The 72089-nt window shown below is 34.7% G+C and overlaps 4 protein-coding genes and 2 non-coding genes across 9 annotated transcripts; 3 read left to right on the forward strand and 3 right to left on the reverse strand.

Moving 5' to 3' along the window:
- Positions 1-17567: 17567 nt before the first annotated feature.
- Positions 17568-17674, forward strand: LOC141670080 (small nucleolar RNA R71). Its single transcript, XR_012554328.1, has one exon. It is a non-coding gene; the product is annotated as a small nucleolar RNA R71 (small nucleolar RNA).
- A 14664-nt stretch (positions 17675-32338) lies between these two features.
- Positions 32339-42755, reverse strand: LOC141668970 (uncharacterized). Its single transcript, XM_074476035.1, has 4 exons — positions 42591-42755; positions 35299-35767; positions 34895-35062; positions 32339-33453 (listed from the first exon to the last, which is right to left on the reverse strand). The coding sequence occupies exons 2-4, from the start codon at positions 35764-35766 to the stop codon at positions 32812-32814; spliced, it is 1278 nt and encodes a 425-aa protein (XP_074332136.1). The 5' UTR covers position 35767; positions 42591-42755; the 3' UTR covers positions 32339-32811.
- On the forward strand, positions 32363-32434 carry TRNAP-UGG (transfer RNA proline (anticodon UGG)). Its single transcript has one exon. It is a non-coding gene; the product is annotated as a tRNA-Pro (tRNA).
- Positions 42756-44722: 1967 nt separating the features above from the next.
- On the forward strand, positions 44723-49763 carry LOC141668077 (stromal 70 kDa heat shock-related protein, chloroplastic-like). Its single transcript, XM_074474767.1, has 8 exons — positions 44723-45306; positions 46142-46394; positions 47332-47411; positions 47494-47636; positions 47728-47826; positions 47934-48123; positions 48286-48684; positions 49132-49763. Exons 1-8 carry the CDS (start codon positions 44785-44787, stop codon positions 49531-49533), a joined length of 2088 nt encoding a protein of 695 aa, XP_074330868.1. The 5' UTR covers positions 44723-44784; the 3' UTR covers positions 49534-49763.
- A 515-nt stretch (positions 49764-50278) lies between these two features.
- On the reverse strand, positions 50279-52481 carry LOC141667659 (uncharacterized). The gene is made up of 2 exons (XM_074474222.1): positions 52113-52481; positions 50279-51727 (listed from the first exon to the last, which is right to left on the reverse strand). Exons 1-2 carry the CDS (start codon positions 52309-52311, stop codon positions 50844-50846), a joined length of 1083 nt encoding a protein of 360 aa, XP_074330323.1. The 5' UTR covers positions 52312-52481; the 3' UTR covers positions 50279-50843.
- A 7423-nt stretch (positions 52482-59904) lies between these two features.
- Positions 59905-66562, reverse strand: LOC141668080 (coatomer subunit delta). Of its 4 annotated transcripts, none has more exons than XM_074474771.1 (12): positions 66498-66562; positions 66031-66101; positions 65843-65882; positions 65056-65279; positions 64517-64759; positions 64230-64398; positions 63348-63652; positions 62231-62423; positions 61972-62128; positions 61414-61476; positions 61225-61321; positions 59905-60209 (listed from the first exon to the last, which is right to left on the reverse strand). In XM_074474771.1, the coding sequence occupies exons 2-12, from the start codon at positions 66031-66033 to the stop codon at positions 60120-60122; spliced, it is 1584 nt and encodes a 527-aa protein (XP_074330872.1). In that variant the 5' UTR covers positions 66034-66101; positions 66498-66562; the 3' UTR covers positions 59905-60119. The 4 variants fall into 4 exon arrangements, with proteins under 4 accessions (XP_074330872.1, XP_074330869.1, XP_074330871.1 ...); XM_074474768.1 differs by having other exon boundaries at positions 63348-63655; XM_074474770.1 differs by lacking the exon at positions 66498-66562 and adding an exon at positions 66276-66356 and having other exon boundaries at positions 63348-63655.
- Positions 66563-72089: the final 5527 nt, after the last annotated feature.

A 72089-nucleotide genomic window follows, 5' to 3' on the forward strand; every position in this document is an offset into this window, starting at 1 on the left:
AATATAAAATACACCACAGAGCCGGATCCCCAAGATTTTGAGCGAATATTCAAGTCTCCTTCGAAAGGAAGATCTTAAATCGGAAAACGAGTTTTGGGATCCGCTCTAACTTTTAAAATCATTTTGAAGACTCGAAAACATTTTTAAGAATGTTTGGAGTAAAGCTGATTTAATGAAATAAATCAGTCCCGATATATTAGAGAATATCTGAATATTATTATTTAAATAATATTCCCATAAAGAATAATCTTTATAAAAATAATTGAAGTAGAAGTATTAAAACTTATACTAGAAACGAGTATTAAATAACCAAAGATACACTTATATGAAAGTATTATCTTTATTTGAATAATCGAAAATAAGTTTGATTATTAACACCTTATTTTTAATAAAATAAAGAATATATTTCAGTAATAAGCGGAGTCATAATACCTCGAATGAATATTATAAATAATATTCATTAAATAAAATAAAGGAGTCATACATCCTCAAATGAATATTCAAATAATATTCAATTAATAAAATAAAAGGAGTCATAAGCCCTCGAATGAATATTCAAGATAATATTCATTAATAAAATAAAGTTATCGAATAAACCTTATTCGATTAATAGTTTTGAAAACTATAACCATATATATATATATATATATATATATAAAATCTACTCGGGATCCTCGACTCCCGGTTTTAGAAAATGTTTTCACCTTTGGGTCCCTATACTAAGGGTATATGCAAATTACTGCTATTCTCTAGCATAGGTATTATCAACTGAACCAACAGATATATATGGCAAGAATACGAAACAGGCATGCATATATATACCATATCAGCATGCTTCAATATATCGCAACATTTGCTAATTAACCAACATGCATCTATCGCAAGATAATGCATATACATATATTCATCACAACAACAGTATAACGGGTAGAAAACTTGCCTGAGCGACTTGGGGTGATAAAAGGCTCGGGACGAGTCTGGTAACCTATAAACAACAAGTAAGTTGGAGTTAAACCAAAATCACTTGTAAATCTATACTTTAACTAACTTAGACTCTAACGCTTATTTTGCGCTTACTGATTCGCTTAAGTCACTCGGGTACCCTCGGCTCCACCATTTTTAATAATTTAACCTTTACGAGTTTTAAAGAGATTCCTTCGCGAGTGTCTTACCAACTGCCTAACACACTTACGATAAATGTTTCATACATTAATTAACCCTTTTTGGTCTTTAACCTATGTTTCAAAGTAAGGCGAGGGGAAAAGTTTCGTTCGCGAAACGCCGTTACTTGAAACGGTCGTTTCTCCTAAACCGTGCATCGGAATCGAACGAACTACATATCAAAACGAAGCTCGTAACATGAGCTATCTAAACATGGCAGTGGTCATAATCTAGCATGGGGTTATCGGGTCCTAATGCTATGCACAAAAACAGTCCAAAGAAAATCGGACGTTACGACGGCTATGTTTACGCGATTTCCAATATTTTAAACCATTCAAAACCATTCCAAATCAACCTCAAATCCAACATACAACCAACATCCATCCTTATCACATTATAACAACCCCAACCAATTCAATTTAATCATTCATACTTATGCCTAAGCTTAACTTTAATCATACTTAAGTTCTTTTAATCAAAACCTCAACATTTACCATTCCATTTCACTACCATTTCAAATCCCAAACTCTAATCACAACAACAAGCTACAATATCATCCTACTAATCAAAATCATCTTATAATATATAGGAATCTAGGGTTTGGAGATGGTATACCTTCCTTGAAGTGGTGGGAGGAGCTAGGAAGCCTTAAGAAGCTTTGAGAAGTCTTAGGAAAGCTTGGATCTTCAAGGAAAACAAGAAAAACTTCAAGTTAAAAACTTGAAAACACTATTCATAGTCTTCTTCTTTGATTAAATGAAGAAGATTGAGAAGTAATTAATGGCTTAAACTCATGATATAGCCCTAACTAAGCATGAAGATGATTAGGGAATTTACTCACCAATTTAGGAAGCTTAGATCTTGAATTTTTGAAATTTTCTTGCCTTATGAATAGTGAAAAGCCGAGAGCAAAGATGAACAAGGCCTTGGTTTCTTTTTGATTTTTGATGAAGAATGAATTTACTTGGCTTGGTTGCTTTGCTTTTGTGTTTGATTTAGTCAATTACCTTCTTGCCCTAGAATTTATGTGGTTACAAAGCCACCACACCTCCTTCCTTCCCATGTCATGCTTGTGTCATCCTCATGATGTCATCCTCCCTTCATTGTCCTCTTTCTATTGGTTGGATGACATCATTCCCACTAATCCCTTTGATTAACTTCCTAATCGTTTGCCTAATGACCGCTGATCTGTTATACGGTTCGCTTAACTTTCATTCTCGTTTATCGTTTGAAGGATCATACCCGGGATCTTATTACTTAGGTTCCCTTAACCTTTCTAAATACATTATATTCCTTTTTATGATCCTCTATTATAATCCTTTAATTTAAATCCTTTTTATCCTGTTACCTTATACTCAATTCTCTCCGTATCTTGTGGATTTCCGGGAAAAACCAAAGTGTTCGGAATTGGATTCTGACGATCTTTACATACACTTATATACTACATAGAGTACTAATAATATCCCAGAATATCCATAACAGAACCCCTACATAGTGTGGCGTGAAAAGTTTCTTCATTCAGCTAAAACACTATTCACAAGGGTTACAAAAAGTTGAAAATTTTGGGGTTATTACATTAAGCACCACTTCCGCATCGTTTATTAGTAACGCCTTAACTTTAACCCATTTCGACATATAATCAACTGCCAACAAGATATACTGATTGTTACAAGATGAGATAAATGGCCCCATAAAGTTAATTCTCCAAATATCGAAGACCTCAACCTCGAGAAGCATATTAAGAGGCATCTCATCCCTCTTAGACATATTACCCACATGTTGACATCGATCACATTTCAAAATGAACTGGTGAGCATCTTTAAACAATGTCGGTCAAAAGAAACCTGCTTGAAGAACACGAGCTGCTGTCTTTTCTCCACCATAATGTCCTCCATAAGCCGTTGAGTGGAAATCTCGCAAGATCCCCCTGTTTTGCTGTAAGGAATACATCTCCTGATGATTTGGTCAGCTCCTTGATGAAAAAGAAACGGCTCATCCCACATATACCACTTCACTTCATGTAGAAACTTCTTCCTGTTGAGCATAAGATAAGTAGGGAGGCATGATATTGCTCACAAGGTAGTTCACAATGTCTGCGAACCACGGTTCTTCTTCTTGCACTCCAAATAGCTACTCATCGGGAAAAGATTCATTTATCAATATCTTATCCAATGAAGTAGCATTAGGATTTTCTAAATGCGAGAGATGATCAGCGACTTGATTTTCAGTCCCCTTTATGTCCTTGATCTCTAGTTCAAATTCTTGAAGTAAAAGAACCCATCTAATCAATCTAAGCTTCGAGTCCTTCTTTAAGACTAGATATCGAATTACAACGTGATCAGTGAAAACTGTCACCTTAGTCCCAAGTAGATAAGATCGAAATTTCTCAAAACCATAGACAATAGCCAAAAGTTCTTTCTCCGTAGTAGTATAATTCAGTTGAGCACCATTTAGGGTCTTACTAGCATAGTAGACAACATGAAATATGTTGCTCTTCCTTTTCCCAAGAACTGCTCCAACTTCATAGTCACTTACATCGCACATCATCTCAAAAGGTTCATTCCAATTAGGTGCAGTTATGACCGGTGCCGTGATTAAACTCTTCTTCAATGTCTCAAAAGATGCAAGGCACTCATCATCAAACTTGAAAGGAACATCTTTCTCTAGAAAACTGCACAATGGCTTTGAAATTTTTGAGAAGTCTTTGATGAAACGCCTGTAGAAACCCGCATGACCAAGAAAACTGCGAATTCCCTTAACAGAAAGAGGTGGAGGAAGATTCTCAAGGACCCCCACCTTGGCCTGGTCCACCTCTAGACCTTTACTAGAAACCTTGTACCCGAGAATAATGCCCTAACGCGCCATAAAGTGACATTTCTCCCAATTGAGAATCAGATTGGTCTCAACGCACCTCTTGAGAACGTGTCCAAGATTTTGCAAGCATTTATCAAAAGAATCGCCAAAGACTGAGAAGTCATCCATGAACACCTCCACATTCTGGCCAATCATATCTGAAAAGATGGCCATCATGCATCTCTGAAATATGGCTGGTGCACCACACAGACCAAAAGAAACTCGTCTAAAGGCGAAAGTACCAAATAGACAAGTGAAGATAGTTTTCTCCTGATCTTCTGGAGCGATACAAATCTGATTGTAACCTGAATAACCATCCAGAAGACAATAGTACTCATGACCGGCCAACCTGTCAAGCATCTGATCAATGAAGGGCAAAGAGAAGTGATCCTTTCTAGTGGCTTTATTCAGCTTCCTGTAGTCCATGAAAACTCTCCACCCCATGACTCTTCTAGTAGGAATAAGCTCATTCTTCTCATTTGCTACCACAGTAATACCACCTTTCTTTGGCACACATTGAACCGGGCTTACCAATGAACTGTCAGAAATAGGGTAGATGATCCTTGCATCTAGCCACTTAAGAATTTCCTTCTTCACTACCTCCTTCCTGATTGGATTGAGTCGTCTTTGCTGCTCGACCGTAGGCTTGCTACCTTCCTCTAGCAGAATTTTATGCATGCAGTAAGAAGGGCTGATTCCCTTGATATCTACCATAGTCCATCCAATTATCGATTTGAACTCTCTCAGAATCCTCAAAAGCTTTTCCTCATCACCACCTGAAAGGTCAGATGCAATAATAACAGGCAGAGTAGATGCATCACCTAAAAATGCATACCTCAAATGCTCAGATAAAGGCTTAAGCTCAAGAGTGGGAGCTTCCTCAATAGATGGCTTGAGGCGTTTGGGAGCCTTGTTTAATTCCTCCGTTCCAAGAGATTCAAAAGGCATATCTATCTTCCTTTTCCAGGGAGAAGCATTCAAATACTGCAATTGTTCTTCACCTTCATCATCTTCACTACCCGAATTTCCCAACAAGGCTTTTTCTAAGGCATCGGACCTTAGCAATTGATCAAGTTCCGATGTGACCACCGAATCGACCAACTCCACTTTTAAGCACTCCTCATTATCGGTAGGAAATTTTATAGCATTGAACACATTAAAAGTCACATCCTGATCCATAACTCGCATTGTGAGCTCACCCTTCTACACATCTATCAAGGTTCGGCCAGTCACCAAGAAAGGTCTTCCCAAGATTATGGGAATCTTCTTATCCTCCTCAAAATCAAGAATGATTAAATCAGCAGGGAAGATGAGTTTATCAACCTTGACCAAGACATCCTCCACAATACCTCGCGGAAATGTAATAGAACGGTCGACCAACTATAAGGTCATATAAGTCGGTTTTGGATCAGGCAAGTCCAACTGCTTGAAAATTAACAAAGGTATCAGATTGATGCTAGCTCCCAAGTCACATAAGCATCTGTCAAAAGACACTTTTCCAATAGTACACGGAATAGTGAAGCTTCCTGGATCCTTAAGCTTCGGAGGCAACTTCTATTGCATCACAACATTGCATTCCTCCGTGAGAGCGAGTGTCTCTGTTAGGTCATACAACACTGTAGAAGGGGGTTGAATACGGTGTTTAATACAATCAAATCAATTTTGAACACAAGTAACAGTAAACAGATATATTCAATATAATAAACTCTGTTACAATGGAACTGTTCTCTCTCAGTGATGAACAAATATCACTAAGAGCTGCTAGGTTACAATGTATGATCTTCTCGATAATGATAACACATATAGTGTAAACCTATGTCTGTGTTTATATAGTACACAGTTACAAGATAACTTCTAATTGATATGGAATATAATTCTGTCTCCTAAAATATCAATCAGATATCTTATACAAGTCTTCTTATCTTCTAACTCTTTTCAGGCATATCTTCTTTTGTTTTAGTCTCGATCTTCTATCCTGTAAATCAGCTTCCTTCCTTAACTGTAAGTCCTCCCACACTTAAGTTCTGACATAACCTTAAGTTCTGATATGACCTTAAGTTCTGACTTCCAGTAAGTACTGATATTTCTTGTTTGTTAAGATCTGAAAACTAAACATAAAACATATTAGACCTGACATCTCAAATATATCTAACAATCTCCCTCAACTTATAAATTATGCAAAAATATACAAGTTAATAGATTTGATGATGTCAAAAACATTTAAGTTCAAATACAATAAGAGTTTAATAAGACTATTAACTACAACTTACAGAACATGCAGCTTTACCATCATCACTGGATCAATCTAAATCCATAATGATTCTTAACAAAATCTTTTACCAGCTTATCTTCAGCTTTTCTCAGAACTTCAACTAACTGTGCTTTGACCTGCATCAGTTCTTCATCTTTACTATCACCAATTTGATAAATGGCTGTTCTGAGAGCTTGAATTGATGTTCTTTCAAGTCCATCACCAAGTCTGATATCTCTAGGATGTGAAGAGTCTTTATTATAACATAAGCATCTTCCTTTCAGAATAACTTCCACCTTAGCAGAGTTCTTCAGCATAGGAATTTCTCTTCCATCATCTTCAGTAATCATTGGAATGTACTGAGAAGCCTTTGTACCAGAGTTTTTGAGAAGATCTCTTATAGCCTTCAAAATGTATACAGACCATCTTTTTGTAATATCAGATTTCACTTCCAGAAGATAGTGAATATGTTGAAGCTCTCTGACAGACTTCTTTAGCACATCAGTATCAGCTAGTCTGTAAGTTCTTCCATCATTGAGAAATAAGATCAATTTCTCTTTTAGATCATCTTTATCATGAGCATTTATCATAATTTGAGCAGACATCACTTTTTCAAGGTGCTTTTGTTTGATTTGTTCATATGATTTGTCTGTCAACATGAAAGGATCTCTTAGAGTAACTTCTACTCCTGTTTATATCTTTTCTTCATCAGAACCTAATCCAGCTCTATCTCTAGGTTGCTTGGCTCTCAACCCAAATGTTGCGAGTTGGTTAATCATAAGATTGGATTTTGGTTCAACTGGAGTAGCTTTCTTCCATAACAACTTCTTCTTATCAGCAATTGTCATCTTTTTCAAATCAACTTGATCATTGTCAGTGGTTGATGTCTTGATAACTTGATCAGAATTTGTTGTTTCTTCTGTAGCTTATTGTTCTTCATTCTGAACAACTTGAGCAGTGTCAGAGCTTGTTTTATATTCTTCAATTAACTTTCTTCTTTTCAGAATTTGAACAGTTTCATCTTCTATCAAATCATCATCATGCATTGTAGCTTGATAGACAGGAACAGAAGAACTTATCTTTCTCTGAATCTTTAAAGGTTCACCAACCTTTTCTTTTCCTTTTGACTTAGGATCAATCTCAGTTTGTGATCTAGTCTTGGACTTGAAGCCTCAGAATTTGACTTTTCCCTGATCACAATGCCTTTTTCCGTAGGCCTTGGAGGTTTCTTTGCATCAGAAGCTTTAGACTTTAGATTTGTCTTCTCAGCTGCAAATCTAGCTTTTTCCTCCTTGAGAGTTTCCAAATCCATTCCTGGATTTTGTTTCAAAAATAATCTTCTAGCTATCTCCTTATCAAGTGTCTGGATTTTAGGATCTTTGTAATAAACAGTAGTCTGCTTCCCCTTTAGCTTCAGAGTTTGTAAAAAATTCTGAGAGTCTTTAGATCCTGACTGAATCAGGATATCAGAACTTGACATCAGACTTTGCTTATCAGAACTTGACTTCAGACTCTTAACATTCACAACATCAGAACTTGACTTGTTCTCTGTAGAAGATTTGCTAACATCATAAATTACTTTCTGTGAAGAGTTTCCTTGAACTTTTCTTTGACCTTTGTTCTTATCAGAGTTTCCCCTAGTCATCGCCTTTGTCATCCTTCTTCTTCAGTATTTGAGTAGGTGAGCATTTGGACTTAACTACCTCCCCCCCTTTTTGGCATCATCAGGAAGTAAGAGAGAGAGAGAAGAAGTTCAACTGAAGATTGGATCTCATCCAATTGAGCTTTCTGAGAAGCTTGATTTTGTAGGACCTCAGTAATTTGGGCATGTTGCTTCTCTTGAATCTTCTCAATGGCTTCAACTTTCTCAAGAGTAGGTCTGATATATCTATTCTTGTCAAGCTTGATCTGTAGATCTAGCTTATCAGCATTTTCCTTTAGTATATCAACCTTAGCATGAGTAATAGAATGTAGACCATGAAGACATCTTGTACTCATAGCTTTAACCTTGAGTTGAGTCTTGAAATCATAATTTGACAATAACTCATCAGCTTTTGACACATGCTCTGTCAGAATTTTGGTGCTTGGAATAAAATCTGATTCATTCCACTTCTTGGTCCACTCCATACCTCTGTGAGTATCCTCCCAAGAAATAGGTGCATCTTGTTCAACAAATTTCTTTACCAATGCTTCCTTGCCCAGAATGGGAGCTCGAGTCTCAACAGAAACACTGTCTTCAGAACTTGAGGAAGACTCATTATATTTTGACAGCACTACAGTATGTGAAGCAACTGAAGATTCAAGGATAACATCATCTAAATTTTGAGCATCAGAATTTATCTCCAGAACTGGTGTAGATGGTATCTCAGCATCTAAGATTGGAGAGTTGACTGTAGATGGCTGAGCTGCTGTAGGAGCTTCCAAATAAAGAATATTTGGAATGTGCAGCCTAGTGATATCAATTTCAGGACTTAATCCTGAACCTTCAACTGTTGTCTCTCTTACCAGAGAAATAGTAGGAGTGATCACTGTATTAGGAACAGTGTCTTGAGCTTCAGCTGGAAGGGCTTCAATGATAATTGGCTCTTTTGAGATCAGAGATTCCTGATCCCCTTCCTCAGCTTCTGCAGAATCTTCAGATGGAGATTTAGCATTATACCTTTTTGCCCTCATTTTCTTTAGTCTCCTTTCCAATGAAAGAGTTGCCTTTTCAGCAGAGTTTACAGTTCTTTTCCACTTCAAAGTATCAGAACTTTGAGCTTCGGCATTTACCTGAGGGATTGACCCTTCAGCTTCTGTTTCTTTTTGAAAATTGACATTCTCAGCTTCAACTATCACAGGTTCTGAAGCATGAACCTGTGCTGCAATTGTGTCTCAAATCATCATATTTTATTATTGACCATAATTTTAATCAAAACATTCATCAAGAGATATAGTTCAAGTAAATGAAGTAAAAATTAACAGACTACAATAAGAACATTCATATTCACATAATTTAAGAGAAACAGAGACGAAATCTTGCAATCAAAGGAAATTTCATTAAATATCCAAAGAGTACATCTTATGAAATTTATAGATTTCATGCAAAAGATTACAAGATAAGCCTAGTCTAAGATCGTTAACATCAACAGCCTTAGTGCTTAAAATCTGTCATTAATCATGAAGTCTACTATAGAACAAATTTATGTTGGAGTCCACCTCAACTGTTTGTGCTCATTTTATGCATCTTTTGAAATTCCTTTTTACAGTGGCTTCTCAGTGTAAGTGAGTCACAACTGCTTATCAGAATTTATGCTATTATCAGAGTATTTCTCCAGTAATTAGAGAATGTAAAAAGTCACCAAGAAAAATTTATTTGCTTTTCTAATGCATATTACTTAATATCAGCAATGCACTTGGGTCTTCCCTTTCACATATTTACTCTAGATCTCAAAGGAGTACCTGACTTTTCTTTTCTTTTCTTTTCTTTTCTTTTGATAAGTGAGGCTTATCAGCATTTAGTTCATCCTTAAGATTTACTGACATCAGAATTTGACAGATAAGAAGCAAGAATCTAGTTTGTGACTTAGTAATAAGATACACAAAGTAAACTTGACTAAGCTCAATATCAGAATTTGCTTGTGTTAATGAGTTTCCACATAAACAACTAATTCAAACATGGGATTTCTAGTATGTTAAAGACTACTGGGTCAACATCTGGCACAGTTATCCTCATTGGATTGAATTGTCACAGAACATTCAAAACACTTATCAGAGTATATAGATCCACATCAGATAACAATCAGCATTTAATGAATTTTCAATTTAAGCACAGATTATATGAAGATAAGACAATCTGTAAACACTGATCATAAAGTCTGATGCATGAGAACAAAAACTAAGCAGATTTAGAGAAAGAACCTGAAACCATTCCAAGTTCATTTACCAGTCTTGTAAAAATAGCTTCACATAGTGGTTTTGTGAAGATATCTGTTGGTTGTTGATCTGTTGGAACAAAATGTAATTCCACTGTTCCTTCCATCACATGTTCCCTTATGAAATGGTACCTAATGCTGATGTGCTTTGTCTTTGAGTGTTGAAATAGATTACCTGTCATAGCAATAGCACTTTGATTAACAGTAAATAGGTATTTTAGAAAATTCTAACCCATAATCCAGTAAATGATTCTTCATCCAAATAATCTGTGCACAACAGCTTCCTGCAGCAATATATTCTGCTTCTGCAGTTGATGTAAAAATTGACTTCTGTTTCTTGCTAAACCAAGAAACCAATCTGCCTCCAAGAAATTGGCATCTTCCACTAGTGCTTTTCCTGTCTATTTTGCATCTTGCAAAATCTGCATCTGAGTAACCTAATAGCTTAAAATCTGATTCTCTAGGATATCACAATCCTAGATCAGCTGTATCCTTGAGGTACTTGAGAATTCTTTTCATAGCTATTAAGTGAGGTTCTCTTGGATCAGCATAAAATCTTGCACAAAGACAGGTAGCATACATGATATCAGGTCTACTTGCAGTTAAATAGAGTAAAGAGCCAATCATACCTCTGTAGTTGGTAATATCTACTGATGAACCAGTATCTTTATCTAACTTGGTTGCAGTGGCCATGGGAGTGGATGCAGTTGAACAATCTTGCATTCCAAATTTCTTCAGTAAATTTATGGTGTACTTGGATTGACAGATAAAAGTACCTTCTTCATTTTGCTTGACTTGAAGTCCCAGAAAATAACTAAGTTCTCCTATCATACTCATTTGATATCTTGACTGTATTAGTTTTGCAAACCTTTCACAGAGTTTGGCATTTGTAGAACCAAATATGATATCATCAACATATATCTGTACCAAAAGTAGGTCATTTCCATGGTTGAGGTAGAACAGTGTTTTATCAATTGTACCTCTGTGAAATCCACTTTCCAGAAGGAATTGAGCTAAAGTCCCATACCATGCTCTAGGAGCTTGTTTAAGGCCATAAAGTGCTTTGTCAAGCCTGTAGACATGATTTGGAAATTTTGAATCTACAAAGCTAGGAGGTTGTTCAACATAGACCTCTTCTTCCAATTCTCCATTAAGAAAAGCACTTTTCACAATCATTTGAAAGACTTTAAACTTTTTGTGATCAGCATAAGCCAAAAATATTCTTATGGCTTCCAATCTAGCAACTGGTACAAATGTTTCATCATAATCAATACCCTCCTGTTGAGAGTAGACTTTAGCAACCAGCCTTGCTTTATTCCTTGTAATTATGCTATCACTGTCAGTTTTATTTCTGAACACCCATTTTGTGCCAACAATGGATCTGTTCTTTGGTCTTGGCACTAGGGTCCAGACTTTATTTCTTTCAAATTCATTTAACTCTTCCTGCATTGCTTGCACCCAATCAGCATCTTGAAGAGCTTCTTCCACTTTCTTTGGTTCAGTCTGAGATAGAAAAGAATGATAGAGACATTCATTTGATGTTGCAGTTCTAGTTCTGGACCTGCTTCAGGATCTCCAATTATTAAGTCAGGTATATGTGATTTGGTCCACATCCTTGCAGATTGAAGTTGACTTCTAGAACTGGATCCTCCCTCATGATCCATGCTGTCTCCATCAGCATTTTCTGATGCTCCCCCTATAGTTATCCTCTCTGAGATTTCAGAATTTGACTTGGATCCTTCAGGAATTGAAGTATCAGAGTTTCCAGAATTATCAGAATTTGGCTCATCAGAACTAGATGAATCAGAACTTGAAGAGCCAGTGACAGGTTCTGATGCTTCTTGAGTGTCTTGAGATGTGGTAGGATTTCCAGCTTGCTCCCCCTGGATATGTGCATTTTCCTTTGGAGTTGCAACCACAGTTTTAATGATATCAGAACTTAACCCGTCAGAACTTACAGGATCAAATTTTAAGTCATCAGAATTTGCAGAATCAGAATTTAAGTCTTCATTTTCAAATCTCAGCTAATCATGATCATTGAAATCTTCAAGTCCAGTAATCTTCTTATCATCAAAAGATACATTGATAAATTCCATGACAACCCTTGTTCTTAAATTGTAGACTCTGAAGGCTTTTGTGGAAAGTGGATATCCAACAAAAATTCCTTCATCAGCTTTTAGATAAAATTTTGACAGCTGTTCAGGATGAGTCTTAAGAACAAAACACTTGCAACCAAATACATGAAAGTATTTCAGATTTGGCTTCTTTTTCTTCACCATCTTATATGGTGTCTTTCCATGCTTGTTTATGAGTGTAGCATTCTTTGTAAAATAAGCACTTTGCACAGCTTCAACCCAAAAGTAGGTTGACAGCTTTGCTTCATTAAGCATAGTTCGTGCAGCTTCAATAAGAGTCCTGTTCTTTCTTTCTACAACTCCATTTTGCTGTGGAGTTTAGGTGCGGAAAATTCCTGTTTGATTCCATGCTCTTTGCAGAACTCTTCCATTATTGAATTCTTGAACTCAGTGCCATTATCACTTCTTATAATTTTAACAGAATCTTTGACCAACTTATCCAGTTGTTTGACATGATCAGTTAGAGTAGATGTAGTTTCATTCTTCTCGTGCAAGAAGTACACCCAAGTGTACCTTGTGAACTCATCCACTATAACCATAGCATATTTCTTCTTTGTAATAGACATGACATTGACTGGTCCAAATAGATCAACATGCAGTAGGTGATAAAGCTCAAGAATTGATGACTCGGTTTTGCTCTTGAAAGAAGATTTTCTTTATTTTGCCTTTTGACAAGAATCACAAAGGCCATCAGGAGCAAATACTTATTTTGGCAGTCCTCTCACAAGATCTTTCTTTACAAGCTCATTTATGTTGTTGAAATTTAAATGAGAGAGTCTTTTGTGCCAATTCCAGCTTTCTTCAATTGATACTCTACTCAACAAACAGATTGCAGAACCATCAGTACTTGTTGAAAGTCTGGCTTCATAAATGTTACCATGCCTGTAACCTTTCAGTTATACTTTTCCTGTAGAATTGCTTACAACTTCACAGTGTTCTTCAAAGAAATCCACATAATAACCTCTGTCACATATTTGACTCATACTTAGCAGATTGTGTTTAAGTGATGAGACAAGAGCTACTGATTCAATGATGACATTCCCAAGATTAATATTGCCATATCCCAGAGTTTTTCCCATGTTGTCGTCTCCATAAGAAACTCATGGGCCAGCTTTCTCCATAAAGTCTGAGTGCAGGGCTTTATTTCCAGTCATATGTCTTGAACATCCACTATCCAATACTAGGATGTTTTTCCTGTTGCCCTACAATCACAAAGACCACTAATGGTTAGTTTTAAGGACCCAGACTTGCTTGGATCCTTTGGCCTTTTTAAGTTTTTTAGCATTTGCAGCGGATTTAATATCAGAGTTTATGCTAACATGTTGTTTATCAGAACTTATATCAGACTTTACATCAGACTTTAAACTAGAAGGAATTAAAGTAACTTTCTTCAAAGAAGGTTTTATTTTATAATAATCATAGTACAAACTATGATATTTCTTACAAGTGTAAATGGAATGCCATAAACTACCACAATGAAAACAAGGATTTTGTGGCTTAAACCTAACAGAATGACTCTTAACTCCTGACTTAGGAGGTAAAGAGTTTATATTATTATTCTTCCTGCAAAAAGAAGCAAGATGGTTAGAGTTTCCACAGTTATAACATTTCTTTCTAGGAGCATTAGGAACAGGCATATAATTATTGCTTTTATTCACACCTTCCTTTACATTCCTATTTTTCCTAGTTGCCTTTACCTTGTTGACATTCCTTATTTCTTTCAGCTTATGCTTAAGCTGCTTCTTAGTCATTAAGCCTATGTTAACTTCAGTTGGTTTATCCTATTCTAATTTGTCAAAAGTTGACTTTTCCTTAACTTCTGTCACAGACTCTTTTATCTTTTCAGAATCAGACTTTACAGTTTTAGCTACAAACTTAACAGGATTTACCTTTGGCTTAGCATTCTGTTTAACAACCATTGGCTTAATTTGTTCAGTTCCTTTTTCACTTTTATCATCTCCATAACCTAAGCCCTCTTTCCAGTTTCCACTACTTAATAAGTTCTGAGTTGTTCAGCCAGAGTTAGTCCAAGTCCTGATAATCTCTCTTTCTTTTTCTAACTCGGTTTTTAGAGATTGATTCAATTTTAGCAATTCATCTCTAACATAAAAAGCATCATCTCTTTCTTTCTGAGTTTGATGGAACATAACTAACTCTTTTTCCAAATAGTCATTCCTTTTCTTATAAGCAAGATTTTCAGAAGTTAATCTTTCACATGTTAAAGTTTGATCTCTGTAACTAATAAACATGATTTTAAGATATAATCTCAACTCAGTAATATCATCAGTATGAAAAGCATAAGTTGTTTGAGGTACCTTCAATTCAGCAGTTTCAGGGCTGCCATCAGCATTTGCCATTAAAGCATAATTCACCTCATCTTCAGAATCTGAAGAGTCTGTCCAGCTTTTCTTCTTTGTGACAAGTGCCTTGCCTTTGTAACTCTTTCCTTTCTTACATTCAGAAGATATGTGGCCTCTTTCACCACAATTGTAGCATTTGACATTTGAGTTGTCTCCTCTGTCAGACTTTGCACTTTTGCCTTCAGACTTTTTGAACCCTTTCTTGGAAAACTTCTTTCCCCTTCTGAATTTCCTATAGGCTATCTTTATGATACCCTTCACCATAAGAGCACACAATTTTATAATCTCTTCATCAGCATCTATTTCAGGTAAACTTTCAGTTTCTGAATCATCATTATCAGAACTTGATGATTCTGAATCAGACTTTATGATGAGAGCCTTTCCTTTGCCTTTATTTAAGACAGCCACCTTGGGGGATTCCTCCTCGGCTTTAAGGGCAATTTTCCTTGACTTTCTCCCATGTCTCTTGCTCCTTTGATCCATCTCAAGTTCATAAGTCTTGAGCATACCATAAATTTCATCAAGAGTAGTTTCATCAAGAGCATAGTTGTCTCTTATAGTAGTAGACTTCAAATCCCAACTTTCAGGAAGAGCTGAGAGGAATTTTAGATTTGAATCTTCAAGATTATATTCCTTGTCCACCAATGACAGATCATTCAAGAGTTTGACAAACCTGTCATATAAGTCAGTCAATAACTCATCAGCTTTTGAGTCAAAGTGCTCATACTCTTGAGTGAGTATAGTCCTCATGTTCTTCTTGATTGCATTAGTTCCCTGGCATCTTGTCTCCAAAGCATCACATATCTCCTTTGCAGTCTTGCAATGAATTACCATTTTGACATGACATTATCAATGGCACTATGCAGCAAATGCCTTACCTTTGTATCCTTGGCAATGGATGAGATATCTTTAGATGTATACTCACTTTTCTCCTTTGGTATGGTCTTTGTTGGCTGATCTGCAACTACAACAGAGAGCTTGGTTGGCTTATGTGGTCCTTCATTAATTCTGTCAAGGTATTCTGGATCTGTAGCTTCCAGAAATATAGCCATCTTCACTTTCCATATGGGATACTCAGAAGGTCTCAGTATGGGAACCCTAATAGTCTCATATCGACTGTGGGTTTGAGTCTTTTGAGTTTCTTCAGTTTTAGTGGGCTTAATTGGAGTTTGTTCTTCTTCAGACATGATTGTTTGGATCTTTACTAAATGTGTGTTTACAGATAAGCTCTGATACCAATTGTTAGGTCACACAACACTGTAGAAGGGGGTTGAATACAGTGTTTAATACAATCAAATCAATTTGGAACACAAGTAACAGTAAACAGATATATTTAATATAATAAACTCTGTTACAATGGAACTGTTCTCTCTCAGTGATGAACAAATATCACTAAGAGCTGCTAGGTTACAATATATGATCTTCTCGATAATGATAACACATATAGTGTAAACCTATGTCTGTGTTTATATTGTACACAGTTACAAGATAACTTCTAATTGATATGGAATATAACCCTGTCTCCTAAAATATATCAATCAGATATCTTATACAAGTCTCCTTATCTTCTAACTCTTTCCATGCATATCTTCTTTTGTTTTACTCTCGATCTTCTATCCTGTAAATCAGCTTCCTTCCTCAACTATAAATCCTCCCGCACTTAAGTTCTGACATAACCTTAAGTTCTGATATGACCTTAAGTTCTGACTTCCAGTAAGTACTGATATTTCCTATTTGTTAAGATCTGAAAACTAAACATGAAACATATTAGACATGACATCTCAAATACATCTAACAGTCTCTAAATCATCTAGCTTCACCTTCCGAGAGAGAATACCTTTCATAAACTTTGCATAACTTGGCATCTGCTCAAGAGCCTCAGCGAAAGGTATGTTAATATGAAGTTTCTTGAACACCTCCAGAAACTTCTCAAATTGCTTGTCCAGCTTTTTCTTCTACAGCCGCTTGGGAAAGGGCGGTGTAGGATAGATCTGCTTATCCCCTGTATTACCCTCAGGAGGAGTGTGCTCAACAGTAGTCTTCCTTGGTTCCACTTCTACTTCCTGCTGCTCTACTTATTTCTCAGCCTCAACTTCTTCAGTCAACACTTGAGTTTGTTCGGGATTCGCAACCCTTCCAGACCTTAAAGTGATTGCCTTTACCTGCTCCTTAGATTCCCTCTTTCCTGGCACTTCAGTGTCACTGGGTAGTGTACCAGGCTGACGATTTAGCAAGGCATTGGCGATTTACCCAATTTGATTTTCCAAGGTCTTGATAGAAACAACTTGACTTTTGCACATAAGCTTCAACTCCTCTAATTCGGATTTTTCATTAGCTTGTTGCAGCTGGAGTTGTTGTCTTGGTGCATATTGCGGTTGCTAAAAACCAGGGGGTTGTACTGCTTAGCTGGATATTGTTGATAAGGTTGTTGAACCGCATTCTGAGTGTTGCTCCAGCTGAAATTAGGATGATTGCGGTTGTTGGGATGATAGGTGGCTGAACTGGTTGCTGCGATCGCTGGAAGTTGCTCATAAACTGAGCTGATTCACTAGAAATTGCGCACTGATCAATCTCATGGGCACCAGCACAAAGCTCACAGACACTAGAAATTTGATTAACTCCGTAATTTGCCAAAGTGTCCACCTTCATCGTCAAAGTCTTAAGTTGGGCAACGATAGCAGTTGCTGCATCCAACTCCAGAATTCCTGCGACTTTTCCCTGAGTCAGCCTCTAGGAAGGATTCTGGTAATCATTAGCAGCCATCAGTTCAATAAGTTCATAAGCTTCATCGTAGCTTTTAGCCCACAAGGCTCCTCTTGATGCTGCATCAGGCATGGGTCTAGAAGTAGCACCCAATCTATTGTAGAAACAGTTGATAATCATCAAATCAGGCATACCATGGTGTGGGCACTTCCTTAGCATCTCCTTATATCGATCCCAAGCCTCACACAGAGATTCTCCATTTTGATGAGCAAACTGAGTAAGAGCATTCCTGATTGCAGCAGTCTTCGCCATAGGGAAGAATTTAATGAGAAACTTTTGCGTAAGATCCTCTCAAGTGGTGATAGACCCTGCTGGTAGAGAGTGTAACCAGCACTTAGCTTTGTCCCTTAGAGAGAATGGGAAGAGGCGTAGCTTGATAGGATCTTTAGTCACATCATTAAACTTGAAGGTGTCGCAGATCTTGATGAAATCCCTGATGTGCATGTTGGGGTCTTCAGTAGGAGAACTCCCAAACTGAACTGAGTTCTGTATCATCTGAATCGTGTTTGACCTGGTCTCAAAAGTGTTAGCCCTGATGGCTGGTCTGATGATGCTTGACTGAATGTCATTAATCTTAGGCTGAGAATAGTCCATCAAAGCCTTCAGATTTTCCGCTTGATCACCCATCTCTACTAAAGCTGGTTCTTCAACTTTCTCTTCTTCTTCTACCTTCTTTTCTTCCTCAAAAACTTCCTTACGAACTACCACAAGTTCTTCCTCGGCTTTATCCAGTGTTCTCTTACGAGTACGCGAACGCGTATACATACACCCTCGCTAGAGTACCTGAAATAAAATAAGGAGCAAATAAGTAACAATGTCCGAGTCAAGGAACTTTAACGACCACTGATGGAAAATACATAAACTAATAACTAACACTGCATTCCCCGGCAGCGGCGCCAAAAACTTGTTAGTCGCTAAACACGCGCTAATATTACACGCAAGTATACGAGTTCGCAAGTAGTATAGAATCTTTTCTAGTTTGTTCCCACAGAGACTGTATTGGTTAACTAATTAATTCACGCACTTAAGCAACAATGTATGGTTATTATTCAATGCTAAGACGATAACAAATTGAGGTTGTTTATAACTAAGAATTAAGCTAACAATTATAACTACGAGAATAAGATTGATTAAATTAATATATATGACAAACATGGGATTCTAACTTCATTAAATACTTCATTCAATAGCCTTATTGTTCTCAACCTTAGCATGCAATGGTGATGACACTAATCAGACAACACGAAACTGATAAATGCCAACTTTTGTTGCACGAGTACCATACTACCAGACATCCATAAAAGAGATAGAAGTTGAATAGACACCAATTATATTAAGACCCTATATGTCTATAGAATTTTACAACATAACGGTTTAAGCACAAGTTATCTATCTTGATTACACAGGGCAAGTAAGATTGGTAAAATTACCTACGAATCATACATAACAAATACATGAACCTATGCTAGCATGGCAAGTTCTAAATCCTTAAATTCACTGTCGCTTCATTAAGAATTAACACACTATCTTATAAGTTCGCGACGCTCATAAGACGAATACGCACAACTAATACTAGGATATCAATCAATCACCACATATTAAGGAATCAAAATAATTTAACTAAAAAATCCATAAATAAATCCGCTAGAACCCCACGATAACGATTAGCCCATGATCGGACTCATCATCAACGTGGGTTCCGATGAAAGCATCGTATAACAAACTTAGTCTTTATAACGAATAAATAAAACCAAGCACAAACAAGAGTAAAGGTTCACAAGTAAGAAAACTAGCATCCAAATACAACTTAAAACAAAGATTCACAAGTAAAAATAAGATCTTCTTCGCCTTCATTAAATTGTGTTAAACGGTTTTCTTACGGCTCTCATTGCGCTCTGATATGTCTCTGACTTAAATTACATATGAAAAATGACCTAAAGTTGTTTATATAGCAGCCCCATGTAATCTGGAAGTCTCCCCACTTAGAATTGAATTAGAATCAGGATTCTTTAATTTCGCACCTGCGCGGCCGTGCACTATCACATCGCGGGCGCGCTGTCATTCTGGAATCCTGGCGCGGGCGCGCCGTCCTTCTAGGAAAAACTCAGATTTCATCTTTTTCCTTGCTGCTTCGAGCCGGCTTTCCATGAGCTTTTATTTCAACACCACCTTGACACCAAATTAGCACTAAAACAATGCCAATTCACCTGATTCACAGATTAATGCCTGAAATGCAAAAACACTAGAAAACATGTTAAAACACTTAACAACTTGAGTACAAATGCATCAATTCAAAGCTTATTAGAGCATTATAAAGTGTCATAAATGCCACTCAACAATATTCTTGCTTTCCTTCTGAGAGATCCTTTGAGATCCCGTTAATGATTTGAGATGAATGTCGGCTTTCACCCTATCTTGAACTTTGATTCCTGGAAGCCGAAAACCTTTCTTCATAACCCTTTCATAACCCAAAGACAAAATCTGCCACCTAGAAATTTTAAAGTTGAATGCCTTAAAAGCCGTAATGGTATATTGTTGATATTGTATTCGTAGAACTGTCATATAGTTACTTGATGAGTTTTATACTCATATGTTTTGCTTTGTTCTAACCATGGCAGTTAAGCAAGAGGATGGCCAGACTTAGGCGCACTACTCGTAAGAGCGTATCTGGTGGCCCCTACCGTGTTGTAGGCTTCCAGATGCCAGAACAGGTAGTACAGGATATGTGTGAGCAAGTGCTTAGTCGGAAAGTTGTAAAGATACAATGGGTTATCTGTCGGTTCCAACTCGGAATCGATTGTGTAAATTCGGTATTATTTGGGTTGTAATTTATATATTATGGTTGGTAGTTGTAATCTTGTCTCAAACTTTATCCTGTTAGATCCTGTTATTGGTTAATCGGGGTTTATGCTTATTTATTGTTAGTTTAAGGTTGTGTGGGTCCTCATTTCCTAACCCCGAGATTGAGGGCGTCACAGATGTCACATATCGATAAGTAAAATGACTTATCGATATCTCCAGTTCTCTACATAGATTTTTGACTTGTCGAGATCTCCAGTTCGCTATAAGCTTTTTGACTTGTCGATATTTCCAGTTCTCTAAATAAGCTTTTGACTTATCGATATCTCCAGTTCTCTACATAGATTTTTGACTTGTCGAGGTCTCCAGTTCTCTATAAGCTTTTTGACTTGTCGATATCTCCATCTCTCTACATAAGTTTTTGACTTGTCGATATCTCCAGTTCTCTACATAGACTTTTGACTTGTCGATATCTCTTATGACTTCTTTACAAGCCATTTAGACTTCTCGACATACTTCTCTATATTCCTTGATATGTGACTTGTCGATATCTGACTATTAAAATTTTTCCTAGAACAATATTATTCAACTCTAAACTTCTACATTTCTCTCTGAGACATGATCAAGATTGATATTTTTCCAGAGTTTATTCCTTAGCTTGATGGTTGTTCATAGAAAAATTCTAAATTCTAATCTATTTAGCAATTTTACAAACTCAAGAAATATAATTACAAAATACAATAAAATTAATATATAACTTATATCCTTAGGGTTGTACTTAGTCTTGTTATGTACAGACATATCTTGTAAAAACAGACGATGCCCAAGCCTCCTTCACCTTCCTAATATCTGAGTACACATACCTTGTAGGAATCAGCTTGTTTTGAGCTTGAAGAAAAACTTAAATGGTGGCATACATTGATAGATGCCTTCTTCTGGCTCTATAAACAAACAAAGCGAGCAGAAATGGTATCCCTAACAAACATCTTGCAGAGAAAATTATTCCTGCAACAAGCCGAGGACAAGTTATCGTAAAGATTACAGAGAGAAGACCATGTACGTCCATCAAAACCATGAGATTAAACACGTAAATCATGACGTATGCCTACATAGTTCACGAAAAACTTAATTAGCAAGTATATTTTTGGTAACTATCTAAATAAGCCTGTTTAAAGTAGAACTTAAGAGTAACGAAAGAGAAAAGTTGAAAGTGTCTTGAAATCTTGTGATTGGAAGTAACTGAAATGGCTAATCTATAAATATTGTACTCACACGAAGTTGAAAGATTGTACGAGCTTGGATGAAAAGGGTTGCAATCCTGTGTGATATCGGCCCTGCAAGGCCAATGACGATGATCCAGTTGAAAATAATTGCAATAGCCGCTTCCGTTAACAGCTGCATCACACTAACTCCAAGAGAGTTCATCACACTAACTCCATGGAGTTCAGATCCATAAACCATTGCACTATGAATTTCAGAAAAATTATTGAAGCCACCTTGCTAATCCTGCAATCGTCCTCTAGTTCTAATATGTCTAGATATCCAGCTATTACATAGCCATAAGAATACACTAAATGTTGTAAAACCCACTAACAAGTATAGCAACATAGAGGCAAGTGTATAAAGAATTTAACAAGTTTAGGCCAAGACCACAGTTAACAAAACAAAATATGCAGGTAAACAAAATCAGTAACTGAAATAACGAAGAGAGAAAGAAAGATGTACCCGAAACCATAGCTTTCAACAGTGACTGAAATAAAGGTTTACAGATACAAAATGCCAAGAAAATAATCACAGCTGAGTCACCAGGCCTTGCTCGAAGTCCTGGCTGCTCTTGAAGAGATTATTGCCCCCTACCTGCTGCGTTTGGGATGTGCGCAATATCTCCACCAGGATAAAACAGCTCGGAGTTTATGTTAACAGCAGCAACAAAACCTCCACTTCGACCAGCACCTCAGTCGCCGGAAAATATCAGCACTTCAGGACTTATGGGAGAGAAATGCAGAGAGGTTGAAGAGAAGAGATGAGAATGTAGTGTGTTGTATATTTTTTTTTATTCATTCAGTTTAGCCTCTATTTATAGGAGAGGAAAAATGAAACTGTCAACACACTTAATGTCTGAATTAAACTGCTTCATTAATAAAAAATAAAAACTGATCAGATTTTGAATTCATTAATGAAAAAATCAAAACTGATCAGCTTTTGAATTTAAATTATTTGTAACAGCTTTTCACATTAACACCCACATTATTATCAGAACTTAAGTTAAGTTCTGATTTAACTCATCAGTACTTAAGTTCTGATTCGACTCATCAGTACTTAAGTTCTGATTCTGATATCAGAACCTGTTAAGTTCTGATTTTATTCATCAGTTCTTAAGTTCTGATTCTAATATCAGAACTTGTTACAGATCAGATTATTTGCAGGTTCAATATATTTAGACTACTTAGCCTATTTCAGAACCCAGCCCAATAATCCAATCACCGATAAATAAATTCGAATTAAAATAATTCTCAAATAAATAAAATCCTCGCCCAGGTCGCCTCGCGTACGCGAGACGCCGAGACATTCGCCCTTCGACCCGACCCGGTCCGGTCCGGTGCGGTGCGGTGCGTGGCGGGGCGGGGCGCGCGTGTGTGTGTGTGTGCGCGTGAAGCACACAATAACACAATGGACCATCACACACCTTAGTAGTTGTATACTACTCATGTGGGTAATACCATATAAAGCACACAACCCCCTTTATTTATTTCAATGTGGGACAAACATTCTCAAATTTTCCAAGCTTTTCCAAGCTACTTTCATCTCTCATTTCATATGGATTTCATTAAGAAAATTCTTAAAACCATACATGAAAATTTAAGTTCAAATATCATTGAACAATTTCCAATCATTAGATTTTAGGATTAACATCAAGAACATAATTAAATTAAGCTCTAAAATCCTAATTTTCTAACAATCCCCCACAAATCCATACAGAAATGTGATCAATTTCCCATCATGACTTGTTTTCCAGAGTCGGTACCCTTCCGGGTTTGAACCCTCCTAATTCCTCTACTTCAATGGCTATCGGACTCAGATGGAATGTTTCACCTTGAATCTTAATCCATTTAGTATAACCATATTCCATAGACGACGACAAGTCAAAGGTTATGGTGCCAATCTACGGCTTTGAGACATTAATGGTCATGTCTCGATCCTGTTCGTCGAATGCTTCAAGGATTAACCCTATCCTCTAATTGCGACCACACAATTACATTCGCTTAGCTGGGCATCTCCAGAGATATACTGCCTCTATCTCGTCAAATGACTTGATCCCATTCAGAGTTTTAACACTCTTGCTTTTCTGGCAGTGTCAGTACCTTCTAGGTTTACAGGGGATAGATTCAGATACTGTAGTATCATCTATGTAGCAAAGGTACTACCAACTCATCCTTACAGCTTGTTATTACCCATTGAATACACTTCAAGGGATCTCCTCTCATGTGTATTGGGTTCCCACTGTTGATGAATTATGATGGGTTGACAATCCCATCCCCAACCTTGACTTAAGGACCACTGCAGGTTCCAGTCCTTTAGTAAGAGGATCAGCTATATTATTCTGAGTTCCTATGAACTCTATAGCTATGATCCTATCAGTCACTAAACCCCTTATAGACTTGAGTCTAACTTGGATGTGTCTCTTAGTTTTAGCATTATGCTTTTTACTGCTAATCTTGTCGATAGTTGTTCGACTATCACAGTGAATAGCAATAGCAGGAAGCGGTCTGCTTACTACAGGTATTGCAGACATAAGTCCGTGTAACCATTCAGCCTCCGTCCCTGTGGCATCAAGTGCACACAACTCAGCCTCAAAAGTAGACCGAGTAACAATAGTCTGTCTGCTTGACTTCCAGGATATTGCTCCACCAGCCAAGGTGAACACATATCCAGTCACTCCATTGGAACCAGACTTCTTAGCTATCCAACTTGCATCACTGTACCCTTCAAGCACACCAGGAAATCTTCTGTAGTGTAAACTAAGGTACATTGTGCCTTTTAGATATCTAAGTACTCTATCAAGAGCATCCCAATGAGTTCTGTTTGGACAGCTTGTATATCTCGCCAATTTAGACACAGAATATGAAATATCTGGTCTAGTACAGTTAGCAAGATACTGCAAGCTCCCAATAATCTGAGAATACCTTAACTGAGACACAGGCACTCCTGAAGTATTCTTGACAAGGGCAACTTTCGAATCATAAGGTGTACTAGCGATTCTACACTGTGAATAACCATATTTCTCAAGTATAGATTTCTCTACATAATGAGATTGAGTCAAGGTTATTCCTTCAGTGGACTGAATCAATTTGATTCCAAGAATCACACTTGCCTCACCCATATCCTTCATTTCAAAATGCCTTTTCAAGAATTCTTTAGTCTCGTTAATAATCTCAATATTGGTTCCAAATAGTAAAATGTCATCCACATATAGGCACAAAATAACACACTCATTACCTTTAACTTTAGTGTAGACACACTTATCACTTTCATTAATCTTATAACTGAAAGGCAATATAGTTTCATCAAACTTTTTATGCCAATCTCTGGGAGCTTGTTTCAAGCCATAGATGGACTTGATCAACTTACATACTTTCCTTTCATTGCCTGATGCAACAAATCCATCTGGCTGATCCATATAAATCTCTTCCTCAAGTTCACCATGAAGAAAAGCCGTCTTTACATCCATCTGATGGATGATAAGACCATGGACTGAAGCCAATGCTATAAGCATTCAGATTGTTACCATTCTTGCAACTGGAGAGTATGTATCAAAATAATCAATTCCTTCCTTTTGCTTAAAACCCTTAGCTACCAGTCTAGCTTTGTACTTATCTATTGAGCCGTCAGGGTTCAACTTCCTTTTAAAGACCCATTTGCACCCAATAGTAGAACACCCAGGAGGGAGATCAACCAACTCCCATGTTCCATTGGAAATAATAGAGTCAATTTCACTCTTGACAGCGCCCTTCCAGTGCCTTGACTCAGAAGAATCCATAGCTTGCCGGAAAGTTAAAGGTTCGTCCTCGATATTGTAAGTGATGAAATCACCTCCAAAATCCTTGACTACTTTTGCACGCTTACTTCTCCTTGGTTCCTCTAATTCCTTAGGAATAGAGCTACTACTAGGTTCCGCCCCCACATTTGTCATCTTTTCCACATGATCAGGAATAGAACTTGATGTGTGAGTAGGATCTTCCTCAGAAGTCATTTCAGGTATTCCAGTCTTCATAGGGTAGACATCCTCAAAGAATGTCGCATCTCGAAATTCAACTATCGTGTTTGCCACTATACCATCTATGTCAGATTTTAACACTAAAAATCTCATAGCTGTAATGGTTTCAAGATAGCCCAGAAAGATACAGTCAACAGTCTTTGGACCTAGTTTCTTTCTCTTGTGTTCAGGAACAAGCACCTTAGCAAGGCACCCCCACACACGAAGATACTTAAGACTAGTCATCCTGCCTTTCCATAACTCCAAGGGTGTTTTATCCATGTGTTTCAGAGGGACTCTATTCAAAATATGGCAAGCCGTATTTAGAGCCTCTCCCCACATGTATTTAGGCAACCCAGAGTTAATAAGCATACTATTAATCATATCTTTAAATGTTCTGTTCTTTCGCTCAGCAACCCCATTAGACTCAGGTGTGTATGGTGGAGTAACTTCATGAACTATACCATTGTTTGCACAAAATTCATTAAAAGCATTACTCGTATACTCACCACCTCTATCAGATCTCAACCTTTTAAGTAACTTACTAGTTTGTTTTTCTACTTCAGTTTTATATATAATGAATTTACTAAGTGCTTCATCCTTATGTCTAAGTAAATAAACATAACAATATCTACTACTATCATCTATAAAAGTAATGAAGTATCTAAACTGGTCCTTGGTCAACACACCACCAAATTCACAAATATCAGTGTGTACTAAATCTAACAAGTCTGAATCCCTAACAACGTTATGAAAAGGTTTCCTTATCTGTTTAGCAGACACACATACTTGACATTTAGAATTCTTTTCTATGGTATATTTTGGAATCAACTCTAAGTTCATCATGTTCTTAAGAGCACCAAAGTTTAAATGACCTAGTCTAGCATGCCATATATTTGAGGATTCAATACAATTAACAGTAGGAATAACATTATTAATCAAATTTCCCAAAACGGGATCCGCATTAATAACAAATAAACCATTTGACAAGTAACCCTTGCCAAAGAATGTACCAGTGTGAATAAGAACTACTTTATTACACTTAAACGAAATTTCAAAACCACTAGAAACTAAACAGCTTCCACTTATTATATTTCTACGCATGTTGGGAACATGATGCACTCTCGTCAGAGATAGAATACGTCCTGAAGGGAACTTCAGATCCACGTTTCCAACTCCATGTACTTGAGCAACACTAGCATTCCCCATCTTCACAGTCAGGCTATGACTCTGTTGATAAGATACAAATAAACTAATATCAGCACAAATATGTACATTAGCTCCAGTATCTATCAACCATTCATTTGACAGATAGGTAGAAAATATCACAGGGTTGTAGGATACATACCGGTCAACGTTGGTTTCAGAAGCCGTAGCCTCACCAACAACCATGTTCACTACAGGCCCACTTGCGGTTCCAAGCACAACATTTGCTTGTGCTACCTCGGTTTTCTTCGCTTTCTTCGTAGGGCAGTCCTTACTACAGTGCCCAACCTGCCCACAAGACCAGCATGGTTTGTTTGCCTTGGGTTTCTTGGCCTTGTCCTTGTCACTCTTAGGTTTATTACTATTAGCTTTCTTAGCAAAAGCCTTCCTCTTTTGTCCTACAGTTGCTATGTTTACCTTCGAGGTACCGTGTTCAGTTGGCATCACATGTCCCTGTTTGGACTTGTGTTGTTCTTGCACCGAGATGTCCAGCATAAGGTTGGTCCAGGTGATCTCTCCTTTCTGTCTTTTCAGGGAGAGAGAGAACTCTTCCCAAGACTTCGGGAGTTTTTCAATCACACTCATCACCTTGAACTTCTCCGGGAGATTCATTCCAGACTCCTTCAAAGCATGCACTATCATCTCGAACTCATGCACCTGCTCAGTCATGGACTTATTGTCCACCAGCTTGAACTCGAGGAACCTTGCCACAGAATACTTTTCTAGACCTTGTGAGTCAGTATTATGTGTCTGGTCCAGCTTCTCCCATAAGAGTTTTGCAGAGTAGGCATCAGAAGAATAGACATCAAACAAAGTGTTTGTTAGTGCCGCCAGAATGGCCGCTCTAGCCACTCCATCCTTCTCAGCCCACTTCGCAAAAGCCTTAACTGTGTCAGCCTTCTCTTGATCCACTACTGGTTTCTCATATTCCACAACCGGCCATAGACCCTTTATAGTCAACCACAACTTCATCCTTTTCTGCCAGCGAGAAAAGCCAATGCCACCGTAATTTCTCCGATAAACCGGTTAGTTCAACAGCTTGTGGGAAACTATAGGTGGTCCAATCAATGGCCCCAGCAGTTGCACCCGAACTGCTACCACCACCAACGATAACCTCACTTTCGTTAACCATTATGCTAAATTCTATATAACTAATAATCTCTTCAAGAATGTTGTAAAACCCACTAACAAGTATAGCAACATAGAGGCAAGTGTATAAAGAATTTAACAAGTTTAGGCCAAGACCACAGTTAACAAAATAAAACATGCAGGTAAACAAAATCAGTAACTGAAATAACGAAGAGAGAAAGAAAGATGTACCCGAAACCATAGCTTTCAACAGTGACTGAAATAAAGGTTTACAGATACAAAATGCCAAGAAAATAATCACAGCTGAGTCACCAGGCCTTGCTCGAAGTCCTGGCTGCTCTTGAAGAGATTATTGCCCCCTACCTGCTGCGTTTGGGATGTGCGCAATATCACCACCAGGATAAAACAGCTCGGAGTTTATGTTAACAGCAGCAACAAAACCTCCACTTCGACCAGCACCTCAGTCGCCGGAAAATATCAGCACTTCAGGACTTATGGGAGAGAAATGCAGAGAGGTTGAAGAGAAGAGATGAGAATGTAGTGTGTTGTATATTTTTTTTTTATTCATTCAGTTTAGCCTCTATTTATAGGAGAGGAAAAATGAAACTGTCAACACACTTAATGTCTGAATTAAACTGCTTCATTAATAAAAACTGATCAGATTTTGAATTCATTAATGAAAAAATCAAGCTTTTCACATTAACACCCACATTATTATCAGAACTTAAGTTAAGTTCTGATTTAACTCATCAGTACTTAAGTTCTGATTCTGATATCAGAACTTGTTAAGTTCTGATTTTATTCATCAGTTCTTAAGTTCTGATTCTAATATCAGAACTTGTTACAGATCAGATTATTTGCAGGTTCAATATATTTAGACTACTTAGCCTATTTCAGAACCCAGCCCAATAATCCAATCACCGATAAATAAATTCGAATTAAAATAATTCTCAAATAAATAAAATCCTCGCTCAGGTCGCCTCGCGTACGCGAGACGCCGAGACATTCGCCCAAATTGCCCTTCGACCCGGTGCGGTGCGTGGCGGGGCGCGCGTGAAGCACACAACAACACAATGGACCATCACACACCTTAGTAGTTGTATACTACTCATGTGGGTAATACCATATAAAGCACACAACCCCCTTTATTTATTTCAATGTGGGACAAACATTCTCAAATTTTCCAAGCTTTTCCAAGCTACTTTCATCTCTCATTTCATATGGATTTCATTAAGAAAATTCTTAAAACCATACATGAAAATTTAAGTTCAAATATCATTGAACAATTTCCAATCATTAGATTTTAGGATTAACATCAAGAACATAATTAAATTAAGCTCTAAAATCCTAATTTTCTAACACTAAATACTTTCCAGATACTGAAGCAGATGAAGAAGAATTTAGTGAAGCAAAATTGATGTATCATGTAGAAATTACAGGGAATGGACATTCTATTATTGTAATAGGTTGAGTAAGCTCGCTTAAAGGGTCCGATACTTTACTAGAAAAGTGCAGTCCTCCATTTACAGACATAGATAAGTTGTCCTCCGATAGTGAATAAATCGGAAGAGAAGAATGGTTATTCCTTTGCAGTCCAGGATCAACAATTATGATCGAAAATTTATCATAATTAATGTGCTCAACATAATACTGCCTATCAGGAAGCAAATATAGGATGGTACGATTATTGATGCAAGACAGCTCATAGGTGAAGAAAGAAGCATCACATATTTGATGATCATCTTTCAGTGTAAAAGGACAGCTTGTGTTTTGGATATTTCCGCAAGAAGGAGAGGCAGCTATGCAGCATGGAGAGCTTGAAAAGATAATACAGTAAAGATGAATATGAATGCTAAAGTGAGATTTGTGGATTCTAGAGCCGCAAAGGCAATCTCCTACTGCCCATATTCATGTATCTGAACTTAATATCAAGTTAGCTACAGTCTACAGAGCAAATTTAACTTTCAAGTTGATAATTCATTAAGTCAAGCTAAATGTCTAAAACTCCGCAGTTCCTTTGTTCAATTGTCACATTAAAGAATAATTCGTGAGTAAAAAAAGTTAGATACTTTACAAGTTATATATTCCAGGGGACTTGGTCCTTACGAGTTATTTACTTTATGAGTTAAAACCCTGTCTGATTGTATATAAATCTTTCCAAAAATATGATTTTGAAGCAAAGTCAACAAGTTCTTCATCGCTGTCTAGAACGTTTGTAGTCGCATCAAAGGACAATTCAAAGTTTCAAACACTAAATGTAAAAAATTAAAAGTTCAGTTCGAATTCATGACTTCAAAATATGCCTTCTCTACTTACCCCCAGGCCCCAAGTTATTACACCATAAGACCTAATAATTTATCATCAGATGGGTGCAATATTAATAAAAACACAATCATCCTTATAGTCTTAAGCATTTGGAGACTAGCTAATCCATGGAATTGTAGCAAACACATCCCTACAAGAAATCCAGCTCTTCCTTTCTGAAGAGGTGACTTTTAATTCCATCAACTATTATACATCTCAAGAGATGGTGCTTGATCCTTCCCAGTACTTGACCAAAAATCTGACACTTGTTTCCAAGTCAATGTTGTAACCATATGCGATAGTTCCTGATCGTTATGAGGGAATAAGTATTTATAAATCCAATACTACATTTCTTAGCTGTCCTTCAGATGTTATTGGTGAGTCTACATTGGTCACATCTCCCGGACGACAAGCTTTCCCAGTGTACTATTTCCAGGACAAAGGCACTGGTCAATCGTCCATAGCTTCATGTACAAAGGTTTTTAATTCTTCTCTCCCATCTTCTCTCCTTGCAAAATTTTGGATGACTACTGTATTCGGTTGGTCAACTCCAAATTGTAAGAAGTGTGAAGCCAAGGGGAAGTACTGTAAATAATTTATTCTACAGATAGGCGTCAGGGTTCAGTTAAGCCAATTGCAGGTATTATTCCAGGCGCTACTTCTATTGTGCTTGTCCTCGTAGTTTTACTGTATCATATAATCAGATCATACAGACAGAAGAAATACAATGAACTAAAAGTTGAAATGTTTCTGACGGATTACAAAGCCATAAAACCAACAAGATGCTCCAATGGTGATATTAAGAAGAACACTAATCAGTTCAGTGATAAATTAGGACAAGGAGGTTATGGATCAGTCTACAAACGCCAAATCACCAATGACATTATTGTTGCGGTTAAAGTCCTCAACAGTGATCCAAAAGCTAAAGGAGAAGAGTTTATCAATGAAGTGGGTACTACAGGGCGAATCTACCATGTTAATGTGGTTCGTTTGGTGGGGTACTGCGCGGATGGCTGCTATCGAGCTCTTGTTTACGAGTTCCAACCAAACAGTTCTCTAAAAAAGTTCACGTATTCTGGTAAAAACCACAAGAAAAGTTTCCTTGATAGGGAGAAGATGCAAGAAATCGCTTTAGGCATAGCTAAGAGCATATGCACCGGAGGGAGTAAAACATTGTATCATCAGCATTATCAATTCTAGCTTGCAAAACTAGTATGCACCGGTTCCATTTTTACTCCATCAAAAATTGATGTTCCATCAATTCATCAACCAAACCGTGATTTTTGATGGAATTGTTAATGGCCATCAATTAGTGGAACCCACACAAATGTATCAAATTTTCATGTCTTTTACGAATTACCACCTCTAAACTCCCGCAAAACACGGTTCTTTTATATATTTATTAATTTAATATTATTTAAATTTTAAATTTATTTAAAATCTTGAAATTTATAATATAAATATTATATAATAATATAATATATAATCGAAATGATTCAAAATTTAAAATTTTATTATTTAATATACTTATAGTTATTATAATTAATGTTATTGGCGGTAATGAACCCTCGACTTTTAATAGTATTTTTAGATTATCCATATTTCTCGTATTATATTGGATATATATGATTTATTTGATGAATAGGAATTGATGAATTGATGGAGTTTTGACTTTTGCGGGTGCATAAAAATTAAGAAAAAAAGTTATTTTAGCGTGAATAATAACTAACTCCGTTGATTGAATTAATGAATTGATGAATTGATGCCTTTAACGGGTGCATATGCTCTAAAGGAATTGACTATCTTCACGAAGGGTGTGTCCCACCAGATCCTACATTTGGAAAAGTGTCGTCCAAATCAGACGTCTATAGTTTCAGGATGTTATTGCCTGAAATGGTGGAAGCAAGGGACAATAATGCAGATTGCAGTGGAAAATACCAGAGAAACTTACTTTCCTGAATGGATTTTCCATCATCTGGAGGAAGGCGGAGACGTAGCAATCCAAATAGAGAAAGAAGAAGATTCGAACATTGCCAGAAAGCTGACAATTGTGGGACTTCGGTGCATAGGGTGGCATCCAGTGGACAGACCTACAATGAAACATGTTATTCAAATGCTAGAAAGACAAGAATGTCCGGAAATGCCACCTCATCCTTTCGTATTATCAAATGTAAGGTCATTTACAAATTATTTAGAAGTTATTTCTGAATCTGAATGATACAAATTACAAACTGTTACAAATTGTAGCAGGAGATAATAATTCTCCCAATCATGGGCATTTGGTCTAGTGGTATGATTCTCGCTTTGGGTGCGAGAGGTCCCGAGTTCGATTCTCGGAATGCCCCCTTTTTTGTTTCCAGACAAAAATCACAGCAAAATCCTACAAACATCAATTTGTAGGAATGCTAAACCAGGAACATTTATTTCTACCTGGGGGGGTGGGGGTATTAAAAAATACCAAAAAACACCAGATGTACGATAAAGTTTTAATTCTTCAACAGTAAAAACACAATTCGGAATAAGAGATGGTAGCACATTCTTAAAGAACTTTAACAAGTATCAGCTGTGACAGCAAAAAAAACAATTTCAACTCAACAGAACATTAGTGCACTGGAGGAAACAAAACATCAGTGCTGCTTTAATGCCAAAATTAAATGCCAAGTCAAGAAGCAGAAGCCAAGAGCCATAATAGCAAGGAATTAGGGTCAGCCCAAAAAGCTTTCTAAATCTTTATATTCTCCAGGCAATAACTCTGCAGATCTTGCAACTTACTTTTGACATCACCAGTAGGAAGGTCAATTGCATGGAACTCATTCCGTGAAAGTCGGATCTGTTCAATATAGTTTAGATGGTCCACCAGCCAATATACGTTGAATCCCCATTTCTGCAAATCAGCAAATCCATCTTTGTACTCGGTGATAATATCAGTGCAGAAATCTGTCATTGGGACTCTAAGAAAGTCATTCACTGATGTGCACAGCATATTCAGCTTCATTGTATAGAACGTCTCACTTTTGGCTTTGAAGTGCTCAAAGGTCTCCGGAAACTTCTTCACGATGAGATCAAGTAAGCCTACAAACTCTGTATTAATCTCAAGGCCCTGCCATAACCAAAAGTTACTATTTCCTCTAGAAGAGCTCGCCTGATCGAAGCCTTTCCTTGCAACTGGAGCACCAGCATGTCTCACTCTATCAGCATCTACAACAGAATTCTCCCCCAAATGCTCTACTTGCACCCTATCAACACAAACCTTTCTATGTATACCTTGAGAATCAACCAGCTCCTTGGTTGGAGTTGTCAAGGGTACGTCTGGCACCTTTTGGGATGTTGAAGAGACGTGCATCGCTTGATAATTTTCATTTTTCTACAAGAAAGAAAGATTCCAGGTCACCACTGCCGGCATGAAAAAAAAACATCTACGTTTATATCATATTGGTTTCTAAGAAAAATCAGGATACGAAATTAATACAGTTCACCAGGAGATATATCTTAACAAAATCATCAGAAATTTTCCTAAACCTATTCATTTCAAGGCATGATGAAATTCCAAAACATGAGAGCATATCTGACATACATGCGGCTATAATAAACCAAAGACTATTGGGAAAAAAAATCATACTACATGAGAGTAAAACTTTACTGGAGACTGGACACTAACAAATTTTGAAGCTGAAAAAGAAAAACAGGTAAATTTGACAGAGTGCTTCAAATATAATTAGAAGAATGTTACAATTATATGCCAGGATGGTGGACAGCCCATGCTCTAAACTTATTCCAACAACCTCAAAGCTTACGCTCCTTCCTGTTGTCGTTATTTCAACAATTCATGTCTGATATACTACAAATAACATGACAATTAAAGACTTTCCTGTTAAATGTTAAACTTCCTGAAAATCTGAACTACACTCCCTTCTATAGCTTTTGTTGGGTACGAGTTTACAGAAACATTTTCTTTAATACTCACTTTGCTTTTATCAAGTTCATCGACCAGGTTTTGTCTCACCAGAGCGATCAATTTCATAGAATGTCTTTCAAGTTTTTTGGTTTACATCCCTGCTCTCTGAGTTTCATGGAGAATTTAAAGAATTGGCCAGTTATGCACAATTAATATGATCTAGACATGAATATACTATTTCACGGTCATGATACTGGCAATTGGCCACCTTTGACTTTTTTCATCCAGAAACTCCCTTATGCACTCCAACGGAAGCTAGATCATGTCACTACGCTCCTGGCTACTGATTTGTCATTAGAATAACATACTCGGTGGGTGGTGATGTTCCGGACTCAAGAGTAAGTGAATTAGATGTTTCTTGAGATTTAAATTTTATGATGTTAATATGTAATCTGAAGTATCATGGGATCTTACCTGTCTAGGTTTCATATATCTTTTTAAGCAGCCATATCTATTACTGTTGATTATTCATAAGCCTAAATTTGCAAACATATTGAAATCTAGTGCATAGCAGAGTATGCCACAATCAGGTGGAATCTAAAGCTCCTATAATCTATAAAACTAACCAGCTGATTTGACTTTCTGAACATCTTCTTTAAGGGAATTATGCCAGTCAAATAATTATAATTTGCAATACAACAGAAATTCATCAGTGAGTAAGTGTAAATGCATTGATTTGTATTCGCATTCACTCATCACAATAAAAAATAATAATTTGAATGAGATATATTCTGGTTTACTACCAGATGCTGCATGCATTGTATCTGCCTATAAGAGTGAGACATTCATCATAATATAATAAAAATGAATGCATCATTTTTTGTACAAAGAGATCAAATTTCAAGCACACCTGAGGCAATTTTGTGACAATGGTGGCTCCTGGTGTACAACCAAGTAAGAACTTTCTCATTGAGGTAGATATACTAGAAACGTTGTATCCTTTTGGCAGCTTCACATACTTCAAGTTGTAGAATGGAGAACCTACATCTTCAACAGAGTCCGTATATGCTGAAAGTACCTAAGAAATAATAAAACATTAATTCCGATATACCATATACAAAAGTAAATCCCGATTTGGAACTAAATTTCAGCATGCAACAAATAAAGATAACAGATCAGTCATGATTTTCATGGAAGCATATCACTTGAAAACCCAAAGAGAAGTAATTTAAACACACCAAACGGAAACCACATAGTAATGTTGGAAACAAGAAATAGTAATTGTAGCATCACAAATCTTAAATATAAAATTACCTCAAAAGTTGCCGAGTCAATATTAAGAATCTTAGCACTACCAAGTTCCCGAAACATACGTCCTAAGCGATGATAGAACACTTTCTTTCTTGACAGTGTCAAATTGTGGAACTCAGTTGTATCCAATACCTTTACATTTGCATTCTCCAACTCATTAACTAATAACAATCTTACCTGAAATATACCAACACAACAAATCTCACGGAGCCTCGGTGCCCGAACCATAATTTTACGGGTAGAAGTAATACAAGTACTCGTTCTGGTACTTATTTTGAGGTTCACTAACTTTGAACAAAATATAAAGTACTTTTGTAAAAACCTCTTTGGAAACGTTATAGTAAGATTCCGTAAACTGACTAGCGCAGAGAACAATTCACTCATATTGTGAGGAAATATCACATCATTCAGTTCTAGACTTGATAGAGCTGGAAGATCCCAAACTGGTCGCGGCAACTTGCATCTTGCCATACTGAGAGTGGTTAAACCAGGCAAAATCATTGGTACCAATTTGGCAAACTCACACCGATCAAGGTGCAGAGTTGTTAGAGCAGGCAAGCACATCAAACATGATAGAGGTACATAGTAATTTGACTTAAAAATGGGGCATACCAAGTGTAGACTTTCTACAACAGGTAGATCCCAACAATCACCTGTCTCCCATAATTTACTGAAATCAAGACAGACCCCCAACCTGAGTTTTTGTATGGACTTAGAGCTAAAGGCGGATAGCTTGAACGGATGATGGCGATGAAATGTCAAGTCAAAGTCTAGGTCTTGAACATTGTGCGAAATTGGGTATTCAATAACATATTTAATTAAACTTTGAGGAATTGGATATAGAGCAAAGAACTTGAAAGAGGTTATATTAAATTCATGGTTTCGGTTGGAGAAAACATGGTTGATAAATTTAATAATACCAGAATGGGTAAAGGGGAAAAGTTGGTCGTACCCATCAAAAGTGAGAAAAGGTAGAGTAGTCCAGATATGTTTCCATCTTTTTGATAAAATGCTTGTTTGAACAGCGAGGCGAATCCCTAAAAATGAAAGAATTCGATGAATTACATCGTCGGACAAATTACTGAGCCGGTCTTCTCCATCAACTTGACTTCCAATTCTCAACTTACTGTTCATCGTTTCCCCAAGAATTTACTCAAATTCCATGCTTGCGGCGGAGTTGTGCTTATTAACTATTATATAAGGTTTTAGGGTTTTTTGGATTGATGGGGGCAATTTTGGGTATAAATTTTTGGTGAACGGAGTCTTTGTGTATACCGAAAATAACCTTAATGCAAACAGACTAACTTTCGGTTTATCCGCACATTTGTAATTATCATAAAACAAATGGACAAGAATATACCTTATAAAATAATAATCGATAATGTAATAACCTCGATTTAGTAATTTATTTTACCGGTCCCCAATTGGAACAATAGAATAAAGAAATATTTTCACGAAATTCATAAGAAATAATTTTTTGAAAAAACTTAGGCCAAATGAAAATATTAATTAATACTACCTAAATTTTGTATACATAGCTATAATAAAATATTAATTTCTTATTAATAAATGAAATTATATTCTTCCTTTTCAATTCCCACCAAAATCAAAGCAAACCTTATTCTTAATTTTTAATAGATTATACACCACTCTTGTCTCCAAAAATGGTTGGATGTGGTTTTTGTTTTGTTATATGTTTGCTTTGATACACATTTAGACGATGTAACTCGTACCTGGTAACCATTAGTTTTGCTTTATCTTCTATAAGTAAGTTCATAACTGCATTATTCACACTACAATAGATCTAACACATATTCATAGTTAGCATTTAACAATTGAAATTCTCTTCTATGTTATAAATACGATAAATTAAATATATAAATTTCTAAAACAATAAATTATTTTCTTTATCGATGAAGTAATAATTTTTTATTTACATTAAAAATCACTACCACCTTAAAAATATGATAAATTATACTTTATACATATACATAAATTTCCAAAAGAAAATATTCATCAACCAAGTTACAGTACATTACATTCTTAATATATTACAATACAATTTTATATTACTTTCCTTCTATCTTTTTTTTTTAATTTTTTTGCATAATGGCCTAATTTAAAAAGAAATTAGAGAATATAAAAGGGCCTCCCAGTAAAGATGTAAAGCAGAAGGAAATGTCTATTAGGTATGGATGTAAAATCATTAAAACAAACTAAATCCAACCATTTTTTAAAATTTGGTTGAATGCAGAATCACGCTTTCTAAAGCTTTGGATCTTGGTGACATATTTTACTTTAAATATGGATTAAAAGAGTGATAACTATACTGTTATTCATAATTAACAGAGTGCCCATGACCATGTGATATGAGATCTTTACATGATCTTGTCTATCGTCGAAAATGTAGTAATTTTTAATTGTTAACCGGAAACGTAGTAATTTTTAATTGTTAACTCTAGTTTTTCCAATCTAGTTTCACCTAACGTGAAAACGTGACTCCAAATATGACATAAGTCTGTGTGTATATTGGTATTCTTGGCCCTGGCTATTCAACAACAAATAGGTAAAATTTGTTAATTGATCACTACATAGTAGATAGTAATAATTACTTAAAAAATTCAAAAGATAAACATTGCAATCTGAAAATTATTATCCGCATGAAATCCTGGATTTTTTTTAAAATTGGGAATTAAACAATACTACATAAAACTAGGGCTGTCAAACGGATCTGATACGGATATTCCTATATCCGTATCCGTATCCGCAATCATCGGATTCGAATACGGATAATATCCGCTTTATTTCAAATACGGATAATATCCGCTTTTTTCGGATACGAATGCGGATATTTCGGACGAATATCGGATCTTTTGAATTTTTTTGTTGCCCCTGCCGTTTTTACGATGATTATAGAACATTTTCTACGATTAAATACAAATAATATATTTATATATGTATAAAGTATGTGTACAATTATATAAAATTTGTATAAACGTATTATTTAATACATTTACATACACTATAGACTAAAAAAAAATATTTTAAATTATATACAATTATATATTTATATAATTTAAATATCATATATGTATTTAGTTTCGGATTCGATTATCCCGAATTCGGATACGGATAATATCCGTTTTTCTCGGATACGGATAATATCGCTTTTTCTCGGATACGGATGCGGATTTTTCGGACGAATATCGGATTTTTCGAATTTTTTTGACAACCCTACATAAAACACTAACTTACAAGAAATTAACATACATTTTCAAAATTTTGAGACAAATATGGATATTCATATTTTAATCTATAACCATATAAAACCAAATCAAATTAAAAAAAAAAAACATATTTGATAAAAAATATAACTAATCTATTGTTTTGGGTCCTAATCATATCCAAATCCATATTAAGCAACCAAAACCAGTCGAAATCCATATTACGCCAGGTCTAATGTCCATAGTAAATCTAGAAAATATTGAAAATAAAAGCAAATCATGCTCTCAAGAAGCAATTACCAACAATACGCGAAGTTAAAAACTAATCCAAGCTTACACGTATTACTACATACTGGCTTAAAACCCGTGTGATACCGGATTATTTAATATTACATGATTTATTTTTCTTTTTGAATAATTAGGCTTATATGCCTTACAAATGAGTAATTGTTCTAACAAATCTGAGAGGTGAACGAGAATCGAACCCACAACCGAACCAGAACCAGGGACAATAAGAGATAAGCCCTTTACCACATGAGTTATCTCATCGAGCTCACATGATTTTTTTTTTAGTTAAATTTGAAATTAAATTTGTTAGACTACCTGTTGTACTGGACCCTCGACCAGGCATTCTACCTTTGTCGAATCGGAACCGAGTACTTCCTGTACGAGTATTGAAGAAGTCTAGTGAACTTTTAGTGAGGTAGCCTTTTCATATATATGAAACGCACACTTTTTTGTTTTGAAAGCATCTCTGGTAAGAAAATGGCATGAGTCACTTTTGTTGTCATAAGTTAAATTTGTTCATTAAAAAATATAAAATAATATGATTGGATGATAATTAAATATACACATATTTGTTATTGATATTCTGAAATCCGAGATATTTTAGTTCGAAAAATACAATGGTATTGATCGAAAGATATATTTTTATTAAAATTTTCAATTGTTCTTTCAAAAATACAATATTTTTAAGTAAAAAGGTAAGTTTTAAGATCAATAGAGTACGAACTATTTTTAGTTTGATTTTGATTTGGTTTAGCACGAATTAAAAATACACATCATTCAAGTTTAGCTCGAGATATGTTATACCAACCAAATCCAACTAATTATACTTAATTTATTTTTAATTTTATTTTAATATGGATCAATAATTTAGTTTTGTTTTAGCCTGGATGAAGAATAGATATTTTTCATTTTAACCCGAGTCCATTATACCGACCAGTGAATTATTTATTTATTTTAATTTTATTTTAGCGTGAATCAGTAGTAAAATTTTGTTTTGGCCCAATTAAATAATGTATATTATTTTATTTTAGCCAAACACTGTTATACCAACTGACGAATTATTTCTAGTTTGGTTTTTATGAAATAGTATAGATTGAATAGATGGATGGCTATAGATATTATAGAAATAGAAGTAAGCTCATAATTATATAAGCCCAAGCACGTTGGTGACCGGCCGACTACCAAAATTGTAATGTTTCAGCCATTAAGGGATGTCCCCATACCCCTCTCTGTTTTTAAGTCTACGCTATATCTACCAACGAATTATTTAATATTATTTTTTCATATTGTTTTAGCCTGAAGCCCATTTTAACAATCAAATCCAATTAATTATATTTGTTTTGCTTTTAATTTATTTTAATCATTAGTAGCATATTTTTGTTTTAACCCGAATAAAAAGTATATATTAGTTTTGTTTTAAGCCCCAGATCATTATACCGACAAACCAATTATCTCTTAATTTTAATTTATTTATTTATTATCGTAGGTAACCCGCAGCCGCTACCCTTCGGGTGCGCACGGGGTAAACCCTACGAGCTCACGCAATAGCCTGCAAACCACGTGAACCAAGGTAAACCGCATTTAAGCGACAGGCTCTGACTCAGGAGGCATAATCATAAATTCTCCTCCCGTGGGATTCGAACCTGTGACCAAGAGGATAGTTTTCCTCTCTTTAACCAGCTGAGCCAACCCTTGCGGGTTGATTTACCTTGGTTCAACATTTTACCTTTTTAGCCAAGTAGAAGCATACGGTTACATTAACATGAATAGAACAAAGAAAACTCTTATTTTAGACGAACTTATGTGCATGTTATTAACATCGTAGATGAGTAATTTTATGACCATACAAATTCTAAATTAATAAGGTGATTTTAAGACTTGTTCGTAAAATTTCTCCGGGGCTAGCCACACAAATTCTCAATTAATAAGATAATTTAAAACTTGCTCGAAAAGGATATCCTATTATTAAAAGGTAACTTGTTCTAATTAGAAAAAAGATATCCTATTTATACTTTTATTTATTAATTAGAATAAAAGACCCAAAATCAAAACTTTAAATATTTCATCTATTATATATTATAATAGTTTAAATAGATAAGTTAGGAGAACCACGATGAAGATGCACCCCTGAATAAGGTCTATTACATTAAAAGGTCTTAAACATTCATTTGTTACGAGATCTTGCATTGCATAATTTTTTTTAAATAGTTTAAAATGTGTTAGATGAATTCCTCTCAATCTACATTAACCCTTAAAATTTCAATTTAAATAGAGGAAAAGGAAAATCTTGATGAATTTTTCTTTGGTCGGGGAAATAAAAGTGGGAAGAAAAATAGTAATTGGTTAAAAAATATAGAAAATAACAATTTTATACAATCAAGGACTCAAGGTGTTAAAGAAGCACAAGAGGGCAGAAGGTAAGGTGGAAAGCGGAAGAGGATGGAAATAGCTAATGAGTTATGCACAAGAGTCCGGATTTGGCATATAAGATAACTTTTGGGAACATAGAACCTAAAAAATACATAAATTAACTAAATAAATTCCTAATTTAACTAATTTTTTATCTCTCTATCCTAAATTTCATGTAAAGCACATCAAAATATGCCAAATATGGATCCCCTTTGGAGTTAAGTTTTTTAAAATTTGATTTCAAATTATAAATGAAATCAATGTTAGCAATGCACTGTCCATTTTTTTTCTTTTGAAATAAGCCCAACAAAGGAAAGACCTCCACTTAATTAGCGCCTCTCCTTCCTGTCTCCATTATGATTGGTTATTAGCTTCTACATATGCTAAAAAGAGTAGTGTATGGAGAGGAAACCTTGAGTTCATTTGCTTTTGGTTTAAAATGATATCGATAGCAATTGCTATTTTTCCGGTTTGTCGGTCTGTGTTTGTTATATCCGCATCTTTTTCCTATGTAGTTTATATGCCTTCTGAAAGGCCTATTGAGGAGAAGCCGAACCTGGCGCGGACGTCCCTAATTAGTCGGCCCATCCGTGTCCTAGTTGGTTTAGAGTATGGCTTTAGGGGCTTACCACCCCAAGGTCACAAGTTCAAATCCACTAGGAGACACGGAAGTAAGTGCAGTGCTATGCTCGGTGGGCACGAGTGTGCTAGTAGTCCTTCGAATTAGTTGAGGTGCGCGAAAGCTGGCCGGACACGGGATTAACAAAAAAAAAGATCTTCTCTCACACTGCGTCCTCTAAGCATTGTGTCTACCGATTTCACCGCAAAAAGATTCGAGCTGACTACGTCCAATTGGGTCATTCCGCTCGCACTTGCTTTTGGACCCTTCCCATTCATAACTCCTAGGTCCTGGCAAGCTCCTCCAGTTTGCCTATTATTCTTATTTCGTATTTCATCATTTCTATTTATGTCTAGCCTCGAGCTTCCCCTCCATACACTACATTTTAAGCATATGGATGATCTTAGAGAGGACTAAAGAATACCTCCAACTAAGTCTCGTAGACGATAGAATAATATAAAGGATTATAATCTCCGAATTAATCTCAAGTTAATTTTACACAACAAAATGAATATGTAAACTTTAAAGAATTACAATCGTATCCTATACTTGATCCTTATTGGACTTTAAGTTTAGGTTGCAGGTAAATTTCGAGATAAAAATTAGGAAAACTAGAGTTCAAGTTATAATCATATAATAACATTATGATTGATTCAATGACAACAATATCATATGCACATAGCATATTTAACATATACACACAATCAAACATATACATGAAGCAACTAATCAAATAAAAACCAGTAGAACAGTACCTATAAAGTACATGAAATCAGGGTTGCATATTTTCAGCGGTCCGTACGTCTGACATCGTAAGTATGAAGTGTGTAATTTATGGCAACGAAGAAGCTTTTGATTCAGAGTGATTAGTTGCTTTCGGGAAAAGCATTCAAGTTTTTTAATTACGCTATATAACTTAGGCTCCATTTGAGATTGGGTAAGAAAATATGCTTGAAAGAAATCAGATAATTATTTGTTAATATTTTTAATTTATATATGTTTTAATGTAAAAAATTATAAAAAGTAACGGTTTTAATGAAATTTGACGTGAAATCAGCATTTACTTTTTGCAAGCTGAAAAACAGTTTTTGGGACTTACTTTTCTTGAGGGTAGTTTTTACGTCAAAAACACTTTTCAAAAACAGTTTTTTAATTTTATCAAATAATTTTTTAATTGTTTTTCAACAAAAAATTATTGTTGTTGTCTGAAACGGCAATGTCAAATATACCCTTAGAATTGTATAAGACTTTTTCGCTTTGGTTTGAATACTACTATTAAAATATAACTTTTTTTATTTTTACTTGATCATAAATATTCAGAGTTTTTTATTTTTTGTGGTGTACGTTTTCTTTTCCGCCCTCTTGATTATTTATACTTTCGAAGTTTTCAAAAAAAGTAAGAAATTTTTTCTAGGTGCCGGTTAAAATCAGCTGATTTAGTAAGGAGCCAAACACAAGTTCATTTATGAACATTATAAGTTTAACCGAATGTGAACCAAATAAGAGTCGAACTAAATATGAGTCGAGTTGAATTGTTTACTTTTAGTTTGCATAGTCTTTTACTCAACCAAATTTAACTTTTAAAATAACTCAGACGATTCACAATGTCACACACAAATCACATTTATAAATTATACTTTTTAAAGAAAAGTCACATTCACTCGGGTTTTTTTCCATACCCGGACTATTAAATTGTATTTACATTAAAATTTTATTAATTGTTCTTTATTATTAATATCAAATCAATTACAATGTATAATTGAATAAAAATAAATTTAATAAATAATTACAATTCAATTGATGTCACATACAATTCGACTGATCCTAAATAAAATAAGGTTGAGTTCGAGCCAAACCAAAACATGTGTATAATTCGGCTCCAACACATTTACTCATGAATCACACTTTCATGTTGAATTTTGTGTTCGATTAATAAACAAATCGAGCTGAGGCGATTTGAAATGAGTGAAACTATAATTTTGTTCACCGCTATATTCATTTTGTGCCCTAATTTTATCATAAAAAGTTTTATTTTTTATTTTTTATAGTATGAACTAGAGGTGTACGCGGTTTATATCAGATAAGTTTTGTGGTAAAAATCGAACTAAACCGCGATAAGTGATTTTAGAAAATTTCATGTGATTGCGAATTTGCGATTAATATGGTTCCATTTCCGAATTAACCACTTACTATAAAAATATTAAGAATCACAAAAAAATATATCAAAACATCTAAAAAATTAAGTTTAAGTTACTTGATAAGTTAACATTCAAAAATAATAAAATTCAAAGTCCGCTGCTATTGAGTAATACGTATTCTAAATTAAAGTTGAAACTCTTGTATGCTTGTCTACCCGATCATGTAGTTAATAACAAAATATTAGTAGTAATGAACCATACAAATGAGTTTGAACCTTAAGTCATTAAACTAACGAATTAGGTTTAAAGTAATAACAAAATGAGTGTTAATCTATTAATCTTATAATATTAAATAATAAACATTTAAAAAGAATAAACATGTCTACTTATTATTTTATATACTATATAATATATTTTATTATAAATATATTTTGCTATTACAGTTACGATTTTGTGATTTTTAAAAATTTAAAATCACATCCAAATTTTAAATAAACAATTATTAAAATGTAATTTAATTACGAGCGGTGTGATCGGTTAATACGGTTTGTACACCCGGCATAAACTTGAAAATATGACATTTAGAAATTAATTTATTATTACCAAATTGGACAAAACAATTTGAACAGCCAGCAGCAGCCCAACAATGCATACTTCCTCTTCTCTCCTTCAACAAACCCCTCCCAACCAATCAACCCCCGCCACGTCACCACCAAACCTTCAACTCTCTTATAAAACCCCTCCCTTATCTTCCCCTTTTCTCCATTCCTAGGGTTTGAGCTCAACCTCTACACGCACAAAACCCCCCAAAATGGCCTCAACAACAGCTCAAATCCCCGGATTCACTCTCACAAAGCCTCGCAAAACAGTCTTCTTCGGCCAAACCAACAAGCTCTCCAGCACCATCACTTTCTTAAACCCGAAACCCTCGTACCCTAAATTACAAAATAATGTCTCCAGGAGAAACTTCTCGGTCCGTGCCGAGAAAGTTGTGGGGATTGATCTCGGGACAACCAATTCTGCCGTGGGAGCAATGGAAGGGGGGAAGCCGGTGATTGTGACTAATGTGGAAGGGCAGAGGACTACGCCGTCTGTCGTCGCGTATACGAAGAATGGGGATCGGTTGGTTGGACAGATTGCGAAGAGGCAGGCGGTTGTCAATCCGGAGAATACGTTTTTCTCGGTTAAGAGGTTTATTGGGAGGAAAATGTCGGAGGTCAATTCGGAGTCCAAGCAAGTTAGTTATAATTTGGTTAGAGATGAGAATGGGAATGTTAAGCTTGATTGTCCCGCCATTGGGAAGCAGTTTGCTGCTGAGGAGATTTCCGCGCAGGTAGTTCGATACGTTGTTTGTTTGTATTGATATGATTAGATATTTAGTGAGTTTGTATGTAGTTGTGAGAAATGAATTGATCAGTTTTGATGCTAATTTGTGTTATAGTAGTTTAATTGAATTGTTAGAAGGTGATCATTAGTTTGTTGAGTTGGGAGAAGAATATCGAGTTTGAGTGTTTTGTTAAATATTTAGATGATGTTTGGATGGTATTTTGGGTGTTAGGATTTGATTTATGATATGAATTTAGAGGAAATAGGTATAGTTTTCGTCTAGTGCTGATAAGGATGATGATTAATACTAAAATGCTGTGGTTGTATAAATATTGAATATTTTTCTTGTTGTTATGACAATAACCAAAGGTTGTTGATTATTAGGTTTGGAGAAAATAATCAAGTTTGCTTATTTTTTTAACTATGGAAATGATGATTTGATAGTACTTTGACTGACTGTAAAGATTTGATTTTGATATGAATTTAGATCAAATAGTTATGGTTTTCATGTGTCTAGGATGAGGGTGATGATTAATTCTGAACTGCTTTGGTTGTACATAATCTATTATCTGTTTTACTCGTAAATTTTAGTGCTGGTTTATTTAACAACCTGTTAGTTGAAGTGCTGTTAACGGTAATAAATCATATCATTTCTCTGAGTTGGGAGAAGAATATGGTGTTTGCCTATTTTGTTAACTATCTATATGATGTTTTGATTATACTTTGGTATAAAGATCTGATTTTGATATTAATTTGGAGAAGTAGGTATTTTTTTCTTGTATATATGTTAAAGCTGTTCCATGTTGGTAGGAAATTAACCAAAGTTTCTTAATTTGGCTTAGGTTTTGAGAAAGCTTGTGGATGATGCTTCTAAGTTTTTGAATGATAAGGTCACTAAAGCCGTTGTGACAGTTCCTGCTTACTTTAATGATTCCCAAAGAACAGCAACAAAGGATGCTGGTCGCATCGCTGGCCTTGAAGTTCTTCGTATCATCAATGAACCTACTGCTGCCTCATTAGCATATGGTTTTGAAAGGAAGAACAATGAGACAATTCTTGTTTTTGACCTCGGAGGAGGCACCTTTGATGTCTCAGGTACTAATAATAATACGTATATTCGTAGCTTTTCGCCTAATCTAATGCAATTAATTCTAGTTCTAGGCACTTCTTTCTTTCCAGGTTCATATTTGCATTCCTTGCAAACAAATATGCAGAACTGCGGTGTTGTTACCAGTATTTTTAGATTTTATAACTTAATTCAACCTTTAATGCACTGCAAAATATCCACATATTTGTATTGGAGAGTGATCTGCGCAAAAAATTGTCGATGGACACTATGTTTCCGAGAATGTTCATTGCTCAGTCTAATTACTGATTTTTTTGTTTAAAATTTCTCGTGAGACGCCTTCAATGATTTCTCTGAGGGATAATCGGCAATCATTAAGCCAACAAGCTTGTGTTTCATTCCCTTCCAAGTAACCTTCCTGCTAGTGTCTGTTGGTATCCTATGAAACTTCTTAATGGGCTATGAATTCATACATGCAGTTTCCATGAGAAACTGTGATGTATTTGGCAGCTTGTTAATATATACCACTAAAGGTGGTATATATATACCATGGTTAATTGCTGCATTTTTCTACAATTAACAAGAACCTTATTATCCAACTTGCTCGGGTGCCTTTATCTTCGTCTTGAATCTTGCCACAGTATATTTTTGAAATTGATTTAAACTCTTGCGCTCCCCATCGGGGAACAATTGTTACAACATGGAACACAGTTATCAAATTCTAGCTTATCAAAATGGAGTCAAATTTAGATGCTTAGTAAAATAAACTATGATTACCAAAATGATTGTAATTATGAGGTGTATTATGTAATAAGGTACACCAAATTAAATTTATTGGTCGATTGTTAGTTCTTTTCTCTTATCCATCACTAGTACACTCTTATTCCGTTTACTAGGTATACTTGTTTCTGAATTTCATTATATTGCAGCTATTGATTGGATTTCTTTCTCAACCCTTTATTGCAGTCCTAGAAGTTGGTGATGGAGTTTTTGAAGTGCTTTCTACATCCGGAGATACACATTTAGGTGGGGATGACTTTGATAAGGTAAACAGGATATATCTTTGTTTTTGCTATCTTGTATCTTTTCAATTTGCTGAATTTCTTACATTTTTTATGCATCTTGCAGAGGGTTGTAGATTGGCTGGCTTCATCTTTTAAAAATGATGAGGGTATTGATCTCTTGAAGGACAAACAAGCCCTTCAGCGTCTGACTGAGACAGCAGAGAAGGCCAAGATGGAGCTTTCATCTTTAACCCAGGCCAATATTAGGTACTTCTAGACCGTTTACAGTTTAACAATACCGACTGTTCTCTGCAGCTATCTTAGTTGTGCTTTATTAACTATTTACGTTTTCCCGTAGTCTGCCGTTTATCACAGCCACCTCAGATGGTCCTAAACACATAGAGACCACCCTCACACGGGCGAAATTCGAAGAGTTATGCTCGGATCTACTTGACAGGTACAATGAACTCTTAAAAGTAAAACCGAGGTTCTAGCTAAATGAACAAGGATCCTCATATATTATCCTTGGTTTCGTCGCTATTCTGAATAAATTAATTTCTTTAGGCTTAAAACCCCTGTTCAAAATTCTCTGAGGGATGCCAAGCTCTCTTTTAGTGATATTGATGAAGTGATTCTTGTTGGTGGGTCAACTCGTATCCCAGCTGTTCAGGGAGTTGTAAAATCTTTGACAGGAAAGGAACCTAATGTCACTGTCAATCCTGATGAAGTTGTTGCCCTTGGAGCTGCAGTTCAGGTATATTTACTCTCCTTGTTCTTGCTATGGTCATTACAATTCAATTTGCTGTCTTCTTGAAGACTAAAATTAAGTCGGGTGTTGTATGTAGATCAAATTGTTTTAATTTTAGTTGCAGCTGTGTGTGTGTCAGCTGACAATTTAAGATCTTTTCCACTTTAGGCCGGTGTTTTGGCTGGAGATGTTAGTGATATTGTTCTTTTGGATGTAACGCCTCTATCTATTGGGTTAGAAACTCTTGGCGGAGTTATGACAAAGATTATCCCCCGAAACACAACTTTACCCACTTCGAAATCTGAGGTATTCTCAACGGCTGCTGAAGGACAGACAAGCGTGGAAATTAATGTTCTTCAAGGTGAGAGGGAGTTTGTGAGGGACAATAAGTCTCTTGGAAGCTTCCGGCTTGATGGAATTCCTCCTGCCCCACGTGGGGTTCCTCAGATCGAAGTAAAATTTGACATTGATGCAAATGGTATTCTTTCTGTCACTGCTCTTGACAAGGGTTCTGGCAAGAAGCAAGATATTACCATAACTGGTGCCAGCACATTGCCTAGTGACGAGGTATGTTTTCGTGAACACTTAAATAATGTACTTGTTTCTTCATTAATTTGCTATTTGTATGGCATTGCCTCCTTATGCACTTGCTTGGATGAGTTTCACTCCGTATCTCAAGAAAAGTGTACCTCTTCTTTGGTTACCACTGGGATTTTTAAATAAATAAATCTTGCAATTCTAGGTTATACGCACTTCATACATCATGTTGCTGTCTTTATATTTCGTTACCACATTTAAAGTTTTCCACTTTTTATCCAGACTCACATTTTTATGAAGGCAGCTACTTCCCATCTTGTATGGATGAATTTTACTCCCAAGTTTTGAGAGACACCTACTACTTATTTGGTTAAAACTTAAAAAGTAGATTCTAAATGTAAATATACATGTTTCTTATTAAGAGTTTTATAAATATAATGTGATCAAAACTGAAAAGAAATCATTGCAATGCTACAGGTAGAGAGAATGGTTTCAGAAGCGGAGCGGTTTGCAAAGGAAGACAAGGAAAAGAGAGATGCTATCGATACAAAGAATCAAGCTGATTCTGTTGTTTACCAGACCGAGAAGCAGTTGAAGGAACTGGGAGACAAGGTCCCTGCACCTGTGAAGGAGAAGGTTGAGGCTAAACTTGGGGAGCTAAAGGAAGCAATAGCTGGGGGTTCGACCGAGACAATAAAGGAAGCCATGACTACACTGAATCAGGAAGTTATGCAACTTGGACAGTCACTCTACAACCAGCCAGGTGCAGCACCTGGTGCAGGTCCAACACCTGATGGTGCTGATGGTCCTTCAGAATCAACAGGAAACAACGGTCCTGAAGGAGATGTTATCGATGCAGATTTTACAGATAGCAAGTAAGAGACGACATCATACAATAGATTTTTTACACCTTTTTTGATTTGATATTATGATTGGGCTTGATTATTGGTTCAATAGTCCTTCAGTGTGGAACAAATTTTTAGATTACAATAGGTCCAAAGGATCCAGACCCAGTGTCCTAATGGATGGTGTAACATCTTCAATCAGTGAACACCTGCTGCTACTATATTTTTGTAATTCTTCCCATAAAATAACAATATATTCCTTGACTGTCTGTCCAAACAAATATATTGCAAGAAAAAGCCTTGCTATATCTGCTGAAGGTTGTTTATAAGTTGTAGATTCACAGTTTATGAAAATGGTTTTATTAAATGTAAAACTACTGATGTCTAAAGGTTGAGCGTGCTCACCTTTTGTAAGAGGTCCAATAGAGATCAGAAATTGTTGAAGAAACATGATCTTTCTTTTTTCCCTTTGAGTCCGTCGGAAAAGAAAGCAATGGTTAATATATTCGAGATAATTACGTATTTACAAAGTACCGTGTTAATTCATCCTATTTCATCATATCCAGATTGTGATATGGTTCTGAAGGCTAAACCGGCAATAAGATTTCATTCTTGAACAAAAATCATAGGAAATGTTTGATGCTTCTAGATCCTATTTGATCAGCGTTGCAGTGTAATTAGTTTAATTATTGGGTTAATACCTTTTGCCTAAATAATCTTAAACTTCTATATAAAAGAAAAATTAGTTCGACTCTGACCTGGAAGAGGTATCTGAGATGCAAAAACTCAGGTTAAAATAATTTCATATATTTTAGGTGTTCATAAGAAGAATATCAGTGCATCCATCCCTAAACACGAAGAACCTTTTAATGATCTTAGACAGTGATAATAATCAAACCTGGAAGACATTATTTGCAGAATCGCTTCATGTAGTATCGAATCAAGAACTTTGCTAGAACATCATTCTCTTTAGCCTTACTCTTGGAGGTCAAGGTTGCGAGTATTTGTGGAGGTCCCAGACCTGAGCATTTCAGTTACTCTTTAATGGCTGCTCAAATTAATGCATCGCATCAACCGTTTGCTCTCTGTGCTAGTTTTCATAACTTGTTGATATTCTCTCACCCTGTTCTGTGTAAACTTATCCTTCAATATGCTGCTACTCAGAAGTTACAATCCAAAAAGACTAAATACTAAAACAAAAGGCCTTTAGATATAGATGATTGAGGTGCTATGCAAAGTAGATTTACAAATCTCAACTAGGCAGATCCTGTGATCTAGTATGTTACAAAATTACAGTTTTTAGGAGTTCAGTGGTACAAAACTACTTATTATTTCCCTCTGCTGCTAGAGAGCACTGTCCCATTGCTTGATTCCAATGAAGCCTTGGCTAGGGCTTCGCGAATGTGGACTTATAGGATGAGTATCATTTCTTGCTTCCCCATAACCACCAACATGATCGTCGTATATATATTTGTTACTATTCATATTTCCTCGGTGTTGTCTGTTCATAGAGTAGTAGTGGTTTTGCACGTTATCCATATGGTACCTTGATGTTTCAGCCCTCCCTATTGATCTAACTTTACTGAACCTCTCTGGGACAAAACCACTTCTTTGAGCATCTACAGGAGGTTTTGCTGGTTGTAAATAACTTGTTTGATTGTACTGCTGGTGATGGTGGTGTGGGTGTGAAATTTGTGATGCCATTGGCGTGTGCTTATAGTGATGGTGGTGGTTTTGGGGAGTTTGTTGAGAATTAACTACATTTTGGCTGAGAGTGGACATGTTGCTAATGCTCGGAGAACTATGGACTCTAGTCATTAGAGGTCTAGGATTTGACACTGGTCGGATATTTTCATTAGTGTAACTGTCAGGTGACCTCGGGGAAGAGCAAGGGGAGGCAATACTGAATGATGGGTAACTTGTCATCAATGGTGTGGGCTTTAAAGGCGGAGTTGTGCTACGAACGATGCCATTTATGGCATCAATATAGCGTTGCTCGAGTGCCTGTGGCTCCATGCTGCGATTTTCAATAATGGTTGGACAGGCAGGGAACAGGAATGCTCGAAGCCTTGGCGTTCCACCTGTAGAATGGCGGTCACATTCTTCAAACATGTGGCGTATATCTTCATCAGATTTCACAGAAACCAAAGCATCAAGTTCTTCGGGGAAGAGTTGGTACTTGAGTATCATGTCACCTTCAACTAAGTTGCTGAGCTTCTTCATAAGTTCTGAAGCAGAATGGAACAAGGGCATGAGTTATAAGTCTGTTACAAAATATGTAACCAATTTTACTGGATGCCATTCTTAGTTTTACAAGTAAAAATGTGCAATTCATGATGAGAACTATATAGACTCAAAACTGCTTATTAACCTATTCTCTTACCTTAAGATTCAACCAATGATGCAAATGCAATACCAAAGATGTAAATCTCCAAATTAATCTATAAGCAGAAATGATTGTATCAGCATCATATTCACATTGTCCTGACAATCTTCACTTGCATATTCATGTTATTCGATAAAAATGCATTACATCTCATTTACGATCTTTTCTTAAGATGCATCTCTGTGACATGTAGATGATTCACATATATAAGAGAGAATGGAGGATACCAGAAAAGGTACTGTCATGGGAGACAGAGATGACACGAGTCTCGCCACCAACGTATTTGAGATGATTATCGAAAGGCCTAGGCAAAATCTTGCCACCATAGCTGCACAAAAACTTCACCTTATGCTTGGGAGATCCAGGTCCTGATTCCCCTGCTATCTTCCTCAGTTTCTCCTCCGCACGTATACCATTCATAGACATAATCCTCTACGAATAGCAGCGCGAAAATGTAATATCTTTGTTATGTTTGTGGTCTGTAAAGAGAAGAAAGGTTAGATGTTGATGACAATGAAGGTTGTAATATGTTGAAAATGGTGATGTAAAAATTGGAGTTACATGCACCACTGGTTGTTCATGCAAGCCTGATTTGTTGGGGTGGGGAATGAACGAGGATCATAATCTTGAAGACTATACTGAAATTGACTCCACCAATTTTTTAGAAGTCGACATGACTATGTACATGGTCCTCCTTTTTTTGGTAAACTGAGGATTTCTATGTATTTCAAAATATAGTATAACTGGAGTTCAAAGACATGACTTGTCTCGATCACAATGTGCAAAAGAGTGCAAGTACGAAAAAATGCCTAGAATTCGGTTCGTACTTTTGTTCTCTTTAATCTTTTATGTACCAGACGTGAAATGAAAAAATTGTAAAGCTAAATATTCCTACTTATATCAGACATAAGGCGTACAATCTTCGTACATAAATTACGGGTTAAATATCAAAATGGTCACTCAACTAAACGTCATATATCAGTTTAATCATCAAAGTTATCAGGGTATCATTTGAATCACTAAAATCATAATAAATATCATACACATACCTCAAAATATGTGCTCGGTAATTAAAATTTATTTTATGGAGTTCTATATAATTTTCTTGAATTCTATTGCAACCAAATGAAAATTTATGAATTCTAGTATTTTCTATAATATAATAAGATTTTTTAAAATTTATCTACTGTTTATTTTTAATTTTGTAGTCATTTGCTTTTTCTAAATAAAAATAATTAGTAGATAAATTTTTAAAAATCTCAAAAAATCATCTAAAATACTATGAATTCATAACTTTTCATTTGGTTGTAATAACATTTTAAAAAAAATGTTTAGAACTCCATAAAATAAATTTTAATTATCGAGCACATATTTTGAGGTATCTGTTTGATATTTATTATTACTTTAGTGATCCAAATGATATCCCGTTAAATTTGATGATTAAACTGATATATGACCTTCAATTGAGTGACCACTTTCATATTTAACCCCATAAATTACCAAAAATACTATATTTTCTATATTTGTCTGTAATTTTACCATCTTTTCAAAAAAATTGCAAAAATTCGGTTTGCAACAAAAATCAACCATATATGCAATTTCTCTGAAAAAATAATGATTTTTTTAATTGCAATTGAGGTTACATCGATTTGCATTTGAAATTGTCTCTGGTTGCAGCGGGGAGCAAATCTCGGATCGGTTCGGTTTTTAAATAAAACCAGAACCGAAACCGAAAGTCTTCGGCTTTTAAAATTAAAAACCGCAACCGATTTATCGGATCGGCTTCAGTCTTAAAAATTTTGAATCGGTTTATATCGGTTCGATTTCGGTTATAAAACCGGTTAAAAAATGTATTGAATAATAAAAAAACAAAATCAAATAAATTAGTAGTTCTATAATCCAAACTTATCGTCCAAGTCAAAAACATACATAATCCATTAAAATAACAAATTTCAAAAAGATTAAATAAACAATTCATAAAAGTGGGAAACTAAAAATAGATGGAAAAACTGGATGAGGTCCCAGGCTTCCGGCAAGAAGTTTCTGGTCTTGGAGGCAATTGAAGGTTAGAAAATTAAGGTTTTGAGGGTAGGGCTGTCAAAAAAATTTAAAAAATTTGATATTCGTCCGAAAAATTCGTATTCGTATTTGAAATAAAACGGATATTATCCGTATCCGATATAAAGCGGATATTATCCGTATTCGAATTCGACAGTTACGGATACTAATACGAATATAGGCATATTCGTATCATATTCGTATCCGATAATATCTGCATCAAAATAAATATATTTTATATTTAAATATTTAAATAATATAAAAATATATTATATTAAATTTATAGTGTGCTTATGTGTATATATACATATATCTTTATATATATATATAAACATATATACGGATATATTATGTTTATAAAATTTTATAGACATGTAGAAAAAATTATTTGGATTCAACAATTTAAAGATAGCGATTATATTGAAAAAATAAATAAAATTAATTTTTTGAAAAATTAAAATATGATTAAATCACTTTATCTCTTATTTTAATTTTTAAAAATAATTTTTTAATTTTTAATAATTTTTACTGTTTTTTTTTAATTTTTAATATAAAATAAAAAATCTGATTGAAAATCGGATTTGGATCCGGATACTATCCGGATAATCCGGATAGTATCCGTCGGATCCGAATTCGGATATTATTCTTTACATATTTCCGGATTCGGATATAGATATAGATATGAATTTTCGGATTCAAATCCGGATACTAATACGGATATGAATTTTCAGATTCGAATCCAGATAAGGATATAGGCAGATCCGTATCCGATTTATACGTTTGACATGGAAGTATTTTCCGCCATCTCTTGCATATATACTTGCAGAGGGCAGCTGTCTTGACGGTGATTCTTGATAGAATTTCAGCCACGAGGTAAATTGCAACTTGGAGCGGTTTGCAAAATTATATTGTTGCATAAAAATTGTAAAATCATAAAAAAAACAAAATCATATTTTTATAAAATTAAAATTTAAAAATTATTTTTTGCAAAAAAAATAATAAAAAAAATCGTATTTTTGAAAAAATCTCAAATTCATCAACTGTTAGAGGAAAAATTAACAAGAGGCCCAACATCTGTTAAAAGCCCGACCGAAGCCCAAGTAGCTCCTTCGAAACTCAACTAAGCCCATAGCACAAAGCTGAAGTAAAAATTGTTGAAGGGCCTACCTGGTTTTAAAGTCATCTCTTTTGTGATTCAGGCACGTGCCTCTCATGCGTCCAAAGTTTGATCTTAATTCAATTATTATTATTTTTCATTTAAAACTAAAATGGTCAACAAGTCAAAGTCGGTGATGAGAAATTTGCACTAAATCTGAAGACAGATTGAATAATTCAGTTTGACTTATACTATAACATGAGACCCCCAGATTTTGTGGACTGGTATAGGCTTTCTTTAAGTCCTTCAAATTTCCATGGTTTAGTCAAATTATACAACAATTGTTTTTAATATGGGTTGTTTTTACTAGTTTTTCAAAAAAATTAATGTTGTAAAAAGTATTTTAAAAAATACGACCTGTGATATTTGCAATCTCGTATACAACTTCGACCAACTTTCTCTTCAATATTTGCAATCTCGTATGCAATTTCGAGGAATTTCCTCTTCACTCTCGTATTCAACATTGACCATATTTTTGTAAATAAGTTAAAAAATATATGAGTAATTTTAATAAATTCCCTTTTTAATATGAGTTATGTTACTTTTTTGACATCAATATGAGTTTTGTTACTTGACAATTATAATTATTGATAATTGGTGAGTAGTCAAGATTTGATTTCGGTAAGAGAGGTCAAGAGTTTGATTATTAATATGTCCGTTAATTTAATTATAAAAAAAATAACAAATTATAATTATTGTTTCATACATGGTATCAACAGTAAATAAAATAAATTGTTACATTTGTGTGTAATATAATTATTTTAAATAACTTTTTATATTTGTAAAAAATTGTCAAAGAAATATATAAAATAACAATCGCATGTTAGAAACGAGACGCGTTTTATCATGTACACCGTCGGTAATGAAATTCAAAAAATTAAAACAAGCATTAGGTGTGTAATGGCTATAATTGAATGATATTTAGTTAGTGCATTAGTGCTGCAAATTACATAGCTTTATCTGACTTAGAGTAATTGATGTGTATTGTTAACTACTTTCTATTGTTGGTGTTAACAATTTGTTTGTGCTAATTTGTTAACCACTACTTATTTTATTGCTAATTCTTTTGATTAAAATATGAAAAGGGGCTGATTTTCTAGAAATGTAGTTGAAATTTGTAATCTATAGGCGGTAAAATAGAAGCAGCAACACTGAAATAAAATTTATGAAATGACATTTCAGTAGTTTTTGAAATTTTAATTTCTTTTTATCGCAATTCATATGTCTGAAAATTCATCCATTTTTTATTTTTCTTAATATTACAGACTAATCTAGCTCAATTATGTTTTAAAAATTACAGTAAATGTAATTAAGCAAGACTAAGAGAGTAAGGTTGAATAGTTTAATTGATTACGAGTTTATTCGTCCCAGGATCCTCACTTATCCCAAAAAAATTTGACAACAGATACTCATTTGTAAAATTATAAGCGATATTTGTCAAAATAAAATTAAATTAAGCGGGACTAAGAAATAAGAATGCATATAAAAGATTGTTGAAGATACAAGTGATTATTATTTTATTCAAAATTTCATTATTGCATTCATAATCAACATCCAAAAATATTACTAAAAGAAAATATAAATTACACTTCTTTCTCTAAGAAAAAGATACTAATAACTTTGCTTGCCTTGTGCAACAAAAAATGCAAATCTGGATTCATTCCAGTGTATAACAATTACTGTATTTGGTGCGATAGTCAAGTGTCTGTTTGATACTAAATGCGAAGAAGGCGCTTACAAGCTTTTAGGATACTTGAACTGCTATACTTATTTTTCTTCCTCACAGAAGTTGAGTGCACATCTTGATCATCATCATCATGCAAAGGAGATTTTACAGTCACAGCCTGGTCATGAATTCTACAGTACCTTTCGGAAACTGAAGAAGATCTTCTCATTGAAAAGACTCTCTTCACTGCATTTGTGCTCTGTTTCTCAATCTTAAACATGTTGAATGAAGAAGTGTTTACAGAAACTGACCTGTTTCTGCTCAACTTGGCCATCCCAAAACTTCCATCATTGCTGCTTTTGTTGTGGTCTTCATCATTTAGGTTTTGCAGGGTGTTATTGTTGATTTGTGTATTGGTTTCTTGGGTATGTTGAGCTTCAACATGGTTGGTTTTGGTTTTGGTTTCGAGTGGGGAAGATGTGAGATCTGAAAAATCCATGGATCTTGATTTGGTGCTGTTGTTGACCAGTTTCATCTTTGAGTACCTACTCATTTTTCTTTCTTTGTTTGTGTTTTTGTTTTGGAGAGGGGGTTCTAAATTTCTATGGCACTATGAATAAAAATATGGATTTATATACTAGTATGTCATTAAAGACTCAAGGTATCCTCTCACTTATGTGTATAAAATGGTTATATAATGGGAGATGTTGTAGGGCAAATGCTAACCCATGTTCGAGGGCAAATGATGGTTAATAGCATATTTTAACCCGGTATCATTCTACGGTAGAACTGGTCATTCATTCGTTTCGTGTACTTTCGTGTCGTGTGCTTTCGTATTTCGTGTCATAAATATCTAACCAAAACCAGAACCGTTAAGGATTCGTTTCGTTTCGTGTTCGTGTACCTTCGTTTCGTGTCGTGTTTCGTGTATTTAAAATTAATAATAAAAATAAAGATAAATAAAATATATATATATATATATATATTTAAATATTAAGTTTTTACTAGTCGAGTCTTAAGTCAATAAGTCATAAAGACTCAAGTGCAGTCAAGTCTTATGAAATATATATTTGAATCTATTTTGTATCTATATTATGTAAATATTATTGTAAGATATATATATTCATATAATTTTAATAAATTTATTTAAATATTTATTTATTTCGTGTACTTTCGTTTCGTGTCGTGTACCCAAGTGTAAACCCAAAACCGACACTAAATTCATCCGTGTATTTACGTGTGTGTACTTTCGTGTTCGTGTACCAAAAATATCAAACCAAACCTGTTATTTTCATGTCATTTTCGTATCGTGTTTTCGTGTCGTGTACGAAATTGTCGGCTCTATTCTACAGTATAAGTTTCCCTGCATTCATACCAAAAATCTTACTCTACCCGTAGCGTAAAATAATACAGCCCCCTTTATAAATTTAAATAATGTGGCATGTACATATGTGTGAGGGCAAGGGGGAGCGATGAACCTCATTATAGGCGGATAAAACCCTCTCTTCGTGTTAATTAAGCAATCATTCTAAAAATTTAAGAAGTGAAAGAGCCAACTTCGATATACTCCGGACTTTTGATGTGGACTCTTTAAGTTTAAGTGTATATAATCAGTAGTATATAATTAGAACAAAATTATAGTAGTGAGTGACAAGGGATCTGGAATAAAATAGAAGAAAAGGCCAGGATAATGAAACTTGAATATGTTATGCAAGAATATAGTGTGAACTTGAATCGATTTTATTGCCAAAAATGAACAATGAATTAATATTTCTAAGACATCGGTACTTACCCTAATACCTCCGACTTCATAATAGAACCGAAAGTGAAATGACAACCTACAACTACAACCCACGAGGGGAGTTTCGATGTTATAGGTAATTATGGCCGGTCGTGAGATTCGAAAGTTTTTAGTCGAAATCAGTTTATAAAGACTTAACATATATATGGTAACTCGTATATATTCATTTAAAGAATTTGAAATTTTGAAGCTCTTGAGTGTCCGGAGCTCTAGACGCAAGTTTTACTCGTATATAGTTAGGACCATACGTAGGTGACGGTCAGATGCGGGCCTAGTTAAAAAATACAACTAACTCAATTTTGGTAAAGGGATCAAGGATAGGGGTGAATAAGTGTGCGTGTGTATAGTGTGATAGGTCATACTCATACGTGCCATGATTTAGAATGCATCAATCAGGTGGGTCGGGGCCATGAACCGTACAAAAAAAAGATGGCAATAATATTGATGCCATGCCAAAATGTTGGGTTAGCTTCATCTGGACTTGTCAGGACACACCCCTTCATGCTTGGTGCAAATGCAACCACATCTCTCTTCTAAGTTGTACTCTAACTCTAACATATGCTAATTTAGATGTCCAAACATTTGTCCATTATTTTGCTTCAACCACATGGTATTTTCCTTTTTTCTGAATAATTGAATACACTCGTATACTTATTTTGTTTTCCCACACATCTTAAAAATCTTCAATTATTATATACTGCGCAAGGGTGATACCACTAGCATAAAATGAAATCTCGAATTCTGATATAATGCGCGAGGGTGATATTGCTAGTATAAAATGCGTGACTAGGAAATTTAATGTGACAGAAATCATGAAACTGCACTTGATGTTTATAACAGATGCTACGAGAATATATACAGATCTTGAAGTTGACCGGCACCAGCTGTTTACAAAAGAGGATCCAATGGCCAAAAGAATCTTAATTAATTTATTGAGGATAATAAATGTTACAGGAAATTAAAAAATTACTAAAGAAAATGAAGGCATAATTATTGTAAGTGATAATACATAATAAGATTAATTTTTATATCTATTATTTATCAAAAAAAAACAGTGACACCCTTATGACTTACCTCCCCTTCAGCGCTTAACTTTACTTTTGACGAAAAGTAAAAAGTAAGCATGATTAAATAGCAACATAGGGCAGTCAGAAACATGACCAAATTATTTGTTGTACAATAACTATATTTGCTACAATTTGTGTAGACAAAGCTAACATGGTTGATTTATAAGATTGGGACGGTGGTGTTGAACTTTGGCATTCAGCCGTCTTCTTTGTCAAACGATCGCAATTTATGCCTACTCGGCAAACACAAGCACTACAAAAAATCCAGAAGTAAAGCAAAGTAAAATCAAGATACAAACAATAGGTGTTTAAAAGATTGATGTACTCAACAGTGCGGACATCAAGGAACATCAGTAAGTTCTTTGTATAAATCTACTTAACAAGGATCACAAGCTTCAAGCTATATGGAAACTTCATGCAGTAATAAAACAAAAAGAGTTCATTACATAAAAGACTTGTAAAAAGTGTGGCAAAATCCAACTACATTCATACAACTTGGTAATTTTCTGTGGACAGTTGTGTTCTCTGGGAAAACTTGGGTGGGGCTCCGCCTTGCAATGGTATTATATTGAGAACCTGCAAAATGTTTACATTTTCATTATGCACAAAACTCTAACCATCCTATCTTACAAAAAAATATTCATGTATGCTGCAGGTAAATAAATAACAGAGCCCGATGGATATTACAGACTAGAGGTTGAAAGATTCCATCAATAGCATAATTTCAAGGTTATGGATATCTAACAGTAAAAATTACAACTTTCAATGCACACCGAGCAGGTCCAACAGTGTCCTAAGAAATTCCTTACAAGTATTATATATAATAGGACTCCTAGTGATTTAGAACAAGGCTTTGTACATCACCTCCAACAACAATCCTAATACTTGATCCTCAATATAATAATAAATAATAAAATTAAACTCCAATTTTACAGGGGGAAGAAGCATAGAATAGGAGAGAAATGATTATTTTATTCATAAAAATAAAATGAAGACTGATAAAGGTTCCTCAAAAATAAGAAATAAGATGAATGTCCTAACTTTTAAGGAATCACCGGGATGCTGTTGGAGCACTATCTTGCGCTAAATCTATAAGTTTTAACGTAAGTTCTCATTTGGACCTGCTCATTTCTAAATAGCAGCAACCTAAACAAAATTATAGAGTATCTGTTCTTAAACAAATCTGCACGCCGTCTAGTCATGGTTCAGACCATAATTCTAGTATAACATTTAAAAGAATAGCACTCCATTAGAAAACTATTAAGCTGTAAGATGTTTAAGCTGATATAACAATACTGAATACACAAGCCACTACTAAAATCACGAGTTTAAGCTTAAGATAAAGATCTAGAGGAGATATCTAATTAATGAAGGTGTGCTAGCAAGGAAATATTTTTAATAAAAACAGATGGTGTTCTGAAATTTATAGACTGTAGGAAACACTTACGATAAATGTATACAAATTAAAGCCAATAAAAACGAGTTGAAGAAATATTGCATGCACACTATATATTCACAGTTGCAATGCATCTCGTAGAATCTAATGGGCAAGATTATAATGTGAAGCAACGAAAATAAAAGGATTACAAACCTTCAAGTCACTAAAAGTACTAGCAGCAGTAAAGCGCACGGAAATTGGGAAAAAGGCTGAAGAATCTGCTGGAGGTACGACAAATTCCATTGATCCACTGCTCAGTGTTTAAAGAAAACCATAATTTGTCAGCATTCTCAGGCAGATCAAAGAAAATTAAACAAAAAATATATTATCTGCATCACTTGCCTGCGGTTTGAATCATCAATAAGAAGTATAGACCACTCCAAAATGGAATTTCTAGAGTCATACCTGCAAATCAAGTAAACACGCAAATGCTTAACAGTCAACTTCAGTTAATTTAACAAGGATCCAGCAGGTATGAAAACAATGAAATTAAATATAAAGAAATTAAAAACAATTCAGAAAATATTTCACCATAGATATGAATACAAGTGGAGGAATAGGTTCAAGTTTCGTAATGATGCTTAATAAGTATATGTAAATAGCACAACAAAATTTTTAATCCACGTATTAGCAATGAGACTATGAAAGGTACAACAAAAGCTCTATTTAAGTACGAAATTATTCATATCATTTGTAGTAGGTAATCAAAAATCCGTTTTCCATATTAAAATAGCTACTGAAAACTATCGACTGACTTTGAGCTTAAACAAAAACTAATAGATTCGATAAAAATAAACACTAAAAATATATAACTGATTCACCAAGAATGACCACTTACACTATTCTCAATAATTTTAGAGCATAGTTGCACAGATAATAAAAAACAAGTTTGGAATTTACCTCCACTCTCCTCCATCAATCTGCCTCACATTTGGTGCTTCTCTAAGAGCAGGAAGAGGCACAGACACAACAACATTTTGTAAATCAAATGTTGAAGTGGCTTCATACTCTATGCTGACATACGTTTCATTCCCAGATACAGATGGCCAGCAATTAACTGAGAAAAAAGGTAGTTCAAAACACAGTAAAAATATGAAAGAACAAACAAAATACGGATTGAAAACATGATAACATGCAGTTGCATAATTTGCAAACTCACTTGTCAATGGAACAACATTCTCATCGATAGTTTGCATCCTCCACTTTAGAAGACTGACACCATCACCAGATTGACCAGTGGGGAATGGCCTTTTAGGATCTTTAAGCCCTAGAACATTCTCATTGTTGAATAACTCCTTGTTGATATTAGGATGTGTTTTGAAAACAACTCCTTGATTACCAGCAGCCTCTATCTGGAAGTAGTAAGAATTCAAATCAAAGTAATTAAATTAAGCTAGCAGCCTATAGATGAAAAAAAAATCATATAACACAAAATTATAATGAAATTTTTACTGTCATTCTACAAAATCGAGCTTTCGTGCTCATGAACTTAAAAACCTAGTTACTAAACCCTGTTGTACAATATGAATCTGCTTCTGCCATCTATTTGGAATCTTTTGATTCTCATCCCGCAATTTGGCCCTTCTATATCAAAGTTATTGCAAAATCATACACTGTGGATTCAAGATAACCAGACTCCTAACATCAAAAGCTACTTAAACATCTGATGACACAGTCTCAGTTCTAAAAGGTAACTGAAATTGAATATAACAGCTTGCTAGACCTATATTATGCAACATCTGAAACTGAATTAGTACCCATAAGATACACTAGTCACCCAATGAAACCCGCTCCTCGAACCCAACCAGCACTTACAGATACAAAGATAATTAAAGTAACAGTAAGCCTTTTAAGGGGCAATTCAGTACAAATGTCAAACCAATTAACATCTTTAGCAGTGTATAATTATCCCACCTATATGAACAACTCATTAACACCATGTACGTTAACAATTAAATCTCACACTGGCTACCATCCAGTCTAATATAGTCACAATGTAGCAAGAGCAGTTTAACACCCACGAAACAGGTCCGGTAACAAGAATCAACTCCAAATAAAAAAATTTAAGTTCGTACTTAATGCCGAACATATTTTCTTCCTAATCATCATTAAAGGGGTATATACACATCCAATTCATTACATAAATTTACACATCATTAGCATCTTTTTCATGAATTACAATTCAAATTCCCAGTCCAGGGTAAAAGAATGTAACCAATTTAATGCAGAGATAGTTTTATACAAATTAACATTTATTTTGACTTCATTGTACAAACCTGTACTTGGATATGCCCATCATCCTGGTTGAGAATTTGCAGGGACAAGGTTCCCTGAACATCAAAGTTGCCAACTCCACCATCTCGTTTAAGGATCACGTTAAGTTTCTCTTCAACAATCAATGTAACAGGATCAGTTAGAGGCACCACCGCAGCTTTAGCAGGTCCAGCACTTGGACGTACATCTTCCAGAATAACTTCACCTTCAGCTTTTAGAGACTCCAGGAACTGGTTGGTCCTCTGTGATTTACCTAGCTTCATTCCAAGACCCTTTGGTGGAGCAGTTGCAGAGGAAGGAGGACGGCCTACTAATCAAAACATTAAGACAGCCTCATTTAGGTAAAGACACATTCCCAATCAAGAACCTTGATATTTAGAAATATTGAACATCAGAACAGGTATAGTGACCACAATCATGTGCTGCTGAATATTAAACTAATTGTCAACAATAATTAATTAATATGAAACAGGTTTAGTTAAGCAAATAAGGAGATACTTAGGATAACAAATTAATACTTCTGTTAATGCCACCTCCAATTTAAATGAAAACTTCTCTCATTATAAATAGCATATGACTTGTCTTTACCTATCTTTACCAAAAAGTCAAAGATGAACTTCACTGTACTTGACAAGCACCAAAATAGGCTAGAATGGCTGTTCAGATAACATTTACCACAACTCTAAAATTTGAAAATAAAAGATCAAGAATAACAAGAGTAAAATGGTAATATTGGAGTAGATATTTTTAGGATTTCAGTTCAAGTCCACAACCTCTAACCCGAAGCAAATTTTAGTTCATTATCATGGAGCGTATACTGTATTGCAAACCCAATTAGAGCTATTATGCATAATCGAAAACATTTGCTGGTTAAAACTGCACACCTTTAGATTTGCTAGAGAAGGTTTCTACTTCAGTGGTCAATCCAAATCCAGAACCACCGCTTCCAAAACCACTTCCACTGCTAGATATATTCAGATCACTACCAAAGCTCCCAGAACCCATTGATTGGAGGGACATAAAGCCTCCCTTCTCACCTCTGTTCTTCTCAATCTACAACGAGAGAAAACACGATTAGATTGTAACATATACTATTCAAGAGTAAAAGTCTTAGGACAAATTACAAAGGTAACGCAGGAAAACTCGACTGAAGTTGAGAAAAAATATCTACCTTGCTTTTGTCAATTTCACTAGCTTTTCGCTTCATGACATCCTTAGTTTCATTAATCTTGCTCTGTAAAACCAACTTGTGCAGCTTCTCTTCATGACTCTCCATTTCACAGTACTGCTTGACTTGTGTAACAGTCACATTTTCCTTATGCCCCAACGAGATGACTTCATCAAAAGCAAAAATTAACTCAAAAGCTGTCTTGCCAATGCCTTCTTCATCTAGAGAGTAAGCATATTCAGGTACCTATTTGATGTTAAGGAATCAACCCTGCTTTTGAATTACATTATGTATATCCTCTTGTAGAAGACCACACTACATTATAAAAATCCTTTGTTCGAATAGATGATTATGTAACAAGCTTGCATTATTTGTTCATATAGGATAACTATTAAAGAAGCTTAGATGCTTTCACATATTTTCCTTCCAAGTATACCTCAGCAGCTGCTTTTATACATTGGATGCAAGTATATGCAGAAAAAATGTTAGCTAAAGCTCGAGCATAGTATTAATTTTAGAGAATGCAAGCACCTAAAGGATACAAGTTTGGACAACAGCCTGAGTGTCTCTAGGTCTTCAAGTATGTTGCTTTGTTTGTTTGTTACAACCAGCAAAAAAAGAGACTCTATCGGCTGGTAAACATAGCGCACATTTTCTGTCTCAATGTATGTATGTTGTTTTCCAGTTCCAACAAGCTTGGGGAAAGCTGCTAGAAGCCCCTCAATTCTAATGCGTGACATATCAACGAATTGCCTTGAAACAAGGGCTGTGACATTTCAAATTCAAAATTATCAGATGAAAATGCTATGGATGCAACTGCTTTATACAGTACTGAGAAATTATGAAAAACAAACTATTAGGTAAAACATGGAACATAATGACCCTACAAATAAAGAACGTCATTAATAAAAAATACAATATTTTTTGTTGAGTTGAGGATAACAGCTCAATAAATTCAAATCAAAAGTTCCTTTCGCCATAACGAAAGTTCAAAGGGAAGCACATAAAAGCATCAAGTACTTGAACATATAAGGAATCTAATAGACAGTTTACAGGATACAAGTTAAGAATTGAATTATAAAAATTTAACAAAATCACAAATACAACTTATTCAAACCTGGTTTTATATTCATCAAGTCAATTCGTTTCAATATCATATGCATTTTTAAACATCATAACACCCGGAAATATAACCAATTATCATTATCAAACACACTAAAATGGCCTCATATATCATATGGACATATACGTTATCTCTGTCAATCATTTCATTATAAAAATAAAAACATTTTTCTACAAACTAAACGCAAAGTGGAAAAGAAACCGAACCTTTTCCAGATTTACTAATAATCGAAGCTGCGAGAACAACCTACACCAAATAGAAACCAACGCAACATCTCGATCAATAACAAACTACCAATACATTACATCGGGAGAACAAATTACATAAACAATTATAACAATGTAGACAATACTTGAATCAATCAATCAATCAAAAAGAGGATCAATGAAATTACCATCTTGATCGAATCGTAAATCAACCGCCACGAATATAATAATCGCAATTAAACGTTTTCGAATCGGAGACCTACATAACCAATAACAATTAACATCAAAACACAAAATTTGACATATATGTATGTAATGTGTACGTATAGAATTGGATCCGGTAAATGTACACCAAAACGACGACGTATTAAGCGGTGGAAACAAGATTAAGGTGTTATTGCTCGGATCTTAGTGTGAAAATGAGTGTGATTACAAAATTAAATGTAGATCGGATCGCATGAGCTAGATCTGAGTTCTAATTTCGAAGAATTAAAATGAAATTAACCGACAATTTAACATCTGCGAGAGAGATTTGTCAGTGTGTGTGTCTGAGAGAGAGGGGGGGATAGAGAGAGAGAGAGAGAGAGAGAGAGAGAGAGAGAGAGAGAGAGAGATTTGTGAGTGTGTAGATGTTTGAGAGACGGGGGATGAGTACCTGAATACGAGAAATCGCGAAAGCGGTGATGAAACTGTGAAACCAAATGCTTCGAATATATATTGGGTAAAGGCCAACTTTAACCATTTTTTTTTATAAATATTAACAAAAATAACTGATTTCAGAATTTACAAAAATAACTGATTTCACAATTTTTGCCAATTTTGGCCGATACGCAAGTTTGAGAGGGATATTACCTAATACTCGGTCTGAAATGGGGTATTATATTTATTTTTAACTTGTTACGCAAATCAGAACGAAGTATTGAGAATAAATATTACGCATTGTCAAATGGAGTAATCAATAAAATATTAATAATACTAGTTGCTAACCCGTGCGAAGTACGGATCCAAAATTAAAAATAATAGTATCGCATTATTATTTGCATGAAACTGAAATTTATAATCAGTGCAAAATACAGATCTACATATAATATATAAAATGTTATTAAAATATGTAGTTAAAAAATCGAAATTAAGTATAATTCTAAAATTTCATCATATAGTTCTAGTTATGCATGCACATAATTACTTACTTATATAATTCTGACATGTTAACTTACTAATACGATTATTTTAAACTAAAGCAACGCTTGGATGTTCAGCAACAAATAAAAATTGAAGAAAAATAAAATTTACAGAGAGTAGAAGTTAATTTTTGTCAGTTGAGATTTTATTACATAAAATTTTAAAAATAGTTGTATAATATTTCTAGTGAGTACCAAGATTTGGGACGCTTATTAATACAGATAGTTGATAACCCGTGCAAAACACGGGTATAAATTTTTAATATAATTTACAAATTATTTATAAAATATTTTTATTTTATGAAGTAAATAGACGATCGGATGCACACTAACTAAAAAGAAAATAAAATTTACAAAGAATAGAAGTCGATTTATGTTAAATACAAAGTTTATAGAAAATAAAAGTCAGTTTATGTCAGGTAAGTACTAAAAACAAAGTTTACACAGAATAGAAGTCAACTTATGTCAAGTAAGTACCAAAATTTGGTATTTTGGTACTTTGATACTTTTAACACCAAATTATACATGGTTTCGCTTATTAATAGAGAGTATATAGATACCCTACTCATAATTGCTATATCAGTATTTTAAAGTTACCCGATTATCGTGAACATATACTTTTATACTTTATATTTTATATTATTTAACACAAGTTAAGTATGATAGTGGTCTAATTACCATGTTATGTATTAATTTTCTATTACGCATTTCGTAATGGCAGATACAAACGGCCATATTTGGCTAACTTTTACAAACCAGTTATTTGTGTACAATTTTACAATATAGGTTAATTGTGTCAATTTTTCATATATATTTCTAATTGTTAGATTTAATACTCAAAAATTTTCTTTTTAGAATATAATATATTTATTTATTACTCATCTATAGCTAAGCTATGTAGGGATGAACAAAACCGAATCGAAAACCGAAATCAAAATTAAAATCGCAAAAAAACCGGATAAAATTGAACCATTAAAAACCGAACTGATTAATAACCACACAAATAAAAACCAAACCGATAATATGGTTGTAGTTTGGTTTTAAAATTTTTAAAACTGAATATAAACCGAAACGGACCGAATTAAATTAATTATATATTTTTTATTATATATATATAAGAATAATAATAATTTTAGTTTAGATTAGTAGACTCTGTGAGAGACAGATACACATTTACACTTACAAGTATTTTATATATGACCCAATTTTGCAATTGCATAGCCAGCTCAACAAGTTTATAGTCATCTCTTCTCTTCTATATATAATAGAAGAACATGCACATAATATTGTTGAGATTAAAAAGTCTAATTGAAATTACAGTTTTGCCCTTGCTTTGCCTTCCTATAATCTCTTACTTTGCCTGCATGAAATCCCCTAATGCGGTTTCTTTGTTCTCCACGGCCGCCCACAAGCACTTCCTCCGGACAGTTAACCCTTGTACCCCCAGATATTTTGGATTCACATCATCACCCCCTAATCTTCTCAACCGCAAGCCTCAACGCATCATCACACTCCCTCAAACAGCTGACAATAACTACCTTCCTTCATGCAAATCAAGAAGATATGCTGGGTATATCAAAAACTGGTACATAAGTCCTTAACAATTTAATCAACTCACTGGCCGCAGTGTGATTACCAACATAGCTTGCTGGTTGCGGATAATCTTTTCCCAGCTCAACACGACCTTCACTTCTCCACGTATGATCCCGAAATTATTGACAATTGTGGCAGCCGTGAGACTAACATAGTTGAGAGGCAAAGAAATTGTTACGATCAATGTATAATATAATATTATTTAACAGTGGGATTGTTGAACCTCTTAAAATTTAGGAGAGAGACTGTAGAGAGAAGACAATTTAGGAGCCATTGCAAATTTTTTGGAAGGAAAAAATTTAATTTCTTTTTCAAATCCTAAATTAAAAGTCACATATTTATTTACACCACCTTTACATACAATATTATGACAGGTATTTTTTCAACTGACATATATATTTTTTTGCTAAATTTTTTCACAATTTTTTTCCGTGAAACTAAACAAGATAATAACTAATTATTTCTTCTTTTAAAAAAAACAAAAATATTAAATCCTACATTACAGTACAAAAAAATAAAATGGAGAGTAAATAGTAAAGAAATAACAGAGAAAAGAGTAACCCCTCATTTATACACCAGCTCCCAATTAGGCTCAGGGTACATTAAATGGCTATACGTACGCTCCAAGGATACAAATCAATGAGTTAAAACCCATTCAACTTATGTTCATAGTACTGCTATATAAGTCTTGCCAGGTTATCAAAAATTCTTATATCTATACTCTCTAATTCACAGAGTACATCATGCCTCAGATCACAATGATAAAAGTTTTATCATCTAACAAAGAAGGTCAGACAATTCGTGTTCGTGTTGGCCGCACCTGGGAAGTCATTGACAAGAAAACAAACACGATGTTGAACACCAACGTCATTCTCCTTGATGAAGTGGTATGACTGGCTTATATTTCTACCTGAATCCTGATGAACATGTTTGGTTGCCTTATGTTTGACACAAATCACACCACATGGCTACGCCACCTAAACATTTACTGTTAAATGCTCTCTATATATTTTACAATCATATCACCCATCTCACTACACCATTAAAACCTTTTGCAGGGAAACCATATTCTCACTATGGTTCACAATAATCAAAGGCATTTATACCTACTACTACTAAAGGAATAAAGTATTTGCAACATATCATACTTCAAAGTAGTACCTGGACCAACGCTATATATGAGTGTCAATAAAGATCTTGCAATCATATTCTTCTACAAGACTAAGATCCAGAAAATACCAGACATAGATGTAATTCCAGTCTACAAATTTGAACTCCAATTGTTTGACAACGTGAAGCACTTGGTTGGGCAATATAAATGTCTCATTGGTAAAACATTAAGCTCTTCGTATACACTATTTACGGGTGAACCGTATTTCATGCCTAATTTGCACTATCAGATGTACTCGGAATGGTGATAAGCTATGCATAAATGGAAACCATAACAAACGGGGATTAAAAATTGGATGTCGTCATAATAAATGAAAAGTAAGTATCACATATCCCCCGTTTATGGTTATAAAATTGATTCCACACAAGTTTTTTTAGCTCTCTGACACATTTTTTCCTTATATATGAACTGATTATTTCAATATTAATTTGAAGCAATAAGGATTTTGGAATACTGATATATATCATTTACTGAAATAGTGTTGTATAAATTATAATTAAGAATCAGCCGCAATATGACGGACCCATGATAAATTAATGAAAAAATAAAATATAACAAATTTAACTGCATTACAAACTAGGCGTACACATAGCAAAACTACCTTAGAAAGTAAACATACACACACAAAAAATTATATTCGGGACAATAAAACAACTTAATAATTCATACACTTCAAATAGGCTTTTCTGATACTACTATTATGCAAAAACAAACAAAAAGGATCACTAAAGAAAGGATCCTCATAAAAAGAAAAAAAAATCAATCAAATATTATACTTTTAATATAATTTAATGAATTTGAATCTCCATCACATGTTATAGATGCATACTAATGAGATATAACAATTATAAACATAAAACATGTACAACAAACTTAACTTATGTAAAGCTAAATTAAATTTATAATCATAAAAAAAATATTTTTAAAATTATATTTTTTTCATTTTATCTAATTATTTACAAAAAAATTATTTTATTTTATCAATAAATAATTTAAACTATTAAGATTAATAGTTTAAATTACTTATCAGAATATTAAGTACATTGCTTAATAGGGCGTTTATAAACTTATGAATTACTAATTTAAGAGAAATATAATATGATAATTTAGAGTTATTTAAATTTACCATTTCAAACCTTTGTTTTTCAAATTATTTGCCCTAGCAAAGAAAATTATACTCTGTCTTTTCAAAGTAAAATTAAACTATATACAAATGGTCAAATATACCTACAAAGAGTGCACCTCACTATTTAGGATCCTCTTCGATCTAACAGAGGGAACATCCACACCCTTTTTAAGGGTCTACATTCTATCAATATACTCATGGTCAGCTATACCTCAACAATATTTTTTGTATTTCATAAATATTCTACATAACATGTTACATTATCCTGAATTTTAATAGAACAACTATTTTTCACAAAAACTACCACCACTATTAAATATTTTTTTTAAAAAAATAATATTCAAATGTCCCAATTATCGTCCCAATCATCATCTGCAAATAACCTTTGTATTATAATTAGTACCCGATTAATAAGATCGTCAACTAAAAATCCACATCGGCAATATCATCACAAGACTAACAAACAATATTCCAAGATAAGTATATTTAAACTTTTAATTACATCATTGATACAATAAATTAAATATTCACATTTCTCACATATCTTCACAGGAATGAAGCCATGACAATATCTTCATGCGAACACATCACAAAACATTTTCTAGAGCTATTCTCGGCTTCAAAAGATGGGCATGTCTTTTTCGTGATAACTGGTTTGCTAAAGATACCAACATCAGGTATATTATCAAAATTATTAATAAAAAAGTATCCAGTACACCTATGACATATCCGTTCAACATTTATGGCGAATGTGTTACACGTATATGTCTCTAACAAATTAAAATCCTCAAAAAAATATGCAGATCCAGTTACTTTATCATTCACAAATGCCACACACTTTTATATGAACATTGACTACGCGCCTCTTAATGCCTTGAAAAAGGCTCTCACACCGACAATCATAGAGAATTATGATACAAAGCCTACAACAATACTCGACAAATTTCAAGCGACCAATGGAGACCAGTATCAGGAGTTAACGATAAGTTCTATTCTTCAAACGGTCATTCTAGCTGGCACACTGGTAAACACACAATCTTGAAATTCACCAACCTCTTTCAATTTCCCTTAAAAATTAAATGAAAGATTTAGAAATTCCAACCTTTTCAAAATGGTTTTACAAAATTAAAACACGGGTTGTCCGTTGCACCTGCCACGCTAAAATTATAGATATTC

Source organism: Apium graveolens, chromosome 6 (assembly GCF_009905375.1).
Source record: "Apium graveolens cultivar Ventura chromosome 6, ASM990537v1, whole genome shotgun sequence".
Taxonomy (NCBI): domain Eukaryota; kingdom Viridiplantae; phylum Streptophyta; class Magnoliopsida; order Apiales; family Apiaceae; genus Apium; species Apium graveolens.

Excerpts from the sequence above, each read along its gene's own strand:
- LOC141668970 (XM_074476035.1), bottom strand. The coding sequence starts at position 35,766 with ATGGCAAGATGCAAGTTGCCGCGACCAGTTTGGGATCTTCCAGCTCTA. Across the intron at positions 35,063-35,298 it reads TTGACTCGGCAACTTTTGAG|GTACTTTCAGCATATACGGA; the intron begins GTAATTTTATAT and ends ATTATTTCTTAG. Across the intron at positions 33,454-34,894 it reads TTGTCACAAAATTGCCTCAG|AAAAATGAAAATTATCAAGC; the intron begins GTGTGCTTGAAA and ends TCTTTCTTGTAG.
- LOC141668077 (XM_074474767.1), top strand. The coding sequence starts at position 44,785 with ATGGCCTCAACAACAGCTCAAATCCCCGGATTCACTCTCACAAAGCCT. Across the intron at positions 46,395-47,331 it reads AGGCACCTTTGATGTCTCAG|TCCTAGAAGTTGGTGATGGA; the intron begins GTACTAATAATA and ends CCTTTATTGCAG. Across the intron at positions 47,412-47,493 it reads GTGGGGATGACTTTGATAAG|AGGGTTGTAGATTGGCTGGC; the intron begins GTAAACAGGATA and ends TGCATCTTGCAG.
- LOC141667659 (XM_074474222.1), bottom strand. The coding sequence starts at position 52,311 with ATGTCTATGAATGGTATACGTGCGGAGGAGAAACTGAGGAAGATAGCA. Across the intron at positions 51,728-52,112 it reads CCATGACAGTACCTTTTCTG|AACTTATGAAGAAGCTCAGC; the intron begins GTATCCTCCATT and ends ATTCTGCTTCAG.
- LOC141668080 (XM_074474768.1), bottom strand. Across the intron at positions 61,477-61,971 it reads ATTGATGGAGGAGAGTGGAG|GTATGACTCTAGAAATTCCA; the intron begins GTAAATTCCAAA and ends CTTGATTTGCAG. Across the intron at positions 60,210-61,224 it reads GTACTTTTAGTGACTTGAAG|GTTCTCAATATAATACCATT; the intron begins GTTTGTAATCCT and ends AACATTTTGCAG.